The sequence below is a fragment of the Lactuca serriola genome, chromosome 5 (assembly GCF_051521515.1).
Source record: "Lactuca serriola cultivar US96UC23 chromosome 5, Lser_US96UC23_V15, whole genome shotgun sequence".
Classification (NCBI taxonomy): Eukaryota; Viridiplantae; Streptophyta; class Magnoliopsida; order Asterales; family Asteraceae; genus Lactuca; species Lactuca serriola.
The window spans coordinates 69684732-69756820 of record NC_136412.1 but is presented as its reverse complement, the minus strand read 5'-3'; the positions used below and the strand labels follow the sequence as shown (position 1 = coordinate 69756820).

The 72089-nt window shown below is 37.8% G+C and overlaps 1 protein-coding gene and 1 non-coding gene across 2 annotated transcripts; both read left to right on the top strand.

The window, feature by feature from the left end:
• The first annotated feature begins 30128 nt into the window (after nt 1–30128).
• Nucleotides 30129–30231, top strand: LOC145055811 (U6 spliceosomal RNA). Its single transcript, XR_013685363.1, has one exon. It is a non-coding gene; the product is annotated as a U6 spliceosomal RNA (small nuclear RNA).
• A 1350-nt stretch (nt 30232–31581) lies between these two features.
• LOC145050325 (uncharacterized) lies at nt 31582–33286 on the top strand. Its single transcript, XM_078998594.1, has 2 exons — nt 31582–32159; nt 32251–33286. The coding sequence occupies exons 1-2, from the start codon at nt 31590–31592 to the stop codon at nt 33046–33048; spliced, it is 1368 nt and encodes a 455-aa protein (XP_078854720.1). The 5' UTR covers nt 31582–31589; the 3' UTR covers nt 33049–33286.
• Nucleotides 33287–72089: the final 38803 nt, after the last annotated feature.

The following is a 72089-nucleotide window of genomic DNA, read 5'->3' as shown; positions in this document are numbered from 1 at the left end:
CTGTCCCTACAAAAGACTCTAGTTATAACTTACAAGAATTTTTAACTCGTACGCTAAGAGTACAATTGAAGAATTTTCTCACAACTTACGTTAACAAGTTTACGTGTTGTTTGAAACGTAAATCCTTTTCTGTGGTGGAAATAAATCCCTTTTTATGTAGTATGTTTGAAATGTAGAATTTATAAACCATACCTATTATAGTTTATTGCATGTGATCGAATTGAATGAAAACCCTTATCATTAATGACTAATTTCTGTTTATGATGTTAAACTAACACAAAATACATTCAACATTTAGAAACTTATTGTTATACACCTTGCTCAACATGTTACAAAGTGTTTTTAATATTGTAAGCTGTTTAATTAGCTTTTAACTTTTCTGCACTGTATTAGTAAAATCACATAAAAATCATACAAAGTCGAAAATCGAATCCGTAAACTCTAAGATTTCAGAAGATGTATCTAGTTTGTTCATAATTTTTAGAAGTCCCTAACTTGTATGAAAATGCTCATATTCACAGACTGGTCCGAATTTGCTTCTGAAATGATAGGAAGTTTTGTAAGAATCGCCATAAATTTTAGAAATATCGTATGGACATGTACAAGAAGTCATTAGAAAGGTATAAACCTGATCTACTTGCATATTAAAGAGTTTTGAAAGACACTAAGTTTAAGATGGTCAAAATAGTCTGTGAATAGGACTCAACTTTTCTGTGAAAAGCTGAAGTATGAGTTTGAGTGATGTTAAGGTGATTTAACCTGTATCCCCCCCTAAAACTTGAAGAAAACATAAAAATGTAGGGGTATGAACTCACCTTGAGTGATTTTTTGAGATGAATGTGGAAGAAGAGAGGTTTCCAAGTCAAGAACACTTGGGAGGTGCTTGAAGATTTGAAGATCCTAGGCACAAATATGACGATATTTGTGTAAGAGATTCATGATTTGAGTGAAGGAGTGTAGAATATTCAAGTGTAGGATAAAGATACTTACCAAACCTGGAGGAGAATGCCCAAGAATAGCCTTGAAATCTCGAGTTTAGAGAGAGAGAGTGTGTGTGTGTGTGAGAGAGAGAGAAAAAGGGTTTGATTTTGGTGAGAAGAATGAATATTTTGGGAGGAGAGATAAGGATTTTTCTAGCCTTTGATTAAGGTAACTTGCTGGAGAAGAGTGTGAGAGGACAAGTAGTTGACTAGATAGAGATGAATAGTGAATGGAGGTTGTCATAGGGTGGGTATGGGAGATAGTTTGTGTCATTACTAAGTGGGAAAGTCAACACTCAAAACCAATATCTTGCGCAAAATATATTATTCTTAGATAAGGATTTCACCCAAAATGTGATTAAAATATGAATACATAGGGTCTTATATATCAAAATATAAGTTTGGGCGAAAATCCCATACGAAAATCATCGAAAACGGGCTTAAAACGCGAAACGGGTCGAAAACCGGGAAAAAGGAGGCAAATTTGCTAAGTTTGGACCCTGAGAACCGAGAGGAGGCTCGGTCCGAGAAGCTTACGGGCGAACTTGTCAGAAGGGAACTGGAAGCGAAGGCAGACGAATGGGTAAGAGGAGCGAAGGCGAAAGCAGGCGGAGCTTTAGTCCGAGAGGCCTGATCCGAACCGTAGGGTGAGTTCGGTCCTTAAGGGTTGTTTCGGTTCTTGGCAGGTTCAGTTCCTAAAAGGGGTTCGGTTTCTAAGTGGTTTTGGTCCTTTATGGATTTTTTCCATTAATCTTCCCGTTTCGAGTTGTTTTCGACATAATTTAGGGTCGGGATGCCCTGAGTGATTATAAAAAGTTGAAAGAGATTTTGGGAGAGATTTGGGATAGATTTGGGAGAGAGAGAGAGAGAGATAGAGTGAGAGAGATTTAGAGAGGCTTTTGTTTCTGACCTTTGTGAGTGTTTAGCCTTGAAATGAAAGATTCATATGCCCTGTTAAACCTTGTTATGAGTGTTATATGCCCCCGTAGGGTATGTAATAGTATTTTATCGAGTTGTTTCATCATTTACCCTGATTAGGGTTTAGATTTTCCAAACACGTGAAAACTCTAAGTAATACTTTTGTATTAAGATAGTGTGTTGTACAATAGTAAACATAATGTAAACCTTAGTATACAAGGGTTAATTAAGTTGATCGGTTTGACTTGTTGACTTTATTTGACTTTGACTTGACCAGAAAGTGACGGTTGTCACAGACGGGCTGTGCGAGGTTCGGATGTTGGATCATAGATACAAAGTCACATTGAAACATACATACATATTATGCAAATGCGACTTTCTATTCATAAGGTGATTTAAATTACACAAGTGTTCAAGGTACATGAACGATACGAAAGCAAAGTAAAATAATAAAACACATAAGCCTCCTACTGCATCATTGGGATCTTGCCCATCTCCTTCCGGGCTCATTCTCCTGAGAATACATGTGGTTTGAAATGTCAACATAATGTTGGTGAGTTCATTGGTTTTCTATACAAAAAGGTTTCGTAGGATTTGTTATGTCAACGTTATTGTTTTCTCTAAACTTGCATATATACTTGACTTGAATTTTATCGCTAATTTCTTAGGTTTACTTTCTTTTAGTAGTTTTTAGATAGATTAGCCTAACAATGTTACAATGAGTTCCTATAATCGAGCTATGATTGTTGTTATCTTCAACCCAGTGTATCGACGCTTCATCAGACGTCGCCGATGTTTAAAAAGGTTTTCCCTAATTTGACTTACTGTCAGGTTATAGCTCGCAACCAAAGGTGGAGGTGTCAACTCCGTATAAATCTATGCATATCTTTCCCTCTCACTTAATATTTAACGATTATAGGCTTGGGGCTTTACAACTAAAGTCCATTTAGCTAGGTGATGAATCAGGTCTCATCTAACACTTGTTTGTGGGTGCCTCCCCTAGTCGATCGTGTTGTTATTCTTCATTGTATTTATACTAGATACTTATTATATATATATATATATATATATATATATATATATATATATATATATATATATAGAGTAAATTACACGAATGGTCCCTATGGTTTAGGGTAATTTGTGCGTTTGGTCCCTAACTTATTTTTTTAACTCAGACAGTCTCTACTGTTTGTTTTTGTTACACACTTGGTCCATGTCTTACCTAAAAAAACTATTTTTCTCTTGATTTTCTAATTTATTTAAATAAACAAACCCTAACCCCACTCCCCCACCTTACCTTACCTACTCCATCAATTTTTCCTATTTAAATAATAGTCTTTTTAGATAAGATAAGGACTAAACGCGTAACACAAACAAACAGTAGGGACCAAGCGCGTAACAAAAACAAAGAATAGGGACTTTCCGGGTTAAAAAAATAAGTTAGGGACCAAACGCGCAAATTACCCCAAACCATAGGGACCATTTGTGTAATTTACTCATATATATATATATATATATATATATATATATATATATATATATATATATATATATATATATATATATAAGTGAAAGCTTTTTACGTAGTCGGGGTATTTCGGCAGAGTAACCACTAGGTATTAAGCTTATCCAAAGGTTGGATATAGTAACGACTAACCAAACGGAGTTTCCCGGCAACTGGCCAGTGTAACAATGAGGTGTGGTGGTTTCTACCAATGTGTGTTAGCATAATAAATAGACATAATATTATCCCTTATAGTTGGGTAGCGTATCTTCCAAGCATAATCTCATCTTAATGTTCTAGGCATAATCTTTATATAGTCAATAATATTTATGAAATAAATAGTTTATAACATGTACTCCCCCCCCACGAAAAGATGAAAAGGTTTGAAAACAGTATAGTGAGACCGTGAACTCATCCTTGAAGCATGAAAGTGCTGATGTAGGGTAGAATTTAGAAGTCCAGAACTCGGGAGGCGCTCGGGAATCAGTGGCACGACGATCGAGAGAGAGAGAGAGGTGTGAATTTGGGGTGTGAGGAACTGAATGCTGGAACTTGCTATTGATAGCCAAATTTCATGTGCATGTCGTGCATGTGCACGTGAGCTATGTGGAGCTGCCACATGTCATCATCTACCCGTGCCACGTCATCTCGTATCTTGACAAATCGAGTGTCAGAGTGCACGGCGTGCACTATGCGCGTGTGCACACGAGCATGAAAAATCAACTTAAAAAAAATCATAAATCTTGCATACGATCTTCGTTTTCAATGACTCTTATATGTCCGTGTAGCTCACGACGTACACTACAACTTTGCTTTTGGTCGTTTTGGCTAATTCCAACTTTTGTTTTTAGCCTATGTTTTATAACCGTTATGATTCTATAAAAATCATAACTCTCAAATTTGGTTTCCTTTTTAGGTGTTTTTTGTCTCAAAATTCCTACTTTGGGTAGTACTACGTTTCTCATTTTGGTGCTTTCTTCGAAAAATCAACCGTTCTCCTTGTAGTTTTTAATGTTGTAACTTTTTATACACAATATGTTTTTACTTACTATGAAAATCATATATCCTCCACACTAGGTCACATTTTTACAGAGTTTATATTTTGAGAACCACGACAACGCATGTATTCTAAAAATTTAAACCTGCTCTCAAGGCGACACAATCTTTCACGTGCTTAATTTTGAGCCTAAATGTTAACGTAATTAAAGAAGAAATTGAATATATTTATTTATATATGTTGAATGGTTACATGGTTGTCCTATTACATTTTGCTGGCGGTATTAGGATCTAACAATGATTATTGACATATTTTTCCGGGTTGTCACATCCTCCACCCGTTAAAGGAAATTTTGTCCCAAAATTTAGCTTGTAGTCGGGATGTTCTCGAACAAGTGAGGGTACTTGATTTTTATTTGGTCTTCGTGCTCCTAGGTGTACTTCGGCCCTCTATTAATGTTCCAAAATTATGAGTTTCATGTCGATTTGTATCTCTTAGAGGGGTATTACAAACATTTCCTTAGAGAGACATTTCTTGAGGTTTGACACGTCGAAGATGTAACACGCCAAAGATAAAGTCAAAAAATTTCGTTTTAAATCATTATAAATCATAGTAATCCAATCATCACATAAAAACATAAATGGTAATATCTCAAAACATCATGTCAAAACACTGTATCCAAATCATATATCAAAACATCAGAGTAAATCCTCCTAGGCTAAAACGTTGTGGCATGTGCAATGCAGTCATCCCGAGCTCGTCCCTTTGCTACCAGAAGTAACTGAAACCAAAACTAAAAATTGTAAGCACGAAGCTTAGTGAGTCTCCCCAAACTACCGCATACCATACACATACCATAACATACAACATGTAGCTAGGAGATACGGGCCCTTGCCCACACTCGACTGACTATGAGATACGAGCCTCGCCCACACTCAGCTGACTAGGAGGTATGGGCCTCGCCCACGCTCCTCTATTTGGAGGATACGGGCCCCTGCCCACACCCTGCTATCTAAACATAGATACAAGTATCATGAGGACAACAAGTATACCATAATATACCGATTCATAATCATACACAGATAATGATAAGATATGAGCCCTGCCCACACTTAGCTACTAATCATCATACATACTCTACATGGGCCGGGATTGGTGCCTTTGACCCATTCCTACTTAAGGGAACTCACCTCATAAGCTAACTGTGAAGTCTCGTGTGAGGAATCTCTAACGGCTGCTCCAACGACTCCCCGACTATCGTTATCACAATAATACTTAGTCAAAAACTGATAATCCTTCTTAGGGTAAAATGACCATTTTACCCATGGTCAAAGTCAACATTCTGGTTAAAGACAATGTTCTGGGTTGACTCAACTCGCCGAGTATAAATCAGAACCCTGATATCACAATCCAACTCGTTGAGTCATCCCCCTGACTTGCCGAGTTCCTTGGCTACTCATAGTCGTGATTAAGTGAGTCAACTCGTTGAGTCATCCTCAGACTTGTCGAGTTCTACCATATTTAGTATCAGGACAACTCGCCTCAACTCATCGAGTTTCTCTATGAACTCGAAGAGTTCCTATGTCTGTTTGGGCCATCTTAACGGATTAAGCCCCTACACTTCAGATCTAAGCTTCTTGTTCCTCATACACACTAAAAACGTCCCTTTAATGGTAAAGTTTCCAACTTTACCCATTAATACCCTCATTTAACGAGTTTGGCTCAAACCCTATTCTCTAGAACTTAGATATTGGTCTACAAGTCATCCATACTCCAAACTAAAGCATATAAACAGATATCTAGGCCTTAGGCATCATTTGAGCATGTAAAGCTTTTGCCTTTTCCTCCATGCATGGCCTTTTGGGGCTTAAAAGGTCAAGATGACATCTTAGAGCTTGCATAGGGGCTCCAATGGCATAAAGTTTGCACCTTTATTCCATAACAACACTTAATGATTCTAGATCTGAAGGCATCCTCACTTGGGACGTCCAAATCCCAAGGATCTTGCTTCTTGGACCAAAAACCCAATAAAGAGCAACTAAGGGAATCTAAGAAACTAATAGGCAAGTTAGATACTTGATTACTAGAAAATGACGAGAATGGATGAAAGTCTCTGGATATACTATATTCTCCTTGAATCCTCTAACTTCTTCTTCTTCTACAAGATTCAAAGACACACAAAGATCACTCAAAAATGTCTCATAATATCACAATTGCATTAGGGTTTCTAAAACTAGGGTTTGGGTCTTGGAGGCTGGAATTGAGGCCAACAAGTGGGGATTTGGATGTTTAAATAGGGTGCAAAACCCCGAAATTAGGGTTTCATCCTGGCAGCCCTACTCGTTGAGTTGAGGCACTCAACTCGTTGAGTAGAGGCACTCAACTCGTTGAGTAGGTGACTTAAAATCCTACAGCCATTTTGGTTTCTACTCAACGAGTTTGGGGCTCCCAACTTGTCAAGTAGCTCTACAATGTGAATAAATTATGATGAAATGCATACCAGGAACCAGGCGTTACAATTCTCCCCCACTTGTCTTAGGCTTTGTCCTCGAAGTCTGCTACGTTACGAAACAACTCCGGGTAGTGCTCCCTCATCTCCTCCTCGGGCTCCCAAGTCCACTCGGAAACTTTGCAGTGCTGCCATTGCACCTTCACCAGCTCAACGCTTTTGTTCCTCAGTTCCTTCGTCTTCTTGTTGAGAATGGCTACTGGTCTCTTGATATAATTTAGGCTGTCATCAACCTGAATATCCTCTAGAGGCACAACTACTGAGTCATCCACTAAGCACTTCCGTAGCTGAGAAACATGGAAAGTGTTGTGGATCTGGCTGAGCTCTGTTGGAAGACCCAAGTGGTAAGCAACCCAACCTACCTTAGCCAACACCTTGAACGGACTGATGTATCTGGGGAACAGCTTGCCCCACTTCCTGAACCGGATGTCACATTTCCAAATCTAAACAACGCTTGTCGACATAGCTTTTCTGTGGACTCTGAGCAGTCTGGAGCCTGCTCCGAACCTGCTGGATCCTCTCAGTGGTCTTGAGTACTACCTCAGTACTCCCCATGACTCTCTGACCAACCTCGCTCTAATAGATTAGGGTCCTACACTTCCTCCCATAGAGCATCTCGAAGGGAGGTCAGTCTATGCTAGCGTGGTAACTGTTGTTATACGTAAATTCCGCTAACGGAAGATACGTATCCCAAATACCACTGAAATCCAAGACACATGCGCATAGCATGTCCTTGAGAGTTTATATCGTCCTCTCGCTCTATGCATCCGTCTGAGGGTGGAAAGCGGTGTTGAAGTGGAGACGAGTACCCATCTTGTCGTGAAACAGCTTCCAAAATCTAGATGTGAAACAGACATCTCGGTCGGACACCATCGAAACGGGCACTCCATGACGTGCCACCACCTCTCGAACGTAGATATCGGCTAGCTTCTCAGCCGATATACTCTCCTGGATCAGGATAAAATGAGCACTCTTGGTCAACCGATCCATGATGACCCATATTGAATCTACTCCACGTGCGGTCCTGGGAAGCTTGGTGATGAAATCCATGGTAATATCCTCCCATTTCCACACGGGAATATCCAATGGCTGCATATTGTCGAGGGGTCGCTGGTGCTTGGCCTTGACCTTCCTGCAGGTCAAGCACCATTCCACATAACATGCTACATCCCACTTCATGTAGGGCCACCAGCAATCAGGGTGAAGATCCCGATACATCTTCATTGCCCCAGGATGGATAAATAACCTTGAATTATGGGACTCATCCATCAGAACCAGCCATACTCCGCCCCAGTACGGAACCCAGATCCTCCCATGCAGGGTTAACAACCCATGGTTGTCATAATCAAAGGAGGCCACTTGACCTATGATCCACTCGCACTTTCAACGCTCCTCCTTCATACCCTCGATCTGCGCCTCCCGGATCTGCTCTAGCAATGGAGCAATCACCGTAATCCTCATACATATGTCTCGAATCGGGGCTGCCACTTCCTTGCGGCTCAGGGCATCGGCCACCATATTGGCCTTGCCCGGGTGGTAAAGGATCTCACAGTCGTAGTCCTTCACCACATCTAACCACTGGCGCTTCCTCATGTTTAGATTCGGCTAATCCGTGAGGTACCTAAAACTCTTGTGGTCTGTGTAAATGGTACAACGGACCCCATAGAGGTAATTCCTCCAAATCTTGAGGGCGAAAGCCACAGCCCCCAACTTTAAATCATGCGTCAAATAGTTAGCCTCGTGATGCTTCAACTTCCTCAAAGCGTAAGCTATCACGTGATCCTGCTGCATCAATACCACACCCATGCCTGTGATTGAAGCATCACAGTAAACCATGAAGTCATAAACTCCCTCCGGCAAAGTCAAAATTGGTGCCTCGTATAACCGTTGTCTGAGAGTCTCGAAGGTTGCCTGCTACTCAAGCCCCCAGCGGAATGTCACCGACTCTTTGGTTAGTCAGGTCAAAGGAACAACGATCTTGGAGAAATCCTGGATAAATCTACGATAATAACCCGCTAGACAAGAAAACTCTGAATCTCAATTGGAGACCTCGAAACCTCCCACTGCATCATGGTCTCAATCTTGGTCGGGTCGACCAGAATACACTTCTGGTTGACTAGGTGCCCCAGAAACTACACCTCACACAACCAGAACTCACAATTGGATAAATTTGCGAAAATTCTCTCTCTCCTCAGTGTCTCTAACACCTCCCTCCGGTGCTCCTCATGCTACTCCAGAGTCTTGGAGTAAACCAAGATATCATCAATCAAGACTATCGCAGACTGATCCAACATCGGTCTGCACACGCGTTTCATGAGGTCCATGAACGCGGAAGGAGCTTTGGTGAGCCCAAACAGCATCACCACGAACTCATAGTGACCCTAGGGAGTCTGAAACGCTGTCTTCAGCACGTCGTCGTCCCTGACTCGCATCTGGTGATAAACTGATCGCAGATTAATCTTGGAGAACCAAGATACATCTTGTAGCTGGTCAAACAAATCATCGATCCTTGGGAGGGGATAACGGTTCTTCACCGTTACCTTATTCAGCTCCCGGTAGTCTATGCACATCCGATGTGACCCGTTCTTCTTCTTCACAAACAGGATCGGGGCTCCACATGGTTAACTGCTCGGTCTGATAAATCCCTTGTCTAACAGCTCTTGTAGCTGTGTAGACAACTCCTGAATCTTAGGAGGAGCCAACTGATATGATGTTTTGGCTATCAGAGCCACACCATGGACCAGGTCAATCCTGAACTCGACCTGTCTCTCCGGAAGTATCTCAGGCAAATCATCTGGGAATACGTCTGGGTACTCTCACACGACTGGTACGTTATCGACTGTTACCTTAACCTTATCCTGGGTATCCATGACATAGGCGACATAACCTGCGCAACCCTGCTGAAGGTAGCGCCTCGCTCTCGCTAATGAGCATAGAGTCGGCCCACCATGCGACCTTTCTCCCTTAATCACTAACCCTCCCCCACTAGGAGTCCGAACTCTCACTAACTGCTGCTCGCAGTCGGTAACTGCCCCATAGGGGCTCAACCAGTCCATACAAACTATAACCTTATTCCCTCACTAGGGAATGGGGACCAAATCCACGAAAAATTGCTTGTGGAACAGCTGTAGAGTACATCCCCGATGAACCCTCGCAACCCTAACAATCCTATCATCTGCTATCTCCACATCAAGTAGGAAATCCAGCTCCCCAGGAGGCCCTACAAATTGCTTTCTAAGAGCGAACGACAAAAAAGATCGGGTAGCCCCTGAATCGAACAATACCAGAGCTGATATACCGTTTACTAAGAACGATCCTATAACAAAAAAAGTAAACATAAGCGATAATCAATACAAATAAAGAGATAAGGAGAGAATACATACCTGTTATGATGTCGGGTGCTGCACGAGCCTCGTCTGTGGTCAACTGGAAGGCTCTACTCTTCACCACTGGCGCCTCTTGTCACACCCCCGAACCAGACGGCGGAAACGTCCGGGGGCTGTTGTGACTCAATTGAATACCATCACAATGAATATACATGAAACATAACATCATTCATCACCAACATTTAAATATTACAACTGATAGTGTTTACATCCATTACATTGTCTCAAAATATTACATGCCCCAAAATAAATTGTTCATTGTTAATTAAACAACCGCAAGACATCATAGAGTACAATTCTTTCTTCACTTTATCTGTTACCTGAGAATACAAGTATTTTGAAAAACGTCAACATATGAAATGTTGGTGAGTTCATAAGTAATGTTTGAAATCCAATGTTTTGTATTGTTTGAAAACCACCAGAAAATCCAATATTTTCTGAAAAGAACTTAGTATAAAAAGTGTGAAGATCCATAAGTATGCTTGTTTGTTTCTATAAATGTAAGAATACGATTTGTAAGACTTGGTATGTAGTTCAAAAGTGTATTAATTGAAAACCCTAGGAAAACCCGACGTTTTCCTATCACTTTACTTTAAATAGTTCATGTGTTGTTATTTCGTTACGACAGGTGTATTTGTTGAGCTCCGGAGGCGTTGGATAAACAGTGGGTTGTGAATTGTTGTAACGTACGTTAATGAAAACGACCAGTTGACGACCGTACAAACGATCCCTTAGGCGTCGCTCGCACTTATTCACATAACCCAACCCCCCAGACTCATGTAGCCCCACGACCGAGGGGAAAAAGAAGGTGCGAAGCCCCCGGTAATTCCCTACGTCGTTCAAGGCTATAGTGAATGCGAAGGGCCCTTAGCCCAACTCACATTGGAGAAATCTCGACTTCGCTAGCAGTACCGAAGGACCCTTGGGGACCAGCAGCACGTTTGCCATTGAAAGCCCTTTTACGCTGTGTTGGATCATGTAAGACCCAACAACTCGTAAGGTTGATGTCTTCGGGCCTAAAGATCAGGTCATTGGGCTAGCTAGGACCAACAAACAAGATTTTACACTTTTGGGTCCAAAGATGGTGTATCGACGTCTGTGCACTCTCACGTGTGTATTGAATTCCCAAATTTTCTGTGTATGAATCGAGTTGTCGTCGTGTTAGTAGTTTCAGATTTTGTTATTGATTCGAGACCGAATCAATTCGTTTGATAACGATTTTTGGTGTTGTTGTGTATTGTAATTCGTCGGTAGTCGCAGTGTCAATATTTGATCACAACGGATGTATTGAATTAACATTGAAAATTTTCTGTTTACAGCCCCTCTTTATTTTGTAAATTTACTTTTTCAACCCTTTGAATAAATAAATTTCCGGTTTAGTCCTTAAACCATTTTTCTTGGCATTTTAACACCAAAACTTATTGAAATTGATATTTTTCAGCACATTTTTAGTTGAAAACAGTTTTAGTCCCTGAAAATACAGTTTTCTCGGTTGTAACCCCTCTTTTTCGCAATTTTTACATTTTTGGTCCAAATTGGAAAATTTTTGCAACTTTGGTCCTTTTGAATTATGAAAAGCATTTTTAACCTTTGAAAAGGACTTAGAACACTAATAGTCCACTGTTTTACCGAAAAACACAGTTTCAGCACTCCAAAACAGAAAATTTCGCATATTGGGCCCTATTGGGCCGAAAATGTCATTTTTAGCCCATTAAGCTTGAAATTTATATTTTTAATCCTCCAAATGAGTATATTTCCAGAAAATATTTTATTGAAACTGTTTTGACTCCTCTCATCCATCAGAATTCGTAATATGTCATTTTGGGCCCTTTAACTTTATATTTTTAACATTTTATGTCCAAAAATTGAGTTTTTAGCCCAAAGAAGATGTTATTAAGCCACTTAGCTATTTTTATTGGAATACTTTGTATGTAGAAATATATTTGATGCTAGTATCATTTAACATAAAGTATATCTCGATTTTTAGGGGCTTATGTCTAGATCCAACATCATAGTCACACAAAAACACACATATAAGCATAGAAATCATACAAGGCATACAATTACATATAGATCTACACATTTGCTTGTATTCCCCCCCCCCCCCCCCCACAAAACTTATAAAACAGAAAAATAGGGAGTATGAAGCTCACCTTAGGGTGTGGTTTTGGTTTTTGAAGAAAAGATGGAAGAGAGTTTGGTGATTTTCGGCCTCAGCAACCCTTTGATGATGATCTCGACTTTGAGATGATTCTAGGAGCATGATTACCACAAATGTTTAAGAGAAAGGATCTAATCATGAGAAAAGAGTTATAAAATCCTTGGATATGTGTAGCTTACCAAGAAGTGATGATATTTCCTTGAAATCCTCTTGATGCACAAGCAAAATTTCGAGATTTTTGAATGGAGAGGAAGGATGATTTCTTGAGTAATCTAGAGAGAGTTTGTGAGGTGTGTGTGTGTTACTCACGGCCGAAACAAGAAGAGGGAGGGAAAGAGAGAGTTTCATGGAGAAATGAGATTAGCATGGATGTTTGAGGGATATTAGCTTGGATAACCACCATATAATAATGAGGTGGCATGCATTAAGTCAACCCTTCATCTTTTCTTCTTGGATTTGGGCCTTGGGCCGAGAATTTGGATGGAAAAGGAAAGATTTGGGATTTAATGCCCTCAAGCCCATATAGAAGTTAAGTTGGATGAGTTTTGACCTAAAAGAAATATAACATGATTTTTACACTTTGTTGGGCTAGTTTAGGTTAATCATGGTTCAAAACTTTTAATTTATTTCATTCGAGGCCCAATATGGCCCAAAATGTTGAAATAAATTAATGTGGGTTCAATTAGAGCCCATGATAGTCAAATTGGAAGCTTATTGGTCCATTGAGTCCAATAAGGAAGTCCTAGTCCAAAATGGACCTAAACAAGAACTTCTAGAGTTTCCAATTGCTTGATGACTATTTGTAGTATTTGTATGATGTATTTGATTGAAGTTTTTGATGTCATAATAATAGGTATCTCACATGTTCTTAAGTTTTGGATTCAACAAATTACTTAAGTTTAGTGATTACAAGACACAAAATTTCTAGTTGTGACACCTTTGCCCAACCCTGGCAGCCGTCGGTAATCCTCAAGGTAGCAGGAGCGGGTGCCGCTACTCGTCCTGCTGATGCTGCTAAACTGGGACACTGGGCCTTCTTGTGGCCCCTCTGATTGCATTGGAAACAAATCAGATCAGATACTGAAGTGGTGGTGGTGGTAGCAGTACAATCCATGCTAACATGACCAATTCGGCCACACTTAAAGCAGCCCGAACTACCTGCCTTGCACGCCCCATCATGTGTCCTGCCACACTTGCCACAACAGCCTCGACCCTGTTAGCCCTTCCCTCGGGAATCTACCTTGGGCTTCTTGCTCGAACCCTCCACACTAGAGGCAACGTCTAGTTTCCTCTTCCTCTCCATCTCTAAATCAATCTCCCTCTCCCTCTCCCTAGCTCTCGATATCATATCCTTCATCATATTGTAGTTGGATCGGGTCACAAACTGTTGAATGTTGCTCCTCAACATCTTGTGGTACCGGGCCTTTTTCATCTCCTTGTCCCTCTCCCTGAACATAACAGTGATCTCGGTCACCATCTCAGTCATCTGCTGGAGATCCTGGAACTCCCTGACAAGTTGCCGCACCTCAATCACAGGTGCAAACTCAACCCTGAACCTGGCCAAAAAGTCACTCCAAGTCATAGCATTAAGAGCCGCATCATCACCAATGGCATGTCTGACCTCGTCCCACCAGTCACATGCCCTGTCCTTCAGAAGACAGGAAGCGAGTCGGACCTTGTTTCCCTCGAGACATCAGCTTGTATGGAAGGCATTAACGACATCAGCTAACCATCTACTGCTAGTAATGGGGTCCCGAGCCCCATGATAGTCGGGAGCTCCACAAGCTCTGAACTCCCTGAATTTCAGTGTGCGCAACCCCATCATGGCCGCCACCTTAGTGCGGAATGCACTCGGTCTCTAATCCAAAATCTTTAGGATACCCTCCTTAATCGTACCGAAGATCACAAGATTCTGGTCTAAAATACTGTGCGTGACCTCAAACGAAATGAACTCTCTCGTCTGCTTGTCGAGCTGCCAGAATCCAGAGCCCTAGCCTGGTACCTCACCGACTCCTGAATTGCTGAGTGGCCTAGTGTGTAGCATCACCATACTGAAAATACACCATAACAAACACAATATACACATCATAACTCGAGGGATCTCACATACTACAAGTTTCCTGGATTCATCTCAGCCTTCCTTGATTCAAGTACAGATCCTCTACTTTCAGTAGTACGGGCCCATACTAACTTCCACATCTATCCATAATTTTTTCAAGAACTGTCTTGAATCCACTAAGTCCCTTCTTCTACTACTGTTGTTCTCACACTAATCTCATCCTAGGTGTGACAACCCGAATTTTCTTTTTCTGCAAACCGTTTAAAATCAATCGATTCAGAATTATTTATGCTCTCTTTAGCATTATTTTGAGTCTAATTAAATACTCTAAACTCAGTACAATCAAGGTTTGGGTCAAGAATGAATTTTTCAAATTCATATCATAGCATCCGGGCCAAACGCCCCTTCGAGAGGAGTGTACGGCCGCAATGTCGAGTTTACGGCCGTACACCCCGACCCACTCCATTGGCCGAAAACTCACCCCTATATAAGGGATGCTTAGCCTCCATTTCACACTTTACTCACTTTAAGGCTTTCTCTCTCTACTCTCTCTCTCTCTCTACATCCATCGATTTTGCTCAAGGATCCTCAAGAAAGTAAGTGATTCTCCATCTTGATTGTGTTTCAATCTCTTATCTAGTGATGAATCCATGTTCCTATCTCATTAATCTCATCTTTTTCTAGATCTCCTCTCTCACCAAGAACACCAAGAACACACACTAGTTCTTGGTGGCTAAAAACCTCATTCCAAGCTCCTAATAGTAATTAACTACTTCCTATGCTTGATATCTACTAAAAATCCTTCATTTTTCACCTAGAAATCGACCTAAAAGACATGATCACAAAGGGTTTACGGCCATAAACTCATTTGTATGGCCGTACACAACTCATGGGCCGTATATCCATTGGGCCGTAAACCATGGGCCATAAACCCATGGACCGCAAACACTTGGGCCGCAAACTCTTGGGCCAAAAATGCCATTGGGCCGCAAACCCATGACCGTACACCCCTTTTACGGCCGCAAACTCCTCTCCTTCAATTACATTTGATTCTAAAACTTAGTTCCAAGTGTTTCCTAGTCCCTACGGTAGTTTCATTCCATAACAACTAGTGTTATACCCTTATCTAATTCATTTATGTGCTACTATATGTTAAATAGGATTTGTATGTGTCCGAGGCTTCATTTGACACTCAACATTCCTATCGACTCACCTTCGAATCCCACGTCAAACTGTGAGTTCATACCCGTATGCTTTCATGGTTTTTAAACGTTTTCAGGGGGAATACAAGCCAAACATAAAGGTTTTCAATGGATAAAAACTTATGCAATTTATACAAATCATCGGTTTTCATAAAGCGTTTAGATACTTAATCCCTTTTGTATTATGCGGAGCATAAGGGACGTTTTCTAAATTTAATTGCATAGTTTTTTGAACATTTCATGAACATAACATTACAATTAAACTATAATGGGTATAGTTTGGGTATTTCATTACTAGTTTTACAGATGCAAACTACTACACGGTTGAATACATAAACTATGACAGATTTAGTTGATAACATACATTACTACGAGGGCACAACAGTAAATAATTATTTTAGTATAATTATTTTTACTCTACAAAACATACATTGAATTCACATACGAAAGAACTTTACGCTCATATATTATTACTTGTAAAGTCGTTAACCTTATTGGGAGACAAGTCCTTAGGCGCTTACAACATTAACTAAGTGGAGGACTACCCTTATGAACCAGAGTTTCCTGGAAGGAAAGCGTGGATTTTGTGTATAGATCTATACGGGACTGACTATCCCGCACCTTGCTGCTAGCTACAGTTGGACCGGCAGGTCTATGGGTGACAAATGTCATAAAGGATATCGGCGTCCGTTTCACGTCATATCAAGTTTAAGCATGCTCATAAAACTCGCCAATAATACGACACTTTTACGTAATAATATACTTCTCATGAACAATTGCTTTAATATCATAAGTGTAGTACTTATGCCTTACAGTTTCTGAATCATTAAAGCAACAAACACACGTATACCAGGTAAAATAAGGGATTTTCCCAGACCAAACAATATACTTTACATACTGGCGATAGCCAGGGTTTTCAAATAGAACATACTTTACATACTGGCGGTAGCCAGGGTTTTCAAACGGAACATACTTTACATACTGGCGGTAGCCAGGGTTTTCAAACGGAACATACTTTACATACTGGTGGTGGCCAGGGTTTTCAAAAGATACAAACCATAATTTACATATAATGAAAATCAATCATTCATACAAATTCAGTGGTTAGTTTTCATTACAAAAATATGCTTATGAACTCACCAGCTTTATGCTGATACGTTTTCAAAACCTCTTGTATTCTCAGGACAACAATAGATAGGTACTCTTGCCAGCTTTTGGAGAAGACGGAGCATTTTGGAGTCTTGTCTTTTACTTTTGTCAGATACTAATGTATACAAACTATGTTTTTCAAACAAATGTAAATATTCATATGTAATGTAATGGTTGTGTTTACTTTGATTACTATGATGCAATTGTTGTGATACTACGCATGACGTCATACACCTCCGAACGTTTCCGCCGTTTGTTTTTACGGTTCGGGGGTGTGACACTAGGCTTACCCCAAGGCAAGATTGTAAAAAACGCTCGACGTTAGTTATTCGATGGACTATGGTCAAGGGATTAATCGGCTAGGGGGAGATTAATCGGGGACCATTAATTACTAATTTGTTGAATTTTAAAAAATTAAATATGACTAATATCACATCAAAGTTCGTACATACCACTAATATGATAACAAAATAGGTTAATATGATTAATATAACACTAATCATGCCTCAAATAGTTTCCATTGCGATAAAACTTCTTCAAAATGCTAAAATTTCATCGTTTTATAATGTTTCACTCATTATGTATGCAATGATTAATCGCTAGGCGCCCTCTAATCGGTCGAGTAGCGCCTAAGGATTAATTGGGACCTAGTCGGGATTTTCAAAACAGTGCCCCAGGGTAATCACCAACCCACTCTTCACCATTAGCTGCATAAGAAGTCCCTGCTATCTACCCCTAACTAGCTCGCGAATACCATTATATATCAGTACTAGATAATTCTTCGAATGAGAGATCCTACCCTACAACGGTTGGACTAAAACAAGAGCTGCGAAATAGAGCTAGACCTAACCTTCAGAAATTATTTTGGGTAAACATAATCAAGTGTATCTCATTCAGGCCATCACCGACTGATATGTACTAGCATGCAGTTCATAAAGTTGATATACATATAATAGACACATAAGGCATCCTTCCTAGATCCTTAGCCCTAATCTAGCATCCAGTTCTCATAAACATATCATAACATAAACTTGTATGGGTAATTTAGGAGTACTTACTTGAGATCGACTGATTGCATGCACCACACCCTTTTTTCTTTTCAAAGTTCTTTTTCTCTTTTCAAATTTCTTTTCTATCTTCAAAATCCTTTTTATATAAAAATGATTTTCTTTTGAAAATTTTCATACCAAGTCCTCAGTTTGAGTCCAGACACACCCGGGAGTGTACCTGAATCCCTCAAACCAAGGCTCTGATACCAACTTGAAACACCCCAAAAATACAGTCCAAAAAATTCGTTTTAAATCATTATAAATCATAGTAATCCAATCATCAGATAAAAACATAAGTGGTAATATCTCAAAAAATCATGCCAAAACACTGTATCCAAATCATATATCAAAACATTAGAGTAAATCCTCCCAGGCTAAAACATTGTCGCTTCACTTTCTTCTTTGGAGTCTGGACTGGTTCGTACGGACCAACTTTCCCTTTTCGTTTACCCCCTTTCTTTGGCTTATTAACCTCATCAAGTACCTTTTGTCTTTCATCAGTCATTGGTCTTGGACCAGAAGCCGATATACTGCGATAGGCTTGAATTACTTCACTGGTAGTAGGTACGTTGCGAAGCATTGATTCCGGTATTGATCCGATAAAGGCGAATTTGGTAGTGTCTGACAGAATGATGTTAGTGGCGTGGAAAACTTGAATGTTAGCTATAATCGAACCCTCTATTACTGGAATGCTGTGGTGATTGATAGCCCATTGTACATCAGTTGTCCAAAAATGTGCACATAAAATTTCATTGTGTCTGGTTGTGGAAATCGTACTCTGAACCAGTCGATCCTAAAGCATCGATCCATAGTCAAGATTGACTCCTGAGTAAACACCATACATGAGGGTCATGAACAGCTTGCTCGCACAGTCTGAGCCTGTTACCCTTTCAGAGAAGCTTTTGAAAAGCAAGATGAACAGAACATTCCATACATGTGGAAGATTAGGCTTCTTGAATTTGGAGACAACGGCTAAATACTCATTATAGCCCATTTGATAGAACATCTCCAAGCGAGCAGAGTTGGGGATAGATTCCGGATCGACTAGGTCACGAACTTGAGGAAGTCCTAGGAGGTTGCAGAACCTAGACTTAGTGATCTGGGTTTTCTTGTTGTCGACTTCAAAAGTGGTCATATCTTCCCCTTGTTGGTAGCTAGCAATCTAATACGCCTTGGACAGATGAACCAGGGGTACATTCTTAATTTCTTCAGGGCGATTACTAGTGGTGAATAGCACAAGAAATTGATGAGAGACTGAAGAAAGATGTCGAACTTAGTTGGTTCAAGGTCTAGGATGAGATTCTGGTTTGCCTTGATGTTCAACAGTGTTGATTGTGCCATCTGTTCAGCGACTGAAGGAATTTCAAAAGAGTCTGCCATTGTTGCTTGGTGAAGAAGATGATGAAGAGTAGAGAGAGAAAATTCCGGATGAATTTCAATTTCTTTTGAAAGTGGTAATAAACAATGAAGCATTGAAATCCTTATATACGATTTGATAAGAGAGAAAAAATCTGACGGTTGATGATCCCAATCACTGAAAAAAACGCCTCAAAAGGCGTGACTGACAACTGTGACGTCAGGCGGCATAACTGACAACAGACGTCATTTCAGTTTTCATGCACCCAAGTTCTAATCTTATCCACAAATACCGACGTTTCAGTTGCTGACTTCCGCAGTTTCATACTTTCGCAATTCCAAACTTTCGTAATTTCTTACGTTCGCAATGTATCACCATTTACTGTACTCCGAACCTAAAAGTAAACATTAGGGCAATGGACCAGAATTTTGAAAATAAAAAAGACCTTCGTGCAAGAGTGTGTCAAAGATAAAGAAATAAAACAAGTTCTCTAAGGGATTCTAGTGATGTCATTAAAGACATAAAGCAGAGGGATCCCGGGCAACGATCTTTTCCTTCGTAGTCAAAAGAGACTTTGAAGTGCTTGTGTGGTGTCCTATTGAATTACGATCATCTGTTTGTGGAGAAATAGCGAAAGGCTTCTTTTAACAAGTTGAAAGGGGTGGCTTCTTCTTCAACTAAGTCTGAAACTCAAAATAAGTCCAAACGTTCATATGAAGTACTTGTCTGACCAGTGTAGCCATAAGAACAAGTATGCTTTGGAATATGTTTAGTAGTTGGATAGTATGGAAATCTCAAGAAAAAATAAAAATTGGATCTTATGGGAAGAAAAGTATTAGGTCTAGAACATTTCCTTAAGATCTCACAAAAATAAAAGGAGATTTCAGGGTACAAACCACGAACATGGACATTCGTTAATTCCTTGGTGAAAAATATAGAACATGTTTATTGTTCACTGTCAATTCTTAAATATGTGTTGGATTTTGGGTTTCACTCAATTCGTGGTGATAATGAATTGAAGATCATAAACACATAATTCGTGTAACCATAAACCTCAGTGGTAATATCTGAGAGTCTCAATGGTTACATTCATGAATGCGAGATTGATGAAGATGTAGCGGGATGTGGTTCCAAAGAAAAATGTACCTCTACTATGCGAAAGTGACCAAGCAGTCAACTCTTAACTTAATATGAGGAGAGTAAGGTAGCTTATAACTTATGTGAAAAACAGCCTATTTGGGAAGAAACGATTGGTGTTATTGATTCATTAAGGCTTCAACATAGAGTCTTAGATGCTTTAGACTACATGCAACAACATGCTTCTAGGGACACTTAACTAGTTTAGAGATTCGAAATATTTACCTGCCCCATCATTCATAATTGAGATCATCATGATATGTGTTTTCAATTATGCTAAATTATCTAATCTTTTTGGTATTTTTGAATATTTTATGAAAAGAAATAAGAATTGAAAATAAAGAAAATATTTTTGTATTTTTGTTTTTCTGAAAAAGAAATAAGAAAAGAAAGAAATAAAATATATTTTTGGATTTTCGATTTCTAAAAATGAAATAAAAACAGAAAAAATGAAATAAGTAGCAATAAAGAAAAATGTACAAAGGATACATGAAGTTCCGAACCACGAATGAACAGTAGACTGCGAGTCACTGCGAACATTCACACCAATTCGCAGTGTGAACAGTGGATTGCGAGTCACTGCGAACATTCGCACCAATTCGCAGTTCAACCAAAACTTTAAGACTGCGAAGGTAGTTTCGGAATTGATTCAGCCTCAATCATTCATAAGCCTTGAAGAATGCGATTAAAGGTTTGTTAAGGTAAGGCTTTTGTGAAGATGTCAGCCAGTTGATCAGCGGATCTAACAAAGTGAATCTCGACAGTTCCATCTTCCACGTGATCTTTGATGAAGTGATACCTCAGGGCAATGTGTTTGGTCTTAGAGTGTTGCATTAGATTGTGGAATATGCGAATGGCGCTCTCAAAATCGCAATACAAGGGGATTTGCTTCATATTGATACCATAGTCACGAAGCTGAATTTGAATCCACATTACTTGTGAAGTACAAGAGGCAGTGACTATGTACTATGTTTCAACAGTTGATAGGGAGATGCATATTTGTTTCTTTGATTGCCAACTAACAAGTTTGACATCAAGAAATTAACATCCTCCCATTGTACTCTTTCGATCTAAACCATAACCTCCAAGATCAGCATCCGAAAACGCTTGCACAAAGAACCCTAAACTGGAAGGGTACCATATTCCGAGCGAGAAGGTTCGTTTAAGATACATGAATATGATCTTAATAGTAATCATGTGGGGTTCGCGAGAATTCACTTGAAAACTATCACAATAGCAAACAAAAAACATGATGTCTGGACGACTAGCAGTTAGATACATCAATGACCCTATCATTTGATGACAGAGTGTCATATCAGCAGTCGGTTTGTCCAAAGACGGTGTTAGTTTCGTTCTGAATGCCATTGGAACCTTTACCTTCGAATCACCCACCATTCCAAACTAAGTAAGTAAGGTCTTTGTGTAAGCCCCCTGGTTGATAAAGTTTCCCTCCTGACTCTGTGTTATGTTCAAACCAAGGAAAAAGTTAATTCGACCCATGGAGCTAATCTCAAATTTAATTTCCATCAATTTTCGGAACTCAGCAGTTAAATTGGGATTTGTAGAAACGAAGATGATGCCATCAACATAAATTTGGATAATCATCAAATGGTCACCATCTTTCTTGCAAAAGAAGGTTGGGTCAACTGAACCTTGTTTAAATTTAGCTTGTTTTAAGAATCTAGTATGAGTTTCATACCAGGCTCGTGGAGCTTGCTTTAGACCATAGACTTAACGTCCATTTGAAAGATTTCGGAGTTCTTGTGAGTTGCATACACCAGAAAAATGCGAACAACCTTGCAACTGGTGCGAAGATTTCTTCGTAGTCAATGCCTTCTTCTTGGCAATACCCCTTAACAACTAGTTGCGCCTTGTTTCGTATCACATTTCCCTCTTTGTCTAGTTTGTTACGAAAAACCCATTTTAGACCGACAACTGATACATCCTTCGAAGTGGGAATCAATCTCCAAACCTTGTTTCGTTTGAACTCATTGAGCTGCTTGCACCCAATCAGAATGATCAAGAGAAATTTTAATGTTTTTGGGCTCAATCTTGGTGATAAATGAATTAAACATATGAAATTCCATTTTGGAGAATAGTAGTCCGATTCGCTTTTTGTTGTGCCCTCGTAAGAACTCCTACAGAGGCTTCTCTAATTACTTGTGTTCTGGGATGATCCCAAGTCCATTTGGTCAAAGGAGGGTAATTTGGATCATATATTGGATCCAATTCAACATTTACATCCTCAAATTCTGACTGCACATCCGAATCATCATTCGTATTGTCATTCTCCCCCTCGAATAATGTATGTTCTTCTTCACTCTGAGGTGAACCCTCCCCCTGGAGTGGAGATTCTAAGCTGATTTCAGGGGTTTCGTTCTCCCCCTGAACATGTGTATGAGATGAGGAGGTTTGAAGTGAAACCCTCCCCCCCTGCGGTGTAGCATTCACAACTCTTGATTGAGATGGAATTTAAGAGTCTTTCGGAGTCGGGTGCTCGTGTTCCATTTTTTTCGCAACATCATCAATAATATTTTTAAATTCGTCTTCTCTGTTATCTACTGCATTGGATTCTGAAGAAATTGCCTTGTCTGGTTCGTCAAAGAGGTTCATGAATTCCTAAGAAAGGCTAGAGAGAGGAATTATCATCGGATTTTTCACGGGAAAGATTTCCTTTGATTGGGAGTCGACCTTCTGATACTTCTTGAAATAAGTGTCATCAAAGGTGACATAGTAGGTCTCTTCGATTCTTTTTGATCTTTTGTTTAGAATCCAATATGCCTTCGACATTAAAGAATACCCCAAGAAAATTCCTTCGTCATCTTTCTCATCGAATTTGTTCCCGTCTTCCTTAGAATTAAAGATGAAGCGCCTGGAACCAAAGACATGGAAAAACTTAACATTAGGTTTTCTATTATTAAGAATTTCATAAGGAGTAACAGAAAATCGCTTATGGAGGATTGATCGACTTTGAGTAAATCAGGATGTTCCAATAGCACCTGCCTAGAAGTACAGTGGCAGATTCGCAAATGACAGCATGGTTCTCGCAGCTTTGCGCAAAGATCGGTTTCATCTTTCAACGACCCCATTCTGTTTAGGAGTGTAAGGAGCCGAAAAGTTGTGAGTTACTCCTTTCGTAGTCAGAAAATTTTCAAACGTTTGTTTTTGAATTCCAAACTATTGTCACTGCGAATGTTACGAACCATCTCTCGTAGTTGTATTTCAATCTGCTTTCTAAAATCCTTGATCTTGGGAATGGCTTCTGTTTTCTACTTAAGAAAATGCACCTAGGTAATTCTAGAAAAATCATCAACAATTACAAGTATATATTTGTTACCACCAATGCATTCAATTGTAGAAGGACCAAAAAGATTTATATGCAAAAGTTCAAGTGGTTCTATGACTTTGGTGTTCATAACTGTTGGATGAATCTTCCTACTCTGCTTCCCTAATTCGCAGGCTACACAAAGATGTTCTTTATCTAATTTCAAGAGTGGAATCCCTCACACATGATCACAAAGAACGAGTTTATTGATGTCTTTGAAATTGAGGTGCAAGAGTCTACGGTTTCACATCCAGCTATCATCTGAAGAAGCTTTTGTAAGTAGGCAGATAGCAAGTTTCCCTTTGGTGGGATTCAAATTAAGTGGATACATCTAACCTTCTCGCTTGGATTTCAACATCACAGTTTTGGATTTCTTCTCAATTTTCTTCGATCCTTCATCGTCAAATGACACTTTCAAGCCTGTCCCTACAACCAATTGTGATAAACTAATTAGGTTGTGTTGCAGGCCTTGCACGTATGCTACCTTGCGAATGGAAATTTCCCCATTCGTGATCATTCCGTATCCCTTGATTTCTCCGAGTGTATTATTACCAAACTTCTCCCTTCCTCCATCCTTCAGAGCTCTAAACTCTCTCAAAACTTCCTTCCTTCGTGTCATGTGACGCGAGCAGCCACTATCAATGTACCATTCAGAGTCAAACTGCTCATCACGAATCACCAACAAAAATTAAAAAGATTTAGGAACCCAAAGTTGTTTGGGTCCACGTGAGGTTTTCACAGGAAAAGTAATTGCAACATCAACTAAATAAGATCTTTTAATTAAGGTGGAGTTATCTTTCTTTCTGATTTGAAAAATAGTGATTCTATTATCTTTTGAGTTTTTATCCTTTGTTGATATTTTTCTTTGTTTATGTTGGATTTGTTGCTTGGCAAACTTCTTCTCAACTCTCTTTGGGTTAGTTTCGGATCTCTTGAAAGGAATTTTAGGCTCCGAAACTACTTTTTCTTTGCCCTTAACATCTTTTGATGTCGTGGCTGAATAAGAAGCATTCTTGTTAGGAGAGAAGTGAGACTTTGACTTCTCCATAGGTTTTGCTTGATTTGAAAAAAGGGTTTTTGGAAAACTTTTTGTTTTGAAACCAGTGGAGACTAAGACTGATTTCATGAAAAACTCCTAGGGTTCACATGTGAAGAGACTTTCGCATTTGGATTGGATGATTTTTCTTGAAAAACGAAGTTAGGATTTTTGGCCAGAAATGCTTTCTTTCCTTTAGATTTTTATTATATCTCGCATTTCTCTAACGTTTTTACACAACACAATGCTTAGAATACTTATGAACACTAGCCCTAGGTTTCGACTTTATGACAGGATTTTCAGCCATTTCAGATAATGTATCATTTGGAACACTCTTGGTTCCACTCGGACTCCCTTTCTCATAGCTTGAGTTCACCTTGTTCAGCGGTTCTGCTACATATCTTCCCTTTGTTCTCCAAGAGGTCATTTCAGAGAGACCTTTGGTTTCGTCTGCATTGTCGATAGGGGTTGACCAACAATACATGTCGCACCCATCATCATTGTCTTTTTCTACCAGAGATGTTAGTTCTATTGTCTGGTTTTTGATCAGTCTAGTAGTTGCGAAAACTTGGTTAGGAACTGTTCTAACCCTTTGGAAAACTAAAGCTTTTTCTTTTAAAATATTTGTATTATTTTCAGAAATACGAGCAAACTCAACTGAATTTTCAGAAATTAAGACTTTCGCTGGTTCAGGTTCACTTTTAATAAATTCTAAACAATCAACTTCATCCTCCAAAGAGATCTCACTCATGTCACTATCATCGTCGAATTCATACACATTTTCAACATTAAGTTTATTTTCTGAACTCAACTTAGTGCATAAAGAGTCAAATTTCTGTACAGTTTCAAATTTGATTTTCTCTTTATTTTTTTCATCCAAAATTTGTCTTAACATTTCTTTATAGTCTTTGGACTGTATGTAAGATTCAATTTTGTCCATACCGATTTTGTAGGCATCCGAGACTTCTTCTGATGTCACGATTAATTCGCATCTATAACAGTCTGCATCGATTTCGTCCTCTTTCAATTCAATAACAGAATCATCTTGTGGATTTTCTTTCCTATTTGACAGTCAATATGCATTTGTGTAATATTAAAATAAAGCCTTTTTGCTATTAAACAAAAAGTGTTTCATTGTGTTAGAAGCCCTAAATTGTCACGTTGCGAGTAAATTAGATCATCCCCAGACCTAGCTAAATCCGACTCTAACTTCTCAGTCCACATGCGCCTCTCTACACTTTTGTTCGAAACCCTGCCGAGTTGATTGGTTAAGTTAGAATTGGTTAAACGGGTTTGTTTTAGACTATCACTGAAACTTGAAAATGTAAATCTTAAATCTTTTAATTCAGTTTCATACCGCGTGATAGGAATGTTTAGAGATTCGAGAATAGAATTTACCTTACTGATCATCTTCTCACATTTACTGATTTTCTCCAAAACAAGTTTCGTAGCGAAGCAGTTGTCAGAATCCTGGCCGCCATCAATAGCGTAACCCCTTTGCTCTAAAATGTCATTGCTGACCATCAAGCATCTTCCACTGAAATGCGAAACATCATCCTTCACAACGAAGCTTCTACCGTGAGTTGGTTTATGAATTTTTTCGTCCTCTGAATCAGTCGACCACTCTTCGAATCTTCCAAACTCATCATCCTGTTCCTGCACAATCAAAGCAGGTTTAGCTTCATCTGTAATTTTTTTAATTTCCTCCAACTTCTTAAGAAAATGAGCCTCATCATCCTCTTCCTCTTTCTTCTCATTAATTCTTCTTAGCATGCACTCCTTAGCCAGATGATTTTTTCCATGACAATAATTGCAGTCATAGCCGTAGTCTCTTACAAGCATTTCTCATTCTTTACTTCTTCCTTTTGAGAGTTGCTGGAACTCTCATCCTTCGTCTTCTCTGAGCTGTAACTTCCTTGCCAGTTTCGATTTATGTTTCATCCAAAATTCTTCTTTGCGAACCTTTTGGGATTGGCACCATCATAACATACTCTTCTTTTGAGAGTTCACAATCGGAGAGATCAGACTCCGAATAATCATCATCAATCCTTTTTCCTTTTGAAACAAGAGCTAATGATCCCATGCTAGAAACAACTTTTTCCTCACTTGTCACGTCATCCTCGTGTGACCTTAGAATACCAACAAGCTTTGCCAAGGAGTATTTTTTGAACCGCTCATGGACGTGACCTTCTGATCTATCAATTCATGTTTTATCTTGTGCTTCACCATCCTGCTCAAAAGATGGTTGTAACGGTTGAATGTTTGGTCTAGTTTCTCCTCAGGCTTTTGAATACAATCTCCAAACTCTAAAAGTAACAAGGTCTGATAGAATGCTCAAGATCAACGTCACTTGAGTAGAGTTCTCTAAGCCTTTCATATATTTCTTTTGCTGTTTCACAAGATATTACTAAGCGAAACGTGTCGGCAGACAAAGCAGAATGGATGATCCTCATGGCCTTGACATTGCTGATTAGCTTGTCCTTTTCATATTTTGGTATATCTACAACTTCCAGAAGAAGATCGTTGTACTCAGCTTGAGTTTTGATAACCCTTTTTATACCAGTTTGAGCAAACGTCTCCTTAGTTATGGCATCCCATATCAAGGATCCATTATCTTCAAGCCTTAACACATAATCCTCAAAATGCAGTGCCCGCACTTCATAATCGTTCGGAAAGAGTATGGGGATCCTTGTAGTAGATCCGATGCTGCTTGAGAGATTGATGGAGTTAACGTGAGAATAGTCATGTTGCATGTTGTCGATTCAATGAAACATGTTAAGAATCAGATGTGTAAACTGAAATCAAGTTTAGGTTAGAATATAGATCAAGATTCAACGTCTACTATCGATAACATCGATGGAGACGACTAGAACATATCTAATAAAAGCGGAAACCCTAATGACACTCGACAGAAGATTTGCGTACATTTACACAATCTCCTACTCTGATACCAATTGTTAGAACAATGATTAGTAGATCGATAGATTTCAACGAGGTAATTGAATCAAAACAAAGAACACAATGATCAAAATAGCGTCGAATGACTAATAATCTCTGACTTAGAAGAACTTGATGAAGAATTGCTACTGTAAGGGTAGAGTAGGGTTACAGGAGAATCGACAGTAGATACGGTGCATGCGTGCACTATTTTTAGGTTAACCCTAATCATTAAAGACACCGGGTGGACATGTCCAACCCGTTACATAAAATGGACTATACTAAATAATTACAATTGATGCAATCCATTAGACCCAACACTTACAGTTTTGAAAAAGAAAATGATTGATTTTGTTTGGATGCCTTCAATTTGGATGTGTAAAAAAGTGGAAAGATTATCTAGTTTGGACAATAGATTACTATGGAATTTGGAATTTTTGCATCAAAATATATTATAGTGTTATGTCTAAAAATATTAATTTATATCATCACTAAATATTATAAAGAAACAAAACATCATAAAAGAACAACACTACATCCGAACTAGTTTTTGAAGTGTAATCGTTTATGGATTCATATTTAGCCTATGCCTATGCATAACTCGAAACTTGTTTCATATTAGCCAATAATTATGTTCGTATTAAATAACTTATGTTTTTTAAGGTTTCAGATTAGTCTATAACCGTTTTCAGATTAAATAACCTAAGCTATAAAGAACGTTTCAGATTTCGATGATGCAGTTTCTAAAATCTGGTTTCGGATAAACGAACAAGACTTTTAATCAACCAAAACTAAAAAAAAAAAAATCAAAAGGGAAAAATTCAGATATTTTTTTTCATAAAGAGGGAGCTTATTTACCAAAATATTTAAGAAAATTTGGAAACAGAAAAAAATGAAAAAATTGGAAAGCTATCTAAATTAATCGGAAAAAAATCAGAAATGTATAAATAAAAAATAAAATAAACTATATAATAAGTTTATTTAAATATTCTATATAATTGATTTAATAAAAAATAATTATTATTATAAACTAAATTGTAACAAAAATAATCAAAAAAGAAAAAAAAACATAAAAAATAAAAAAATGATTTGATAGACAAGACAAAAGGGTATTTTTCTAAAGATATAAGGGGTTTTTATTTATTTATTTGTTTATTTTTAAAAAACCCTTTAGTATATAATATATGTTTATCTTCTCTAATAAATGAATGTTTTTTTACTAGTTGTTACACTCTCATTCAATTTGCTAAATGTCATTTTGTCGTCATTTTGAATTAATTTTTCATATTTCATTTTATGAGTTTTTCAGTTTTATTAAATTTTACATCATATTTTAATATAATAATTGAAATAAATGGATATCAATTTCATTAATAAACTTACATTTTAATTTCAAAATTTCAAAATTAAAGCTTATTAGTTTCTTTTATTTATTTAAATTATTTGTTTAAATTTAAAAGATGAAAAATATTTCTATTATAATAATTCATTATTTTTCTCATTTTCTTATAAATTCAAAGTTCTCAAATATTTTGACCTTTATATTTAACTTCTTTGTTCTTAAATAAACTCATATAATACATTAGTATCACAACTAGTACTAATAAAAGAATAGTTATTACTATCACTTGTCATTTTCTCATAAATTATGTTTTATTTTCAAATACTTTATAAAAAATGAAATTTATCATTTTCTCATCATTTTCTATTTTTTAAAAGGTATGTTAATAATAACTTAGACAAGTATTTATTGAATCCTTGATTTTTAGGAGACATTTACATTCATCTTGAATAAGTTTCGATTATAGTTGCCACAATTAATTGTACTTATATATTAAAAATCCTACAAAATCATATTTAATTAATAATTTATTGAACATAATTGATTAATAATTATGAGTTTTATTATAAAAATTTAATTATTTTTATAATCGTGGTTCCCATGGGCTATAACTTAGTAATTAAATAAAAGTATGATAATATATGATATAATACCCACCAATTTTACGGGTTGATAAAAAAGTATGGGATAATGACTTAGGATGGTAATTAGGTTTCTAGTTTGTCCGTATTAGGCACTAAGGTTTTTTTTGTGCGTATTAGACCAATATAGTTGTTATTACCATTTAGAAATATTCCTTTTTACCGGTTTCTTCTTGTTTAACCGGTAAAAAGGAATATTTCTAAACGGTAATAACAACCATATTGGTCTAATACGCACAAAAAAAAACTTCAGTTACATAATACGGACAAACTGGAAACCTAATTACCCTCCTAAGTCATTAACCCTAATTTTAAAGACATTGAAAATATATGACCATCAAGAGTAAACTAGTTCGTTTAGAACTCGCGTCGTCCCATATCGAACAGAAGAAGAACCTGCTTCTCCTCTATATAGCGAAGCTCTTCATCTATAGTCGTCCCTTCGGGGACATCCGATAAAATTGGAACGATACAGAGAAGATTAGCATGACCCCTGCGCAAGGATGACATGCACAAATGGAGAAATGGTCCAAATTTCTTTTAAACCCTTCGTCGTTTTCTCTAAAACCCTAATTCCCTTTTCAAATGCTAATATTGTTCAATTGTAATTCTTACGTTTCAGTAGATAAACTACTGAAGTCATGATCAGACAACATGTGGATTCCATGGTCAGATTGATCTTCTTGTGAATGTCTTCAACCATTTGTGGCAAGTAAGGGTGATCTTTCTTTCTATAAAGTCTCCTTTAAGTTTTTTTTTTTTTTTTTACTTTTCTTGTCATTAAGTTTCATGCTTTATAAACTTCCGTTTATGTGTTCTATATAGTCTGTATGTGTTTGTTTATGTGCTGATTTTTTATTCATTTTGCAACTTCAGTTTCTTAGTTCATATTGTGGTTTTGTTGTTTATAAAATAATTGATAATAGACATCCTTTGCAAGTCCCTGTTGGTTTTACATTTCCATTCGTTATCAAATGTAGACATTGATGGGAGGTATCAAAGTGAGATTGTTTTTGTACATATGGATATGTTCATGTAAACATTTAAATGACAAAAAAGAAGTTATTGATAAAATGTTACATATTTATGTAATGAAGACCATCAATCATATGAGTTTTTGGACTTGGAAATTCTGGAAGGGTTGTGTGATAAATTTAAATGGAAGCTAACTATTTTCAGTCAAACAAGTTACTCACATTGATTAGTAAGCATGTTTTCTAAATAATTAGGGTTAATGACTTAAGAGGGTAATTAGGTTTCCCGTTTGTTTGTATTAGATCGCTAAGGTTTTTTTGTGCGTATTAGACCATTATGGTTGTTATTACCGTTTAGAAATAGTTATTTTTACCGTTTAAACAGGAAAAAACCGGTAAAAATACTATTTCTAAACGGTAATAACAACCATATTGATTTAATACACACAAAAAAAAACCTTAATGACCTAATATGGACAAACTAAAAACTTAATTACCGTTATCACAAAAAAATATATATGTGACTTTGCAAAAGTTACTATGAAACCTACGAACCATTCACAAAATTTCTTTAAAAAATTGTCCTATTAATGATTTTATGTTAAGAATCAATAATCGTATGAAACATTCAACTTCAACTTGTACAAAGTCGTACCTATAATTATTGATATTGTAAAAGGGCTACTCATGTTAATTAGTCAATTTCTCTCCTGGCATATTTTTTTTATTACTCGCCGAGTAATTTGAGAAGACTATCTAATTATGTACTAAAAATTATACTATATACTATTCAAACAAACACGTTATCCATAACGTTAAGCAATCAGTGAGTTTTACTTTGTAATTTCTGGCCAACGTTTACTTTATATATATAAGAATATATACATGTAAATACAGCAACTTTTCCACATTCGAAACACAAAATGGACCTAAACCTGTTCGATGCATCCTTAACAGGAAATGTACAACTCCTTAATGCATTGTTCCAGGAAGACGAGCTAGTTCTTGACAGAATTTCGCTCAGCTGCTTCAACGAAACACCATTGCACATTGCAGCCTTGAGAGGCCACCTCGATTTCGTGAAGATTCTTGTCCGTAAAAAGCCGATACTCGCTATGTCACATGATTCGCTACGAAGAACAGCCCTCCACTTGGCATCCGCGGAGGGCCACGTGGAGATTGTATGTGAACTCTTGAACGTGATGAGTCCTGAAGGATGGCGTTTCCACGACCAAGAAGGAAGAACAGCGCTGCAGTTGGCTGCCATGAATGAACAATTAGAGATATTAAAAGCTCTGATTCAGAAAGAACCTGATCTTGGTAAAGAGCTACAGGGAAACGGGGATACCATTTTACATACCTGCATCACTTGGAATCGCTTTGAGGCGATGAAATTGCTGTCTGAACTATGGAATGAAGAAGAGCTGGCCAAGCTCACAGATCGCAACGACAACACCCTCCTTCACCTAGCTGTCGTTCATAAACAGATCCAGGTTTTGTTTTAACTTTCCTTTTAATTAATTAAGATCACTTTTGACTGATCTGTAAATGTCGAATTGCTCATGTTTATGATTATATGTGCAGACTGTTAATTATCTGCTTCAGAAACCAAGTGTTAGAGCAGTGGGAAACATTGTTAATGGACATGGGTTCACAGCACTTGATATTCTTGATCATTGTCTACAGGATCTCAGTGCACTACAAATTCGTAGTTTGCTTATCGAAGCCAACTTTCTGAGATCTAAAGATGTAAGTCATTCCTTTAGACCATTTCAAAGGTCAACAGAATCGAAATCCTCAGACACAGTTGCCAATCCGGAAAGCAAGCCTAAAGGATGTATGTCAAGAATATGGAATTGGTATCTGAATCACAATGGAGATTGGTTGGAGAAACAACGTGGGATTCTGATTCTGGCAGCAATATTAGTGGCAGGAACATCATTCTATTCTGGGCTACACCCTCCAGGAGGAACGTTTACTGGTTCTAAAGATGGACCTCTGGGAAACGCAGTTCAAACAGAAGTAGTAATGGGTAATTTCACCATATTCGTGATACAGAATACCATAATCATGGTTATTTCAATGATGATTGCTCTGGTGTTGCTGAGTGGAATCTCTCTAAGGAACAAGTTCACTTTATGGGTGCTCAACCTCGCAACTGTTTGCATCTTGTTTTTTACAACCCTTACTTATTTACAGGAGATAGCCTGGATGTCCCCTGATACATGGGTGAATGCTCCAACACTTTACATGTGCTTTGTATGGATACTGCTATTCTTGTTTGTTGCCTTCATCCACACAATATTCTTCATAATATGGGTGATAAAGAAGCTCTTGAACGCTAGAACAAAGAAAAGGAACAATGACTACGTTGTCGTATAATAATCTACAGTCCGTCCGTGTATATGTTGATTATATTGAATTTGATTTTATTAATCTGTATATTTCTCATATGTTTTATTTGCTGTGGCTGTGGCTTGCGTCTTTCTTATGACGTTAAGTATGAGTTTATGTAAGGTATGATGATACATGATGCAAACTACTTGACATGTGACAATTGTAGCTACCATAAAGTTTATGCTTCACACGATGAAAGTGACACGCTTTGTTGTTTCTGTGAGTTCCATGTAATAAGGTTTTCATTGAGATAAAATGTCACTTATCGTTTTTTTACTCTGAGGAAACAAAGTCTATAGTTTTGTGTTTAGAAGGTCATTATTGATAAAACAAAACGGGTAAGCCGGTCATAAATTGTCTGCTCACCAAAATTTACTCCCAATCACAGCTCCACGAACCTAAACCTCCCCGCCTTTGATTCGAACGTGGAGACTATGGTAGCTGAGTAGTTAGTGATGCCGACGACCACCATCCATGTCACACTCATCTTCTGATCATCCAACCCTGTTGAGTCTCCTCTCTGCCTTCATCAACATCAACCTTAGTCGCCATCACACCCATCATCAACACCACCACTAAACACCCATCATTAATCCTTTCCTTGTTTATCGATATTCCCTTGATCGAACTTGCAATTAGAAAAAGAGAATAGTAGAGGGCCTGACAATAATGGTTCAAATTTTGCACATCCAAAAGGGCTATTTAGCCGCTTCATTTTTAATTGTCTTTTTTTTTCTTTCATCAGGTTTCTCTTGGCCCGTCGACCACACATTCATCTGCAGCGACAGAATATCGATTTTAGGTTCGATTTCTCGCCTATTTTCTATTCAACTTCCGTTTTGGTGTTATCCTTACTGGTTTTAAGTGTTTAATTTAAGGTTTTTGGAACCCTTGCCGGAAAATCTAGCTCTGTCGGATTTGTTGCCAGAATTGTTACCGGAAAATCTCGAAATTACACTAGCATAGGTTCATTTTCATAACTTTTGAAATTATATATGTGATTTGTATGTTTTTGTGTGTTATTTGTATGGTTATTATTTGGAATTTTGGAATTCTTATCGGAAATGTCGTCAGAATTGTTTTTGAGTGTTATTTGTATGAGTATTATTTGTATATGTGTATGTGTATGAGTGTTGAAATTATATATGTGATTTGTATGCATGGAAAAAATGAAAAAAATTAGGTAGCTATAACAGAAAAATAACCATAAATGAATTTCCAGCTCATAGTAGTTTATCGGATTGGAGCGGACAAGGGTATAGAGCATGCCTGACTTGCAATGAAGACACTCCCTCATACCGTGCAGTAAATAAAGTCATTTATATCGGTCATCGTCGTTTTTTAGATGCTGATGATCCATTAAGGATGAGTTTGAAATTTAACGGGCAACCCGAGACAAGACCCACTCTGAGACACTTTACTGATGAAGAAATACAAGAGCAACTAAGTCATCTACTACTTCATAAACTGGGTAAACATCCTAAGACTCTTAAGGAAAACATGGATTGACAAGTATTCGAGTTGAACTGGTCGACACGTAGCATATTTTTTGAGCTCGAGTATTGGTCTTCTCTGCATCTTAAGCACAACTTTGATGGGATGCATGTTGAAAAAAATGTGGGTGAGAGTCTTTTGGGTACTTCTATGATGAATGATAAGAGTAAAGACTCATCAAATCCAAGTGAGGAATTGAGAAATCTGAATATTTGGCATAATCAATGGTTGCAAAAAAGGGTGACAAGTTCACTAGACCACATGCAAGCTACTCATTCAAGACACCTGACTGCAAAATCTTTTGTCAATTTATAAGAGATGTTAAATTGCCAGATGGGTTTGGATCTAACATTAGTAAGAAAGTGGTGAATAATGATACTAACATTATTGGGCTGGAATCTCATGACTATCACATTCTTATGCAACGTTTGATACCGATTGGAGTTAGAGCGTTATTGGACAAAGAAACTTCTACACCAATTGTAGATCTTTGTATGTTTTTCAAGCAAATTTGCTTCACAACACTAAAGGTGGAGGATATAAGGAAAGCAAAAGAAGACATTATTAGAGTCTTGTGCAAGTTATAGTTGATTTATCCTCCAACATTTTTCGACATCATGATTCATTTATTTTTGCATTTACATGATCAATCGATTATCGGAGGCCCAGTATGTATGAGATGGTTGTATCCGTTCGAAAGCTATATGAAAAAACTAAAAAAGTATGTCAGAAATAAGGCGAGGCCAGAAGGTTGTATAGTTGAAGGTTATGTTGCTGAAGAAACTTTGTCATTTTATTCGATGTACCTTCGAGATGTGAAGACTCAATCCAATCGCCCTGAAAGAAATGAGGATGTTGTCATTTAAAAAACAAACTTTTGGATTTTTGAGTCTAAGTTTCAACCGGCCAATGCAACACAAATCAAACATCTTGATGTAAGGGAAAAATGTTATATTGAATGGTTTATATTGAATAGTTGTCAAGTAGTCTGACAATACATCGAGTAAGCGTTCTTAATTTTAGTTATTCATTATTTATTGTTAATTTTTTCCATTCATCAATTATATATATATATATATATATATATATATATATATATGTATATATATATATATATATATATATATATATATATATATATATATATGTTTTTGTCATCAATATAGAAAATTCAAATATGAACATCCTGAAAATGACAAAAAGACCTAATTTGCCAACCGGTTTCCTGAAATTGTAATAATAATTAACAAACAAATATATTAGATCAATATAATGAATCAAGAATTCATAACACATCAACATATGTTTAATAGGTTTTTCAGATGGAAAAAGAAAACTCTCCAAAATTCCACAAAGAGTTGTCGACCCTTGCAATGGGTTCATAAATGGATGTTTATACTTACACTGCGTGCATAGTCAACAATGTTAGGTTTATGGTACTTCGTCGTGATGTACAACGCAAAACGCAAAACTTTGGGGTTCTAGCGGTGGGTGAGAATGGAGAGAAATTTTTGGCCAGTTAGAAGAGATTATGGAGGTGCAATATCCATATGATTATTCGATTGTAATATTTTGGTGCAAGTGGTTCGATATAGGAGATATTACTGATGATAATATCATAAGTATCAACACAAAACAAGAAGCGTACCAATATGATCAACTCATATATGCTTCACAAGCCATACAAGTATTCTACATCCACGAGCCTGTTAATCATTGAAGAAACCAGAACAACAACCCTTGTTGTGTCGTCGAGCATGTTAATCATTGAAGTATTTGGGATCTACCATTTGACAATGCTCGTGTCCAAAATGCTTACATTGACTCTGTCCAAAATGTCGACAATGTGTAGGTCAAAAATGTTGACGTAGTTCAAAACAACTCTTCATATGGAGCTAGACTTTTTATCCACTTCTCACAATACTTTCAAAACAATGTTGATGTAGCTCAAAACAATGTTGATTATGATGAGGAGGAAAATACTGAAGTACCTCCGCCAACTGTTAGAGTCGATAATGTTTCCAATGAAGAGACTGATTATGATGATGAAGATTCTGATTAGGATACTGATGAAGAAGACATTGAAGTATATGATGGAGATTCTGATTAAAAAAATCAAATGTTTTTTTTTTTTTTTTTTTTTTTTTTTTGTAATAGAAACTTTATTTGATGTCTAACTTTTGTTCATATTGGTTGACACATGAAATTGGAAGGTATTTGTGGAATAATGTCCCTTTGAAGGTATTTGGTTGGGATAATGTTTCCCCCGCGTTAAGGAATGCAACAGTTGTGCATCTAAAGGTAACTTGGATAATATTTTAAGTTTGGTTGTGATTGTTATTTAATTAACTAAATTTTTTATATTTGTAGAGTAAGTTTGATTTGGATAAGGTTAACTTGGATCTGGAGCATACACAATTGTTGCAGCGCATTGATTCGAGTCTTGCAAAAGTTTACAGAGGCCGAAAAAGTAAAGCCCATTCTTATTTTAAGCAAATCGGCGGCCTGCAGATATCCTAATGGCACTAAACAATCGCCCCCAACGGTATGTCATCTGAAAGTTGGGCGAAGGTAGTCGAACATTTTCAATGGCTTGAATTTTTAAGGCGTTCAGCGTGAAACACAGAAGTCTATGCAAAACAATTAGTTATAAGCAGAGGGGGTCGAGCTCATACAACAATTCATGTTTCAAAGAAGTAAGTTATGATATATTTCAATGTTTATTTAATTAATCTAATTTTTAATGTTAAATAGGATATCACTCGAATCGAAACATTCCGTCAGGCTAATTCCAATTGCCAATGGGTATTTTATAGTCCTGCAGTAAAGCAACAATACATAAGTGGTTAATTTCTATTTTCATATAAGTGTTTATATCGTTAAGGGTATTTAGTAATCTAATTTTTATGATGTTTATCATTTTTTGAAAATAAAGAATGCTTTACTCTAGGAGATCAATAAACAAACCCAAGCTTCTTCTGCAGCAAGCGCTCTAACATCAAGTGATATAAGAAAATGTTTTGAAAGAATATTGGGTGTTTCACGTGGATATATAAGAGGCATTGGACGTAAAACTCCTACTATTGTATCTATGTATGATCAGGAATAACCGATGACACAACAACCACCACAATCATAGGTAATTGTTGGTTTAAGTTGAAAAGTATAATGCTATAATGGAAAAATGGAAAAAAGTAGGGTGCTATAATGATATGTTGGTAATTGTTTGTTTAGTATATAGTACAATGCTATAATGGAAAGTAGAATGCTATAATGATATGTTGGTTATGGTTTGATATGTTGATATTTTGTAGTTTGGTAATTTTTGGAAAGTAGAATGCTATAATGATATATTGGTTATGGTTTGATATGTTGATATTTTGTAGTTTGGTAATTTTTGGAAAGTAGAATGCTATAATGATATGTTGGTTATGGTTTGATATGTTGATATTTTGTAGGTTGATAATTTTTGGAAATTAGAATGCTATAATGATATGTTGGTTATGGTTTGATATGTTGATATTTTGTAGTTTGATAATTTTTTGAAAGTAGAATGCTATAATGTTATGTTGGTTATAGTTAGATATGTTGGTATTTTTTTTATTCTAGTAATTTTTGGAAAGTATAATACTACTATGATATGTTGGTAATATATTTTGTTTTCTTTTTAGTTGGAAATGCTGCAAACGATACTGAAGGACCTGACATGTTCTGCGGCATTGGAAGAGTGGTTTCGCTCATTGCCACCACCAAATAATAATGAAGGAAATGATGAGAGTGATGACGACGAGTAGGAATTTTAGCATTTTATGAAATGTTTTGTTTGGAAGAATACTTTAAGTTGTATGGATTAATATTTGGATTGTGGATTAATATTTTATAAATGTTATATTGTTTTTGGTTGTGTATGGTTAATATTTCTATAAGATTGTACCAAATTTTATAAATGTTATATTGTTTTTTATAATTTTAATATTAAACAAACAAAAAAAACGAAAACAGTTTAGCGGCAACACAACAGCGTTAGCGACAATGAAGTTTTAGCGGCGTCGAGGTAGTATTAGCGGTAACACCTTTGTATTAGCGGCGACTAACAGGCCATTAGTGACGAAGCATTAGTGGCGACCTTTTTGTAGCGACATGTCGCCACTAATACTTTTAGCGGCGACAACCTTTATCTTTCGCGGCGATAGCCATCGCCGCTAATGCCCGAATTTCTTGTAGTGTTTACTTTCCTATGTTGTAAGAGATTCCTCAATAAACTTCTTTTCCTTACATTTGATTACTAGCTCCAGTATCAATAATTCAAGTCGTAGTAGCAATTGCAAAACAATAGAAACAAACACAATGAACATCAATTTTGTGAGATATAAAAATTAACGTATCGGAGACACCGATCTGGGGTTGTGTTACAATTTTAGGCTCCATCATCAAGTTAATAAAAATTAGGATTAAAATAAAGGATGGTGCATTAAGAAAGTAAAAGATACGAAAACAATCAAGGTGTAAACAAACCTACATCTGATACCATGATGATTTACAAAGTATAGATTTGAAATGAGAGATTGAAGATGTATGAGAAAATCATTCTCTGTAACATTTTTGTTTCATGAATTAATTCTGTTATGTATACGAGAAGCACAAATTTGTACAACAAGATGTAAAAAGGAAAACCTAATGGAACATGTCTATGATCTAAGGATCCAACAAACCAATAAACTAAGGAACCTACAAACCAATAAATTAGATGAGACATAAATAAAATAATTCAAAGAGAATAATTTCTAACAATACATGCTATGTAATTCATAAGTGGCATTGAAAACCGATAATAATAAGTCACGAGATGTAATTAACTGGTTTCAATCAACTTTATGTCCTTATAAAGCAAAGAAAAATCATTTGTGACATATTAAACCAAATGCAAATACTTTGTAGGGCTAAAATGATATTTTCCCAACTAATTATTCATTCTTTATTAATGCACCTTGTTTTAAACTTATTTGATTTTAATGGAATGATATATGATCATTTACTTTCTATACACCACTACACTAATTTTCAAAAATCCATTGAACTCTATAAAGTTCAATGAAATATGTATTTTTAATAGTTAAAAGGTTTTCTTTTTTCCAATAAAGAGTTTAATGACCATTGAACTTCATATCGATTGAATGTCAATATGACATCTATAATGATAGATTTTTTTGGAACGTCGACATATATTAAAAAAAACACTAGTGAGAAGCTAGAAAATTACGCAGTAGCTACATTAGGATCAACACACCAACAATCCCTAATTAAACTACTATATTTTCCTTTAATATCAATGCAAAAGTAGGACTTAGCCAATATATCATTCAAAAGAGAATATATGTTCGGCTTTTAAATTCCATAAAAAAAAGATAGTTCCTATAACTCCACAAAGTCCAAAAGGTTACAACTGCATCAAACAACAAGCGATTCTTAGAATTCAACGCAACTTTATCCGACCAAGTAATTACACTATGGACCGATAACTAAGTGGGAAGATCAACCTCCCACAACCTAGCAATTCAACTCCATAAAGGTATAAGAAGTGAGCAAGTAGAGAACAATTGTTCGGACGACTCATCAAAAATAGAACACACATGGGATAAATGTGACAACCCGAAATTTCTATTTTTACAAACCCTACAGTCAAGCACTTCAATTAAAAGTCAAACTCATTTCTGCTAATTTTTAGCTCGGTTTAGAGTCCGTTTGGGTGATTTAACCTTAATTCTTCAAAAGAACGAACGAGAGGAAGTACCTTGTAGAGTTTTTTGTGTAACAATCAAACATTAAACACCTTAACATGGTGTTTACGGCCAAACTTGGGGAGTTTGGGCCGTAAACTCCCTTATGGCCGTGAACTCATGCTTAAGGCATGAGTTTACACCCTTTTCCTCATTACTTCCATTTTCAAGTCAAGAATCCTTCATTTCTCTCTCAAGTATCATCACATCTTCCTTCCAATCTTCCAAAAATGTAAGTGTTTCTTCTCTTGATTTGTTTTTATAATACTTCATCTAGTGGTTATACATGATTTCATCCATGAAATCTTCTCTTTTTCATAGATCATCAAGTGTTCTTCAAAACATCAAGAACACCAAGAACATACACTAGTGTTCTTGAGCCTTAAACACTCTTACAAGCTTCCTATAAGTAAGTACACTCCTCTTAACTAGTTATACGCTCAGATTACTTGTTAAACCATTGAAAAATACCAAGAATGCCCAAGAACATATGGGTTTACGGCCAAGGCAATCTCCTTGGGCCGTAAAGACCGTTAAGTGTTCCATATGTGCCACCATTACTTCCTAGGGCTTGGATATTTGACTAGAACCCTTCATACTTGAGCTATAGATCTTAAACTTTGAATTGGTACAAAAATACCATGAGTTTATGGTCGTAAAATCATGGGGAAATTACCCCTTGGCCGTAAACTCATGTGGTTATTACCATTTGGGCCATAAACTCCAATGAGAGGCCCTACTCCCCTTATATGCAACCCTATGTGGTTTAACACTTCAGTAAAAGTGTTTCCTAGTCCCTAAGGTTGTTCCATTACATAATTAGTTGTTATAAACACTAATTGTAAGCATATATTATGTTAAATTGGATTCGTGTGTGCTCAAGTCTTCACTTGACACTTAGCATCCTTTACCGATCTTGCATTCGCATCACTTACTTTAGGTGAGTTCATACCCCTTAACTTATCTTTTAAATGATTTTAAATGCTTTTAGGGGGGGGGGGGGGGGAATACAAGTAGAAAACAAGCTAGTTATATAATCAATCACATGTGATTTATAACTGTGTTTCAAACAAGGATTTTATATACTTCAAACTGTGTTTCAAACCAAACTACTTTTAAATCGTTTTATAAACTGACATCAAGTCATTATTTATTTAATGTTCAAAACTCTTTAAATGTATTACAAAACCACTTTTTAACTTATATACTGTCAAAGTGCATGCATATATATGTATAGTTATATACATAATGTTTAAAGGACTTAGGACTACTAACTTGCTTTATTTCCTTTTCCTTGTTTGGACGTGGACTTAGGGTATAGGCCAATTGTTCGAAGGTCGTCTAAATATTAGATATATATTATGTATACATATGTCGACATAAAAGTTCTATTCAATCAGTTTAGTACCTTTGGGTAGCAAAGGTATACATTCATCTATTCATATACATAACTTACTAGTATACTATAATAGGTATAGTTTAGGAGAATACTATCATGTACAAGTACTATAACAGAGAATACTATACAAAGGATACTATACAGAGAATACTATACATAGAATACTATTACTATAACAAGTATACTATAACAAGATTCAGAGATAACATAATGTGAGATATTACTTCATGACACATCGACCATTCGTTATGTCACAATTTGTAACCAGAATCTCCTGGAAGGAGAGTGTGAGTTTGCGTATAGATCTATACTGGATTGACTATCCTACACCTTTGTTGTTCGCTACAGTGGGGTTAGCAAGTCTACGGGTGCCAAATGAAATTTCTTCCGACGTCTTTCATCGTCATGTTATAGTCAAATTAGTATGGTAACAATCATATCACATTTTGCCTTAATTAAACCATTGGTTCTAAGGTAGTTATTACTTCAGTGATTAAATAAAAATAATATTGCAGTACATATACACATTTTCCCACTATATTCAAATTGTGATATTCTCACATAAAGGATAATATAAAATTATATTTTGGTAATGATAGTCATACTTGGGAAAAGCATTCACTTTTACAAAGGAACAAACATACAAAAAAGTCAGGTCTTGGTAGAAGACTACTTTTTATACTAGTAGAAAATATAGGATTTTCTAGGAGTTTCAAACATATACAAACATTTTCATCAACCTTATACAAACACTGACACTAAATATGTAACACCCAAAATCAGGAAGACCAAGAAAAGAAAGGTTAGGCTCTAAGTCAAGAGTCAACTCGTCGAGTCCAGGGAGGAACTCGATGAGTTGGAGCGGGATCCAGGTCATTGAGTAAGTGACCGACTCGGCGAGTCTAGTCTGGGCGAGAAAAACACTAATTCTAGAGGTTGTGCCCTATATGTATGGTACATTATAACCCACCCTCAGCCTCTTTACTCCCCTCTTGAGTTCCAGAAACCCTAGAATTGAGTGAGCCTTCATTATTTGAGAGAATAGAGCCTTGTAGGGGAGAATCTTGGAGAGGGGCTTGAAGATCAAGGGTTTTACTGCAAAGGAGTGGTGTAGATCCGGGATTTACTTTAGTTGGAGCTTTCATTTGAGGTAATAGTCTGTTGCTTGGGCTTTTGTGCGTCTAGATCTATCTTATGTTTGAGATTTGGGCATTTTGAGTATGGGTGGGATCTATTTCGAGTTTGGAGTAGATCTAAGGTTGCCACCTCAGATCTAGGTTGGTAATAATCCAGAAAGTCATAAAGTTTAGGCCAATAAGTTGTTGGTGAAGCCCCTTTGTTACAAACCCTAGCCCTAGAGTGTTCTAAGCATATAACTGCTTGGTTACACGTAAAGTTTGCCACTTTACGTGGGGGTTAGGCTCTAGAGGAATGGATCTATGGATTTGAGCCCCTGCATGGCTCGAAAAGACACTGCATGGTTTAAGAACTGAAGAGACTCGGCGAGTCAGATGGGTGTACTCGGCGAGTTGTATGAACTTGAGCATGGAATCCACGAGTTGGAAGAACAACTCGGCGAGTCTGTTGAAGATTGCCTTGGACTCAGTAAGTCTGTTCTTGGACTCGGCGAGTCTGGTCGCAGAACCTCAAACCTTTTCTGGTTAAGCCTCGAAGCAGTGAGTCGGGAGGTGACTCTGTGAGTTGAGCAGGATAGGACTCGGAGATCATTAAACTCAACGAGTCTTCGGGTGACTTGGCGAGTTGAGTCGTGTTCTAAGAATTTTCATAATGTAAGGACTCGATGAGTCGACGGGCTGACTCGGCGAGTAGAGTTAGTATGGAGGGTTGACTTTGACCAGAGTTGCTTTAGTTTGACCGTTGAAGGGCAGTTTGGGACTAAGTGTTATATTTGGTATTAGTAGATCGGGGAGTTTTGGAGTAGCAGTTCGAGAGTTGTCTGATTGCTGTCAGAAGGGTATCAGCATGAACTTTAGTGGTGCAAGTGAGTTTCTTTCCAGTAGGAACGGGTCTAAGGCCACAATGCCGGCCCATTTAGTTAGCAGTAGTTTCCGGACTTCGGTCCGATGCAGTAGTTAGTATGTTTGATGCCTTCGTGGCTCAGACAGGATTTATTTGTTATGTCTTTCGGGCTACGGCCCGATGCAGTATGCAGTATATGTGTTCATGCTAGTTGATATGTTATGCTATGCTATGTTCAGTCAGTTTTCGGACTTCGGTCCGATGCAGGGGGCAAGGCCCCAGTTAGTCCGGACTTCGGTCCGATGCAGAGGATAAGGTCCCAGTCAGTTCTGGACATCAGTCCGATGCAGGGAGCAAGGACCCAGTTCGTCTGGACTACGGTCCGATGCAGGGGACAAGGTCCCAGTTTGTTCTGGACTTCGGTCTGATGCAGGGGCATGGCCCCAGTTAGTCCGGACCTCGGTTCGATGCAGTGGGCAAGGCCCAGTATGTGCTTTATATGTTATTGTATGGTATGTGGTAGTTTGGGGGAGCTCACTAAGCTTCGTGCTTACGGTTTCAGTTTTTGGTTTCAGGTACTCAATTTTCAAAAGAGGAGCTCGGAGAGATTGCAGTGCACACACCATAGTCAGTTAGTCTGGGATTGTTTACTCTGATAAAAAGAATATGTTTTGAATTAATACTCTGGATTTACGTTATGACCGGTGATATGTTTTTAATAAATATGATTTTAGTAATGTTTAAAAAGAAAATTTTTAGTCGTGATTTTGGGGTCGTTACAACGGTGATATGTTTTTAATAAATATGATTTTAGTAATGTTTAAAAAGAAAATTTTTAGTCATGATTTTTGGGTCGTTACAAGTTGGTATTAGAGCCTTGGTTTGAGGGATTCGGACATGCTTGAGAGTGTGTCTGGACTCAAACTAAGGAAACGGTAAAAAGCGTTTTCAAAAGAAAAGCATTTTTGAAAGGAATTTCGGTTAAAAGGAGTTGAGAAAAGAAAAGAGTTTTAGAAAAAGCGAAAAGAATATTTAGAAAGAAAATAACTTGAAAAGAGAAAAAGGGTGTGGTGCATGCAATCAGCCGAGCTCAAGTAAAGTACTCCGAAATTACCCATACAAGTTATGATTATCAGTTCCAGTTTCGATTTTAGCTTCAGTAGAACAGCATGCTAGTGTAGGACTAAAGATCTAGGAGGATGCCTTATGTGCCTGTTATTTGTGTTTTAGTCTTATGAGAATTGCATGCTAGTATTGAATAGACAGTAGTAGGATAGCCAGTTTAGGTTATGCCTGATAGTATGAGCTTAGCATGGTATGCTAGTACAATTTCTCGTTATGTGAATAGATTTGCTTGAGTAGTTCCTGTATCCGAATGCTGCTTGCTTTGTTCTTTGCGGGACTCCAAGTGATGGGAGTTAGCCATTAGGTGAATACGTCACATCACATGTGATCAGGGTTGGATAATCTCAGAGTGTTGGATTTGGCCCTACTGCGCAGCTCTCGTTTGAGTCCAACCGTTGTAGGAATGAGTCTTTTACTATAAGGATTATATGAGCCTTGTTACATGTTATGGTATTCAGGTGATGACTAATTGGCATTACAAGGAGGCCTTTAGCAGCTAAGGACTGTTTTGGATAGAGTCAGGGATTTCCCTAGGGCAAGCCTAGGATGAGATTAGCAGGGATCCGTAACAGTAGAAGGGACGTGGTTGAGTTAAGGTAACTCTTGAGGAAACTATGGATAGATGTGGAAGGTAGTATGGGCCCGTACTACTGAAAGCAGAGGATCCGTACTCGATTCAAGAGGGACCAAGACGAAACCAGGGAGTGGTGGAGTATGTGTGAGATCCCTCAGTAGCAATGAGTATTCTAACGGTTATTGTGATATGTTTTCAGCATGGTGACGTTGCGCGAGATACTAGTTGGCAGTTCAGGTGCCGGGGAGGGATCTGGCTCAGGCTCTAGTGCCGGACAACTTGATGATCAGATAAAAGTCGTCATTTCCGCAGAGATTATGCACAACATAATTGATCAGACTACTGTGATATTTGGTTCAGTTAGGGAGGCTATCATGGAGCTTTTGGACAGTCGTCTTGAGGCCTTTAGGGCCAGGATATTTTCAGGGCAGTTTGGGGCTCGTCTAGAGCCCGATTCTTATGGATCCTAGGGATCCCTCAGGGATGGGGATCCTACTTTTAGCTCTTGCCATCAGGGGTCGGGAGTGAGTGGGGCACCCTGTCCCCAGGAGAGTCCCCTGTATGATTTGGTTGTTGCGGAGGTTTCGTGAGTCGTTCGCGAGGAGCTACCCGATATCGTCAAGAGGGTCACTGATAGGTTGACCGAGAAGCTTCAGGATCAGATAGCGGTTGTTCAAACGATTGATGGGGACAACGAGGTAGCATAGGAGCGAGAGAGTTACTAGGAGTTAGAAAGGAAGAGGAAACCAAATAAGGTTCAGTGGCCCACAAGCTCGGGTAAAAGAACCATAGGGTCGAGTTCGAGATCGAGAGACTTCCAGGGACGCAGCCGATGCGGTAAGTGTGGCAGGACGCACATGGGTGCATGTAGGAGTAGTAAAGGTGGCGATCCTGGCTGCTTCAAGTGCGGCCAGACTGGTCATTTTAGCAGAGATTGTACTACTACCATCGCTCAGGAGTGTGATCCGATATGTTTCCATTGTAGTCAGAGGGGCCACAAGAAGCCCCACTATCCAAGTTTGTATACAGCAGGGCAGGTGCTAGCTCTTGCCTCTGTGACTTCGAGAACCACCAGCAGATGTTGGGGTCGGGCAAGGACTCCCACGGCTCGGAGCAGAGTGTACCGGCTGATTTTAATAAGGGTCAGAGAAGCGCCGGATGTTGGAGGTATGTATCTTTTACCTTCCTGTCAATTATTATTATTCGTGATATTATTGTTATGTTGCTGGATTGATATCAATAAGCACATGTGTTGGGGTATTATATTACCTGCTTGTGATTGAGTTATATGCCATCTGCATACCGTAGATTTTAGAATGGTAGTTAGAGGACGTCCCTCTAGTTCAGGTTACTTCAGATGCGGTGACTGTAGCATGTATGTGTAAGATTCAATAGTGCCTCACTACTTTCGGAAGGTGTCATTCGGGTATCGATTAGTTACATCATCAGTAGTGACGATTTAAAGCTTCTAGTGAAGTAGATAGTGGACAGTAGGGAAGTGAGTTGGAGATGTTTACCCTGAACGCAAGTTCTCAGGATGCAGTCACTAAAGCAAATTTAGTGAAGGATTGAAGAGTGCTCGGTTAGTTAACAGGAATGGTTCGGATCTGGTAAGGTTAGTTGGAGCGCTAACAGAGGAAAACGTGGGCGGGCAGCGGATCGCCCCTTTTCATGGAAGGAAGGTTGGGGAATCCTTTCGACCAGTGAGAAGTAAGGAGTTAGTTGGATCTAAGTAGGGGAGAATCCTCCGAGTATACAAGGGTAAGGGCACGCAGGCCCAGAATGAGTACACGACCTCTGAGAAGAAAAGACAGTAGCACAGCGATTGATGGATTGAGGAGTTCAGAATGGGGAGTTTGAGGAACTTCCCAACAGTTAGTTCATGAAATCGAGATGGTTAGTAGCTGGTTGGGAATCCAGGGTTGGAGGACCGCCTGTAGGACTCTGGTGAGTCGGAATGCGGATCTTGAGAGCGGTTAGCAAGAGATGCTTTCGTGTTAGTAGTCAGTGGCAGAGACAGCTTGCAGAGCGTGGTAGAGCGACGGGAAAGCCGCAACATTTTTTCAACAGCAGCCAGATAGTAGTAGAGTGTTGTAAGTCTGCGGGGGTAGCCGTAGCATTTAGCAGCAGTCAGATAGTAGTAGAGTGTTGTAAGTCTACGGGGGTAGCCGTAACATTCACTAGCAGTCAGATAGTAGTAGAGTGTTGTAAGTCTGCGGGGATAACCGTAGCATTCACTAGCAGTTAGATAGTGGTAGAGTGTTGTAAGTCTGCGGGGGTAGCCATAGCATTCATTAGCAGCCATATAGTATTAGAGAGTTGTAAGTCTGCGGGTGTGGCTGTAACATTTATCAGGTTGGTAGGTAGCATGAGCGCATCGTTTGGACATGGGGCGGGGGGGGGGGGGGGGCAGTAGTACCCACTGGTTCAGGTGCAGTAGTGAGGATATGGGAATCCATGGGTTAGATTTCGGATCTCCCAAATGGTTCAGTTATGCTTAAGTCGGCGATGCGATAGTCAGATCGTCTCCATAGTTACGAGACCAGGGAAGCTGTGGACCGCTTGGGTTCATGTATGTTAAGGACTACCGTTAGTCTGGGAGCCATCACTTTTAGTCTTGGAATTGAAGTTTTCAGAATTCGATGTATAGACCCGATCGGTTGGATCGGGAGGTTGTTAGAGCCACAGTGACAAGATAACTGGTGACAACTAGTTCCAGAGAAAGATTTCGTTCAGAAGTCGTGAGAGCGACTAAGTAAGGAGTCCTTGGGATCCACAGTTGAGTTGGAACTCGGTGTTGCAGATAACCGACGAATGATTGCAGACTAGGAAGGTCTCAAGATATTTTGGGAAGCAGCCATATAGCAGTTCAGTGTTTCAGGAAGTTCAGTGCTCCAGGCAGTTTAGAGTTTCAGATAGTTTCAGTGTTGTGGCCGGTATCAGTTTTTGAGTTGGGTCGCAAGTGCAGGCAGATTAGTGGTTGATTGGGAAATGGAAAGTCTCTCTCAGCAGGATAATATCATTTCAGTATAGGTGGACTATCAGGGAATCAGACCACCCCATGAAAGCAGGTTTCAGACGAATTTAATGTGATCATGATGTAAGGGGCTGGTCTTCATGTTCATGAAAAGGTTGGGTATGCTTTTGGAGGCAACCATGTCGTTCAAGTGGGCGGGTGATGCTAAGTTGCTCACCGCGGAACCAGGTAATCTCAGAGCGGTTTCATGGTTCTAGTTGATTTTTTAACCCTAGCATAGAGGGATCGGTTTCTCGATTGGATTGTTTGAATTCTCGCACGGAGTGGAGATTTCAGTACTGGAGCATCGCAGGTGGAATCATTTCTTGAGTAAGGGTTCGATGGCCGGCACTGGGAGTGGTCGGAATTGCATCTCAGTAGGGGATTGAATGATCTTGGTAAGGTTGTCGCTTGTGGAATGTTGCCGTGGAAAGGTCAATGGTGATGCAGGGTAAAAGGGGTAAACCCCTTGTGTATCAGCAGTCGGTGCACTGTGAGTGCCGATGAGATTTTTCGGTTAGGTAAAAGTGGTGTACTGGAAGATGGTAAAGATCAGGTTAGTCGAGATAAGGCATTTGCAAGAATTTCAATCGGATAAGTTAAGTGCATAGCTAGAGGTAAGCAGTGAGTGGTTTGTAAAATAGTAGGCGATAGTGGACTTCGAGGACGAAGTCTAGTTTAAGTGGGGGAGAGTTGTAACACCCAGAATTAGGAAGACCAAGAAAAGAAAGGTTAGGCTCTAAGTCAAGAGTCAACTCGTCGAGTCCAGGGAGGAACTCGACGAGTCGGAGCGGGATCCGGGTCATTGAGTAAGTGACCGACTTGGCGAGTCTGGTCTGGGCGAGAAAAACCCTAATTCCAGAGGTTGTGCCTTATATAAAGCACATTATAACCCACCCTCAACCTCTTTACTCCCCTCTTGAGTTCCAGAAACCCTAGAATTGAGTGAGCCTTCATTATTTGAGAGAATAGAGCCTTGGAGGGGAGAATCTTGGAGAGGGGCTTGAAGATCAAGGGTTTTGCTGCAAAGGAGTGGTGTAGATCCGGGATCTACTTCAGTTGGAGCTTTCATTTGAGGTAATAGTCTGTTGCTTGGGCTTTTGTGCATCTAGATCTATCTTATGTTTGAGATTTGGGCATTTTGAGTATGGGTGGGATCTATTTCGAGTTTGGAGTAGATCTGAGGTTGCTACCTCAGATCTTGGTTGGTAAATCCAGAAAGTCATAAAGTTTAGGCCAATAAGTTGTTGGTGAAGCCCCTTTGTTACAAACCCTAGCCCTAGAGTGTTCTAAGCCTATAACTCCTTAGTGACACATAAAGTTTGCCACTTTACGTGGGGGCAAGGCTCTAGAGGAATGGATCTATGGATTTGAGCCCCTGCATGGCTCGAAAAGCCAATGTATGGTTTAAGAACTGAAGAGACTCGGCGAGTCATATGGGTGTACTCGGCGAGTTGTATGCACTTGAGCATGGACTCGATGAGTTGGAAGAACAACTCGGCAAGTTTGTTGAAGATTGCCTTGGACTCGGCGAGTCTGGTCGCCGAACCTCAAACCTTTTCTGGTTAAGCCTCGAAGCAGTGAGTCGGGAGGTGACTCTGTCAGTTGAGCATGATAGGACTTGGAGATCATTAAACTCGATGAGTCTTGGGGTGACTTGGCGAGTTGAGTCGTGTTCTAAGAATTTTCAGAATGTAAGGACTCGATGAGTGACGAGCTGACTCGGCGAGTAGAGTTAGTCTAGGGGGTTGACTTTGACCAGAGTTGATTTAGTTTGACCGTTGAAGGGCAGTTTGGGACTAAGTGTTATATTTGGTATTAGTAGATCGGGGAGTTTTGGAGTAGCAGTTCGAGAGTTGTCTGATTACAGTCAGAAGGGTATCAGCAAGAACTTTAGCAGTGCAAGTGAGTTTCCTTCCAGTAGGAACGGGTCTAAGGCCACAATGCCGGCCCGTTTAGTTAGCAGTAGTTTCCGGACTTTGGTCTGATGCAGTAGTTAGTATGTTTGATGCCTTCGTGGCTAAGACAGGATTTATATGTTATGTCTTCCGGGCTACGGTCTGATGCAGTATGCAGTATATGTGTTCATGCTAGTTGATATGTTATGCTATGCTATGTTCAGTCAATTTTCGGACTTCGGTCCGATGCAGGGGGCAAGGCCCCAGTTATTCCGGACTTCGGTCCGATGCAGGGGATAAGGTCCGAGTCAGTTCCGGACATCGGTCCGATGCATGGAGCAAGGACCCAATTCGTCCGGACTTCGGTCCGATGCAGGGGACAAGGTCCCATTTAGTTCCGGACTTCGGTCTGATGCAGGGGGCATGGCCCCAGTTAGTCCAGACCTCGGTCCGATGCAGTGGGCAAGGCCCAGTATGTGCTTTATATGTTATTGTATGGTATGTGGTAGTTTGGGGGAGCTCACTAAGCTTCGTTCTTACGGTTTCAGTTTTTGGTTTCAGGTACTCAATTTTCAAAAGAGGAGCTCGGAGAGATTGCATTGCACACACCATAGTCAGTTATTCTGGGATTGTTTACTCTGATAAAAAGAATATGTTTTGAATTAATACTCTGGATTTATGTTATGACGGTTGATATGTTTTTAATAAATATGATTTTAGTAATGTTTAAAAAGAGAAATTTTAGTCGTGATTTTTGGGTCGTTACAGTGGTGATATGTTTTTAATAAATATGATTTTAGTAATGTTTAAAAAAAAAATTTAGTCGTGATTTTTGGGTTGTTACAAAATACTTATGATCTCACCAGCTTAAATGTTGATCTACACTTTCAAAATAACTTGTATTCTCAGGTCACCAGAAGACAGGTACCGATGATCAGGTTTTTAGAAGACGGAGCATCTTCAAGACTCGTCTTTTATTTTGATTATTCATTTTTGGTGTCTTATTACTATTAAAGAACACACTTGTATGAAATTATACTATTAATGCAATGGATGATTTGTTGCTTATTTACTACTTTGCATTGTTATGATACTGTACATGACATCCTCCGCCCCAGAACATTTCCACCGTTCTTGGTTTTGGGGTGTGACAATAAAACAGAGACCAAATCCACTCCCTTATCTCTAAGATTAAGAAAAGTTAGAATTTTATTCCAACTTAAAAGCCACTTTAGAATATTCAATATAATGGGAATGTAGTTATTCCATCTGGCAGAAATGCCAGAAGTCATAATAAAAAAACGATTCCAAATGGACTCACGTGGAAGCAATCATAAAAACTCATGAATCCCATACTAACAGATCATTATTATCAGTAAATTGAAAAACCTACACTTTACTTACGATATCCTCCCATTGAGACAACCTTTGGCCGGCTCACGGCCTAAGCGGATAAAGTAATTGCAACGTATCAATAAAGTTAGGATCTAAAATGATAGCTTGCAGATTAGGATCAAAAGCAAACACTCTATAAAATCTATTTTTCAAAGGTTGGTCTCCCATCTATTTATCAAACTAGAATCTAATATAATGCCCATTACCCATCTTTACAGTACAAGAATTTTTTAAATATACTCGGCGACTAGCAAGATGATTAATAACATATGAGATACAAATCCTAATACTATTACCTCGCATCCTAGAAAGAAGTTGAGAATCACAATCATGAACAACATTTATAACCTAGACCCACAAGCTATCCATTTCATCATGAAAACGCCACTACCACTTGAGACAAAGAGCTCTAATAAGAGAAAACAAGCTTCCAACCGCCAAGCCTCCAGAGTCTTTGTTATCCATGTTTTTTTTCCAAGAAACCCATTGAATCTTTTATACCTCAATATTAGCACCCCAAAAAAACCTTAGCTCAAATATCCTCCAAATTTTTTAAATCTCAAACAAGAGCCTTTAAAACCAACATGTAGTTGATAGCCAAACTACCTAGCACCGATTTTAATAAAGTCAATCTACCACCTATGGACAACATCTTCACCTTCCAGATTGACAACTTAGAAACCAATTTATCAACAACTGGTTTGCAAGAATTAATCTGATTCATGTTGCTTCGAACTGGCACACCCAAGTAAATAAACGATCATCTAATCCCATTACACCCAGTAATTTAAGCACACTGCTACACCACATCAAACTCAATTCCCACTCCAATTAACTTAATTTTAATTAAGTTATTATTAATACTAGACACCAACTAAAATACCATAAGAATTTGGACAATATGACAAGAATTTTCCAAATTTCAATTACAAATCAATATAGCATCATCTACATAAAGAAGGTATGAAACCTTCAAATTCCCATTACCAACTGAAGCTCCATAAAATAACCCAACCCTAGTTGCTTCAAAACTACCAACATGAAAGCTCCATATTGGGAGTGTTTAATCCATTGAATTCCAATTAGGCATGCGACCTCATTCGACTCTTCCAATTAACTCTCATTATTGTAACACCCAACCTTTAATACTATGTACCACTATGACAACCCGAAATTTCCATTCTGAACAAACCATATCAAGACAATAGAGCATAGAACAGTTTCAGTGAAATTCCAGACTTCGGGTATAAGTTTGGCAGTTTTTCAGGATTTACACTTAAGGAGATATCAGGAGAGTGGTTGCACTAGGGTTTTGTGCAAGACTGTTATTCCGACACTCTGTTATATGAGAAATCATTTCAGGAATAAAAATATTTTCTGCCAAAAATATCTCAGGACTATAAATAGAATTTTGAACCAAATTCATTCATTATTCGCATTTCCAACTAGAGAAAAGCCATTTTCTCTCTCACGGATCTTCGGGTTTTTATCCCAAATCGCGAGTACCTCTTTCTAGTAGTGTTAGGAAGCTTAATATGTGTTTATAACATGATTTAGAAGGCTAAATCACTATATTTAGGAGTTTACTCCCCAAGGTGTTCTTGGGCGATAAACTCCCGAAACAAAGCCTAGACCGACCCTTGTGTTGTGCTACTGCCTTGGACTTGTATAGGAGTGTATTAGGGACATGTAATCAAGCAAAGATCACCCAAGTTTGGGAGTTTACTGCCCAAGAATATCTTAGGCCGTGAACTCCAAATTCAAGCTCAAAATGGTGCTTTTAAGGCACCTAAAGCTTTGGACTTTTACCTAGACTTGTTCCCAATAAATCAAGGGCCTTAATCACATCAAAATCTCCTTCCAAAGTGAGTTTACGGCCAAGACATGGATCTTGGGCCGTAAACATGAAAGAAGGGCACCAATGTGTGCCTAATGCCTTCATATGCTTTAGGTAAAAGTCTAGAACCTATCCTACATATGCAAAAGACTTGAAAGCAACAAAAACACCATTCCAAGGGAGTTTACGGCCGTAAACTCCAAAGGAAATGGCCTTGGGGCCGTAAACTCCTAAATGGAGTGTTTCTATGCCTTAAACCCTTCCAAGGACTTAACCACCAAGTTGGAATAATTCTAGGGATTATTTAACACCTTAAAACAACCAAAGACATCGAGTCTTGGAGTTTACGGCCGTAAACTCAAGAGTTTACAACCGTAAACTCCATGTGTGATGGTATATGAGGAGTAAACTCATATATGGGGTCCTTTGGAACCCTAAACACAAGTGCCTCGTCCCACAATAGCTTAGATGCAATCCTTAGGGCTTAAAACACTTATATAAAGTTTTTATTATGTCTAGGATGTCTTAACATTATCAATTAGTAATTTGAGACTAATTGAGTGCATATATGTGTGATTATATGTTCATTAGGATCGTAGTGTGTGTACAAGTCCTCACTTGACGCCTAACAATCCTACACCGTCTAGTTCATCTGAACTACTAACTACAGGTGAGTTCATACCCCTTATTCAATGTTTTAAATGATTTTAAATGCCTTAATGGGGGGGGGGGTGGGGGGGTGGGGGGAATACAAGTAGAAAACAGTATGTTATTAAATCAATCTTATGTATTTTATAACTGTGTTTTCACTCAGTAGATTTCACATATTTCAAAAGGTGTCACATGAAATGGTTTTCTATCTTAAAATACCTTGATAACAAAAGTATTAGTTTTGAAATGTTTATTAAAATGACATCAAGTCATTCTTAATTATTGTTCAAAACTCCTAGATATCTTGCAAAAACCATTATTTTACCTTCTTGAATAAAACTACACTTATACGCATATGTTCTTATATATATGTATTGATGTTATAGTTTCCATCCTTCGTTCAGTTTCCCACACCCTTGAGTAGTAAGAGTGTATAAACCTACATGAACAACCATTTACCTTTCAGTAAATTATCATAGGGATAATTTGTAGATATCAAACATAATTCCTATTACAAGGAATCATAGAAGAGTCAGTTCATTCATGAGTCTATACTAGTACATTACCTGATACATGAGTACATTTACATTTGATTACATGATACATGAGTACATTTACATATACTTACCTGTTACATGAACACACTTACATGAATACCATACATGAACACTGTTACTTAGGTGCATTATCCTGTATTTACTTACCTGGATACTTGTACTTAGTACGAGGATGATTTATTAGTACTTACTGTGTAAATTATCTTTCCCTATCCCCCAGTAGCTCGGGATATTTAGACGGGACCCTATCCCCCAGTACCTCGGGATATTTAGATGGGACCCTATCCCCCAGTACTTCGGGATATTTAGACGGGACCCTATCCCCCAGTACCTCGGGATATTTAGACGGGACCCTATCCCCCAGTACCTCGGGATATATAGACGGGACCCTATCCTCCAGTACCTCAGGATATTTAGACGGGACCATATCCCTCAGTACCTCAAGATATTTAGACGGGACCTTATCCCCCAGTACCTTGGGATATTTAGACGGGACATTATCCCCCAGTACCTAGGGATATTTAGACGGGACCCTATCCCCCAGTACCTCGGGATATTTAGACGGGACTAACCATTCCGAATCCCAACTGATTAGCTCCAGTGGTCGATAAACATCTACGAATGCCTACGGTTATTACTTATTCTAGGAGTACCTTTACGGGACTAACCCTTCCTCCAACCTGCTGCTGCTATAGAGGACAATTGGACCATCTTCGGAGGTTCATTAGGTTATACATATCGCTTACTGCGATGTCGTGTTTATCCCGGTAACCCCAGATAATAACACTTACATGATTATATTTTTCCTGTTTACTTTATTTTGTGATATATTCACATAAACGATGAGTTAGACTAAGTACTCTTAGTACTAATAGATAGAAAGGAAAAACTATCATTTTACTTACAGAACATTAGGGTCTTGGTAGAAGACTATCATATCATTTTCCTATTTTACTTTATTTTGTGATATATTCACATAAACGATGAGTTAGACTAAGTACTCTTAGTACTAGTTGATAGAAAGGAAAAACTATCATTTTACTTACAGAACGTTTAGGTCTTGGTAGAAGACTATCATATCATTTTCCTATTTTACTTTATTTTGCGATATATTCACATAAACGATGAGTTAGACTAAGTACTCTTAGTACTAGTCAATAGAAAGGAAAACCTATCATTTTACTTTGTCTTAACAAAACATTCGGGTCTTGGTAGAAGACCACATTTCATACTTATATCAACTGTTCTATTTAAGGATTTATACGACATTCTTAACAACATTCCAAAACAGGACAATAACACATAAATACTTATGAATTCACCAGCTTTAAATCTGATGCTTGCTTTCAAAATAACTTGTATTCTCAGGTCATCAGTTAGACAGGTGCGATGGCCATGTTTTTGAGAAGATGGAGCACAGACAAGACTCGCCTTATTTTGATTATTCATTTTATTGTCGTACATTATGAAAGAACACACATGTATTAAAGCTCCACTTATAATGCAATGGATGATGTTGTTGCTTGTTTATTATATTACACTGTTGTGATACTGTACATGACGTCCTCCACCCCTGAACGTTTCCGCCGTTCGTGGTTTTGGGGTGTGACAGATTGGTATCAGAGCATTGTTTATAGTGAATTAGGTATATCAACCCATGAAAGATATACTAACTATAAATACATAGGGATTAAAACACTCTGTCTAAGAGAATATACTTTTAAATAATAAAATATTTAACAAAGTATACGTGCCTGCATTCATATTAAAATCAGTGTCACAATGACAAGAACAAAAGTATTACGATTTTTGAATATCACAGGTAAGCTCGGGGATGTATGGTCAGTCTTGGGAGTGGCATAGCCTGATCAACTATGTTGTTCCAAAGATTGATTAGCGCATGCTCAAGAATGGTTGTGATATGGTAACAAGTCTAAAAACTTACCAACATCACCACAATGAGAACATTATAATAGAACCTAAGTCTAAAATACCATAGGGGTGTTTTGTGTTACTATAAGTACTTTATACTTGAGAACTAAAATGGAATCTTCATTCCTAAGTTGATAATTGCTAAGTGGATACGCTAAAGTTATATGTAACTAGGATGTTATAGACTTAAAATCGGTCAAATTTTTGCTTTACCCTTATTCCTTGTGAATTTGGAGTTGAGGTCATTTATTCGAAGGCCTATCCTGTGTTGATTACATATAACTGGTATGCACTTTACAAATAGCGATGGAACTAATGAAGATTTCCTAAATAATTATCTAGATAGTTCGTCTAATAATTATTTTCTTACCCCAAATTCTCGCGTAGATAACATGGCTGGATTCCATCCCCACGACAACCTGTTCCTTCCGAACGCAGTTATTGCTGGATCGTTTGGAGAAGAACCAGATAATGATCATCCAATCCCTCTGGATGCTCACCATGCTGAAGACCTTTCAGACGATGCCATCTCCAGCCCGAGGTTAAGAACCTACCCCAGGCAGCTCCCTTTCCGATTCCTAACCCTCGTCCGGCTTTTCATGGCCCGATGCCTGAGTGGGTGGAATGTTTGGGAACATGGAGCCAAGGACAAGATCAGCCCATGCCATTTAATGGTGACCGAAGCTTCTATGACCTGAGCAATAGGGGCTCATCAGACAAAATCATGCCAATTCTGATCCGAAGAGTTTCCCAAAACGAAATTCAGGGCAGGACAACTCTACAACGTATCGCAGAAGTCGATACAAATGGGGGAATGCATATGCTTCGCACCAGTCACCTTGAACATGCTCGTGAGAGGTCTGAGAGAGACCATGAAACCCTGCTGCAAGCACTGGCTGAATCACAAGCCGAAGTCATGGAACTTCGGGTACGCCAGAGTGTGTACGAAAGACACCTACTTGATGTGGAACGTCAACTGGCTGAACTGAGAGTTCACCAGAGGGATGACCGTCGCCAGTAGTAGATGCGTTACTTTATATTCCTTGTTAGAAAGGAATCGTGTTCCTATCTATGCCCGATGTGGTATTTTCTATGAAACTATCTTGTACTGTAAGTACATTAGTTAGGTCTTTATACTGTCATGAACTATCCCCTCTGGATATGATGTAAGACCTTTTACAAGGTCGTTTTCCCGAACCTGTACGTCATGAATATCAAAGATATTGACAGTCGACTAACTTCTATGTCGTTCTTTATTCGAATACTCTTATCATACTTTCATTAGGGTCTATTTGAAACATGCTCTAGTCAAGTCATTGGACTATAGCAATTTGACTCCGGAGACATCTCCGAGTCTCTTTTAATGGTTGGATCACGTTATTCGCCAACTATTGATACCTCGGCTAGAACGACAAACATCTTGAGACCATTGCATGAACTTACTTTCGATCTTTTCTAGGACTGCATCATAGGGATGTAGGTCAAACCTTCGTGAACATACTTCCATTCCATACTAGGACTGCATCATAAGGATGTAGGTCGAACCTTAGAGAACATACTTCTATTCTTTACATGAGCGATCGAACTACGTTTAGATTCAACCATTTTCGCTCACAAATTCATTTCCTTCCGTGTAACAGAATCATGTCATCCAAGAAAGACGATCAGCCCATCAACCAAACACCAACTCTTCAGATTGATGCAGCTACCTTTCAAGCTGCAGTCTCGGCTGCCGTGTCAGCCATTCTGAACCATCTGAACGCTAACAATGCAAGTGTTAGCGGGATTGTTAACAACTATTCCCATCCAAGTAACAATCCAGTACCCCAGCAAGCAACAAAATACCATGATACCCCGAGTCCTAAGACCAAGAGTATCAAACGAAAGTCTTGGACTAACTCTAAGGACAAGTCGCTTCGAAGGGCGAACAGGAAACAACCACCATTAACAACCTTCACAGCTACGACATCAGTACCTCGTACTACCATCCCTTCGGGCATCCCAATGGTCCCCAAACCAGCCAAACTTTATGCTGGAAAACTCCCAAAATGCATCAAATGCAATTATCACCACCATGGACCATGTAGGGAGATGCAATGCTCACACTGCAACAGGAAGGGGCATACAACCTGTTACTGTAAGATTCCAACAGCTCAGCCGGCTCAAGTGCCAAACACCGGTGTGAACCAAACTTGCTACGGTTGTGGCAAGGTAGGTCATTACAAAAGGGACTGCCCAGAGGCAGCAAATGCTGGCACACACGACAGTATGCTACCGACCACCGCCGCAGGAGAGTCTACTCCGGACCCACGTTAATGTAATTTAGGCGTTTCGTTGTAACAGACTTATGAAACATCACAAAACTAGTGCAACCATAGTCTTATCTTTTGCGAGATCTCGTCCGTTTAGGGATGCTCGTGCTGCGTATACTTGTCTTTTGTAGTATACCTTGTTCGCAGCAATAGTCTTGTAGTAAATCCTAAGTTTAGTAACTCTGTTAACAGTTGCACTGTTGTGTTTTGTCTGTAACGCCTTATGATTCAAATCTAATGTCTTTAATTTCCATATGTTTCCGACTTTATCATGTGACTTGAGTAAATTCAATCCTCGCAATACCAGCTTCATAGGTACATCTCTTCCTCAGAAATCGTCTTTTAGCGAAACCGTCATATCAGAACACCGAAGTACTCATATAAGGAGTACCTTATAGTTCCTTTCATTTCCGAAGGAATCCCCACATTATTGCTCATGCAGTACGTCAAGTTCAATTCCAGGATTCATACGGTTGATCTGTCACTGAGGAATGTATACATGAGAGTGATATATAATCAATGTTCTATAGGTTTAGAATTGATGATTCTACTTTAACTTCTTTTCCCTCGATGGGATGTGAGATTAAGGAAGAATCAGTTATTCGACTACCTTTTCAGTCTTAATTATATACGACTCATATACACGAAATTATGATCATTGAATCACGTATGAATTCTAATATGAACTTTAGGACGGAGACTGTCCAGGAGTACGAGTAATTGCATTGGCATAGGAACAAACTTAGAACCCAGTATGACTCTTATAACCATATCGCCTTACAGTCTAAACACCTACAGAAGATACAAGAACAACCCAGAGAACACAGCGAACTACTCAACAATAGAATTAGAAGACCAGGCTTGTCACCCTTGAGAGCTCCGGTCTTATTCTTACCAGAAGTCGACGGAGTGCATTTTATGTACCTCGACGACCGAAGACTTCATTAAGATTTCCTTTAGAAATCGTTGTCTCTGCCTCGCATAGACGAATTGATTGGGCAAACACAGGGAAATCATTTCTTCAGAAATAGACCTGAGATCCGAATATCACCAGTTCGAGTGTTAGGGAAGGATGTCCTAAAGACTACCCTCCGAACTCGATGCGGACACTTCGAGTCCGTAGTGATACCCATCGGATAGGACCAATATGCCTATAGTATTCATGAGCTGAATAAGTAGAGTACGCCTTTCTTACTGGGATCAGTTCGTCATTTCTCCATATAATGACTACTTATCTACCCTCGTAGTAAGAAAGAACCCATAAAAACATTACCCTTGGAGATACTTTCCGCAAAGTTCTCTGAACAAGAGTTTTGGAATTTAGAGTCAAATTTCCTGAGACACACTTTTAGTGTTGTGGAAATTCTTGAGTACTCTGTCAAATTATCCAAAACCGTTAGGAATTTGTCTGCACCATAGTCACCGATGGAAAATTCGCCAAATTCTAGTTCTTACAGACCTACTATCATAGTCCATTCGGAACTCCCCATAAACTTCAGGAACCCTTTCGACTTTGACCCAACAAGGGATGGCACTTGACTGGGAAGTAAGCGAGAGAAAGAACATTTGGAATTCCAAGTGAGAGACCAAATTCTTTAGGAAACCTCACTCTGGGAACGACTTAATACGCTTCGTAAAGCGTGGAAAGCTAAAATCCAATATAGTTAGGATCTCCGAGATTCTTACCAGAATCGGTCCTGCATTTCACAAACTAGACGTACTCTGCGAACTCAGTAACGTACATTTTCCCCTTCGCGTCTCGAAGTTGAAACAATATCCTTCCATTAGGACTTTCGTAATCCCTCTCGATGAGATCGAGATTTACGAGACCCTTGCCTTCGTATTAGAACCGTAGTGAACCTCTACCGAGAGGTCAAGCGGACGAAGGAACGCCGTCGCCCGTTAGTGAAGGTTCGTTGGGATACCAACCGAGAACCTGATTTCACTTAGGAGTACGAGAACCAATCAATTAGGAAGTTCACATAACGACTCGATCATTCGTACATATTTACTTGTCTAAATTCTAATTTCGGGACGAAATTCCCTTTTAAAAGGGGGATGATGTGACAACCCGAAATTTCCATTCTGAACAAACCATATCAAGACAATAGAGCATAGAACAGTTTCAGTGAAATTCCTGACTTCGGGTATAAGTTTGGCAGTTTTTCAGGATTTACACTTTAGGAGATATCAGGAGAGTGGTTGCACTAGGGTTTTGTGCAACACTGTTATTCCGACACTCTGTTATATGAGAAATCATTTCAGGAATAAAAATATTTTCTGCCAAAAATATCTCAGGACTATAAATAGAATTTTGAACCAAATTCATTCATTATTCGCATTTCCAACTAGAGGAAAGCCATTTTCTCTCTCACGGATCTTCGGGTTTTTATCCCAAATCGCGAGTACCTCTTTCTAGTAGTGTTAGGAAGCTTAATATGTGTTTATAACATGATTTAGAAGGCTAAATCACTAGATTTAGGAGTTTACTCCCCAAGGTGTTCCTGGGTGGTAAACTCCCGAAACAAAGCCTAGACCGACCCTTGTGTTGTGCTACTGCCTTGGACTTGTATAGGAGTGTATTAGGGACATGTAATCAAGCAAAGATCACCCAAGTTTGGGAGTTTACTGCCCAAGAATATCTTAGGCTGTGAACTCCAAATTCAAGCTCAAAATGGTGCTTTTAAGGCACCTAAAGCTTTGGACTTTTACCTAGACTTGTTCCCAATAAATCAAGGGCCTTAATCACATCAAAATCTCCTTCCAAAGTGAGTTTACGGCCAAGACATGGATCTTGGGCCGTAAACATGAAAGAAGGGCACCAATGTGTGCCTAATGCCTTCATATGCTTTAGGTAAAAGTCTAGAACCTATCCTACATATGCAAAAGACTTGAAAGCAACAAAAACACCATTCCAAGGGAGTTTACGGCCGTAAACTCCAAAGGAAATGGCCTTGGGGCCGTAAACTCCTAAATGGAGTGTTTCTATGCCTTAAACCCTTCCAAGGACTTAACCACCAAGTTGGAATAATTCTAGGGATTATTTAACACCTTAAAACAACCAAAGACATCGAGTCTTGGAGTTTACGGCCGTAAACTCAAGAGTTTACAACCGTAAACTCCATGTGTGATGGTATATGAGGAGTAAACTCATATATGGGGTCCTTTGGAACCCTAAACACAAGTGCCTCGTCCCACAATAGCTTAGATGCAATCCTTAGGGCTTAAAACACTTATATAAAGCTTTTATTATGTCTAGGATGTCTTAACATTATCAATTAGTAATTTGAGACTAATTGAGTGCATATATGTGTGATTATATGTTCATTAGGATCGTAGTGTGTGTACAAGTCCTCACTTGACGCCTAACAATCCTACACCGTCTAGTTCATCTGAACTACTAACTACAGGTGAGTTCATACCCCTTAATCAATGTTTTAAGTGATTTTAAATGCCTTAATGGGGGGGGGGGGGAATACAAGTAGAAAACAATATGTTATTAAATCAATCTTATGTATTTTATAACTGTGTTTTCACTCAGTAGATTTCACATATTTCAAAAGGTGACACATGAAATGGTTTTCTATCTTAAAATACCTTGATAACAAAAGTATTAGTTTTGAAATGTTTATTAAAATGACATCAAGTCATTCTTAATTATTGTTCAAAACTCCTAGATATCTTGCAAAAACCATTATTTTACCTTCTTGAAAAAAACTACACTTATACGCATATGTTCTTATATATATGTATTGATGTTATAGTTTCCATCCTTCGTTCAGTTTCCCACACCCTTGAGTAGTAAGAGTGTATAAACCTACTTGAACAACCATTTACCTTTCAATAAATTATCATAGGGATAATTTGTAGATATCAAACATAATTCCTATTACAAGGAATCACACAAGAGTCAGTTCATTCATGAGTCTATACCAGTACATTACCTGATACATGAGTACATTTACATATACTTACCTGTTACATGAACACACTTACATGAATACCATACAGGAACACTGTTACTTAGGTGCATTATCCTGTATTTACTTACCTGGATACTTGTACTTAGAACTACGAAGATGATTTATTAGTACTTACTGTGTAAATTATCTTTCCCTATCCCCCAGTACCTCGGGATATTTAGACGGGACCCTATCCCCCAGTACCTCGGGATATTTAGACGGGACCCTATCCCCAGTACCTCGGGATATTTAGATGGGACCTTATCCCCCAGTACCTCGGGATATTTAGATGGGACCCTATCCCCTGTGGTAGACGGGACCCTATCCTCCAGTACCTCGGGATATTTAGACGGGACTAACCATTCCGAATCCCAACTGATTAGCTCCAGTGGTCGATGAACATCTACGGATGCCTACGGTTATTACTTATACTAGGAGTACCTTTACGGGACTAACCCTTCCTCCAACCTGCTGCTGCTACAGAGGACAATTGGATCATCTTCGGAGGTTCATTAGGTTATACATATCGCTTACTGCGATGTCGTGTTTATCCTGGTAACCGCAGATAATAACACTTACATGATTATATTTTTCTTGTTTACTTTATTTTGTGATATATTCACATAAACGATGAGTTAGACTAATTACTCTTAGTACTAGTCGATAGAAAGGAAAAAGTATCATTTTACTTACAGAACATTAGGGTCTTGGTAGAAGACTATCATATCATTTTCCTATTTTACTTTATTTTGTGATATATTCACATAAACGATGAGTTAGACTAAGTACTCTTAGTACTAGTTGATAGAAAGGAAAAACTATCATTTTACTTACAGAACGTTTAGGTCTTGGTAGAATACTATCATATCATTTTCCTATTTTACTTTATTTTGTGATCTATTCACATAAACGATGAGTTAGACTAAGTACTCTTAGTACTAGTCAATAGAAAGGAAAACCTATCATTTTACTTTGTCATAACAAAACATTCGGGTCTTGGTAGAAGACCACATTTCATACTTATATCAACTGTTCTATTTAAGGATTTATACAACATTCTTAACAACATTCCAAAACAGGACAATAACACATAAATACTTATGAATTCACCAGCTTTAAATCTGATGCTCGCTTTCAAAATAACTTGTATTCTCAGGTCATCAGTTAGACAGGTGCGATGGCCATGTTTTTGAGAAGATGGAGCACAGACAAGACTCGCCTTATTTTGATTATTCATTTTATTGTTGTATATTATGAAAGAACACACATGTATTAAAACTCCACTTATAATGCAATGGATGATGTTGTTGCTTGTTTATTATATTACACTGTTGTGATACTGTACATGACGTCCTCCACCCCTGAACGTTTCCGCCGTTCGTGGTTTTGGGGTGTGGCAACCACCCAATTTTTTTTTGAGAGTTTGATAAAGCATTTTGTTGTACACTAGCACAGTCAAATACAAGAAGTTATCTCCAGGAATTGTACTCGCATCAAGTACATGATTCGAGTCGGGTACTATAAAAGGAAAAGCTACAATACAACAATAATAAAAACACTGTAAGGTATAAGACTTAGTGAATAACAACTACAATAATATGGCATCATATATCATCATATATAAATCAATTTATCATTAACAAGATAAACACCACATTAAATATACCAATTATATCACATCAACTAATTATTATCTCTCGACTCTTTAGAAGACCTACAAGTATTATTTCAATTATTTGGTTATTTCCCTATAACATTGTTAAGGCTAACCAATGACACAACACCACCATGATACATACCTTTAGATATACTCTGTCCAAAGGAAAATACATCACTTTCATCATCAACTATCCATGATATTTATTTCACTAGACTACAATATAATACTACCATAATAATGCACAATACAATAATATTATAAAATTATACAACAAATCATATCAAGAATAATATGTGTTATAGTAGAATTACTCACCAGAGTAGTTAGTAAGGCTAGCTCATGCTATGGTTTCTGTCTTCCGCTGCCACTGAACTTGACACTTTACTAACACATGTTCAACAAATAATAGTTACTCGAAACATGTTATAACAAGTTACAAGGAGCTAAATTTTTTGACCAACTGTTACCAAACTAATTTATATTCTACAAATGCTAAAATAACTCAATCCTATAAACTATTACCTAAATTTCATATTTCTAACAATTTCACTACTTAGAGTTTAGAATCCATATCAACTACTTCAATGAATTCACCTGCTAAGTTTACAACGTAACTCATAATAGCGCCATATTATGACGTCTAACAACTAACTTGGGTTACAATGACCCATTGTAATTTTTCTATAAAACATGACAACATAATAATAGAATAAGAGGATACCTAAGCCCATTCAACAACTCGTACTCTCACGTTCCAGCATCGATCCTCCGATCATAACCTTGAGAATAGTTCTCTCTAGTTTTCTATCGGATCTTATTTTGTCCAAACTTCTCGAGTGGACAAGAAAACTATATATATATATATATATATATATATATATATATATATATATATATATATATAGCCACACACACACACAAACAAGATTTTAAGGGATCGCACAACGTCCCTCTTATGGTTGCATTATGTCAATACGCGTGCCATCTAAATCTTGTCACACATCGACTTCTCCTGTCTCATATCCACCAACTCAACACCTTAACGGTCCGCGACTTATAACACTCGTGCCGCGACATTACCGTTGAATAGGGTTCAATTTACTTTGACCGAAACACCGCATCATTATAAAATCGCGACTCATTTTTCCAGAATTGGCAATCTACTCTACAATTTCTTCATATTATCCTTCTACATCACAAGTAAGCATCAATACTCCTTCTAAAAAAATTTAAAGGAAACTACATTCTTTTGTTTCTCTTATTTTTCTTGTAAGTAACTTATATAACCTGAAATAAGATTTGTTATGAAAAACATGTATTACAAATTCTCCTATCCTTAAAGAGATTTTGTCCGCAGAATCACCTTTAGCAAATGAGATATTCTTAATTAAGCTCCATTACAAGTTTTCAACTATAGTTATACTACTATGTCATTTAAAGCAAATAACACTCCTTATACTTAAACTCCTAACATCATGAATAATACCAGACATCTTTTATCAAGATTCTATTGCCAAACATATTGAATCACACAATGTAAATAATTGATGCAAATAATTGTTATATTATGTATCAACATATCGTTTTAAAAGATCGTAACCTGAAAAACATCACAATCCACTTTTTATCTCTTCGTTATCTTATTGAGAAGAGTATTTAAATTACATTATTTGTGGTCAACACAACAAATCAATATACTTATCATTCATCCAACATAGACATATACTATACACCCTGCAAAGGAGTCTCCTTCAGATTTGTATAACATGTATCTCCATGTTATATTTTATCATCATAAACTAATATATTCCTAATGTAAGCGCTACATTTGTCGTTAATGACTATTCTACAATTAAAAAGCATATTGATTGACAATTGCAATCATTAAGATTGATAGAAGAATCCATAAGATAACCATCCTTACTAAATATTGTAAAAAGATTTACCATGGTTACTCTTAATACCTTTTCTCCAAGTATTAATATTATCCAACATCCCTTTATGGTAAATGCACAATAAAAGGAACCACATTTAGTTATATATACCGAGGAATGTAAACACCCACATATTCCTCAATTGATGCATTTCAATTTCTCTTTATCCATAACTCAACAATCTTAGTTCCTTTATCAATTTCAACAATCACTAGGTTCACATTACTGCTCATCCCCAAGCCATGAGTAAGTAACAGATGACTATTGCTCGACCATATGGATAACTATAAACATTGTATTGGGTATTGTCATTTACATGCCACTCACTGAATATTAATTATCACTTACATCAACAATATGCCATTTACTGTTAGAATCTATGGTCTATCATCTATACTCATTTTTGAATCAATTATATTCCTATCCCATCTCCTTTAGTTAACATACACATGTTTTAAACATGTCAAATTTATTGTCATCTTTCTTGATGTGCTCAAAAAGAATTTCACCATCTTCCTATGTTTATAGTGCTCTCTTTAATCATGTCTTCTCATAATACCGTATTCTGCTAATTCTTTCCTATGAATTAAGAACCCCATATTGATAGTTCCTCTATGATCCAATGGAGGTCATGTTAGAAATTGGTGTCCAATGTCATAACTAGATTGGTATAACTTTGGGAATAATAACAAAGTCCTTTTTTGGCTGCCCTGAAGAGCTAATAAAATTAGTTTAGAATTAATTATAATTAACCAGGAAAAGATTAAAGGTATAAGGATTGAATGTTCATTGTTTAATAATTAAGAATAAAGGTCATTCTGGAATCCTTAAAGGGGTGGACGATTTTGAGCGTTCTAGAAGGCTTCTAGAATCAACCCTAATAGCTGATAAGGAAAGAATATGAATCTGGATTACATTTGATTTTTTAGTTAATTCAAAGAAGCTTTATCCACAAGTTACCTTAGCTTTAATAAAGCATTTGAACCTTCATAATTCCGTTCCTAATCTTCCTTAAAGTTAGAGAATCCAATTTGCTCAGGTACCTTCTCCCCTCTCCTCAATTTCTAAGGTTTTAGACTTTTAGGTGTGTGTCATTAGAGGCATTCGTACTTTAGGTGTTAGATATTCCATAAGTAGCCAATAGTTCAAGATCTTAAATGGAATCACAAGTATATGTTAGTAATGTTAGTAATCTTATCATTATTCTTGGTTTTTATCCATAGTTTTGAAAGGTTAGTAGTCTTATCCATCTTTTGGGTTTACAACGCCAAGCAAACTCCCACCTATGATTTGTCCAATAATCGCTAACCATGCTATCTCTATTGGTTGCTAAAGAAAAAAGTCTAGGAGAATGAGCCTTGAAAACCACATCTGCGCACCGCACATCCAACCAAAATCACGTAAAAGCACTATACCTACATTCCTATAAATGTAATAAAAAGGTAATGAACCAGTGGCATAAAGGTCTAAAAAAAGATTGATAATCCCTAAAAAACAGTTGAATTTGATATCTCAGAGCCATAAGAAATTAACCCCATTTAGGAATCTCAATCTCTAACGACCACACTCATCACCATAAATGCTCTTGACCACCCTGGCCCATAAGAAATTAATCCCATTTAGTAATCTCAATCTCCACTTGTACAATAATGCATGGTTAAAGGTGGGAAGACTACCAATCTATAAACCACCATTTTGTTTCTCATTTAGAACTACATGCCACTTAACCTAATGAATTACCTTGCCATGCTCTTCTGCTCCCCAAAAGAACGTTGATCTAAGCCTCTCTAACTGCTTACCCACCATTATCAACATTTTAAATAACGAAAGATAATAATTTCCTAAACTTCCAAGAACTGAACTTACTAACATAAGTCTACCACCAACCAATAACATAGAAGCCTTCCATAAAGAGAGCCTCTTGTGAAACTACTCCAAAAGCAAATTTCAAGTTGAAAGTCTACCCATTATATCAACGACTAATAAACCCAAATATGTAAATGGAAAGGAATCTGCACCATATCCCGTACACATACCAATGTTTTAAATACCACTCGAAGAAATTCCCACTCCATACAACTTTGATTTCTGAAGGTGAATTTGTAACCTAGAAACCATGTAGAAAAGTTTTAATAAATTTGTATAAGAGTATTTTCTCAGTATCCCACTCTCCCAACCAAGTTGTGTCATCAACACAGAACATATATGAAATCTATAAGTCATGCTACCTAACAAACATACCTTTAAATAACGAGTTATGCATGACCATCCGCATACACATATGTAGCCCTTCCATAACTAAAATAAACATAAAAATAGAGCGGTTCACCTTGCCTCAACCCTCTATACAACTGAAACTCATCCATTGGATTTCCACTATGTAACACCACGGATTTATTAGAAATAAGGCACCCTTGAATAAACCTATCCATTTCACCCAAATCCCATAGCCTGCAATACATGGTCGAAATACTACTAAAAAACTGAGACATAGGAATTTTTAAAATATACTTTGGACAACATCATCTTCTTTTTCTTCAATTACAGACATCTGACTATCTCATTCACCATCATAACTCCATCAAAAAGTTTCATTCCTTTAATAACTACATATTTCTCTGGAGTCGAAATATGATCAACCACCTTCGTTGATCTATTAGCTAAAAGTTTTGCAATAATGTTGCATTGCAGCCCAATTAAGCTGATCGACCTATAGTCTTTATATCACCTGATTTCCACGAGGGATTGATTTAGGGTTTCAAGGAGTAGAAAGGTTGATTTTCGAGGAAAATTGAGTGTCATAACGTGACCATTGGGTGGTAACAACGTTACAAGAAAAATACGAGAAAGCGCATTTTGAACCATTCTTAGGACGTGAGAGCAGTTACAGCCCAAGCCCATGATCTTTTAGGGATTGCTTCATATCTAAGCACCCTAAACTATGTTATAGGGTTCATTTCTCGGCCTCCATATATCTAAATCTAAGAAGTGATAACCCTAGTTCTTCATGGTGGTGTTTTATGCTCATTTAGTGATTTTTGTTTCTTTATAGAAGAAGAAGACTGCTTGGGTGCATCCATTTGGAAATGAAGGTCCTACCTCATCACCTTGCAGTGATTTTGGACCCTTGTATGTCGTAAAGCTTCTATCTTTATCTCTAATTCATTCTAGATCTAAGGTTTATGCTTTCCTTTTTATGAATGGGTTTGATAGCATGCATCAGATCCATAAATTTAGCAACTTTATGGGTCATTGAGGTATTTCCTTTCATTATGCATTCAAATATGAGTTTTGGCATTGATTTAAACTCTAAGTAGGAGTCTTGATATCATTTTCCCTCTTATTGACCTAATTGATGTTCAAGTCATGCATTGGACTTGCATGACTGTAAAGCTTTTGATTTTTATTGTCCTTAGGGTTGGGGGAGACCCTTTGGAAAGTCTTAAGGAATGGATTAAGGGATTAAGAGCTTAATGCTCAAAGTTGGCCAGAGTAGATCTCATGATGTGAGCAATAGCTTGTCACGTCGTGAGATGTGGTGTTTATGACTATTTTTTCATTTTCCGATCATTCATGATCTATTGGTGGTCACGACGTGCCTATTAGTTGATTTTGATTTGTTAACCATGGTTGACTTTTAGTCAAACTAAGGGTTTCAAATTTCAGACTGAGAGGGTGCAATTTATTGATGCTAGGTGCCATGTAGGATCAATCTTTGCTGAGTGAGAGCTGTAGAATTTAGTTGCTACTTGCAAGGTGAGTTCTCTCACTATAATTGAATATATGGTAGTATGCGTTGACTAGTTAGGTCTGATCTGTTGATTATTTTTCATGTGAATTGAGTTGCTGATAACTCTTGGAATGTTATGGGATTGTTGAGAGTCCCAAGGGTTGCTAATAACCTGTGAGGTGTGTTGTTAATTTACAGGGCTTGTTGTTAGCTACTGGGACTGCTTATAGTCTCCAGGGTTGCTGAAGACCCATAACTGTAATATTGTTGGTGGTATGTGATATTCGGAATTTCTAATAGTTCCAAGGCTGTTGTTATATACTGTGTTGTATGAGATATTTGGGAAAGTCACTAAACTTTGTGCTTACAGGTATGGATTAAATATTTTTGCAGGTACTTATTTGGTTTGCGAAGGCAGGATTGTACACATATCCACAACTTTATGATTCGAGACTCTAAGGTTTCTTCATTCTAACTCTGATTTCTGAATAATGGTTTTTGAACAAATGAATTTTTTTAAATGTATCATTATTAAAAATGGAAATTTTGGCCTTGTTTTTCTGGATGTTACAAGTTGGTATCAGACTCCTGGTTTGAGGGATTTGAATGAACACTCATGGGACTCCAAAGTCAAAGTATGGAGCTGAGAGTTTTTATAAACCTTTTTAGAAAAAATTCATTTCAAGGGCAGAAAAGGGAAGATGCATTGTGTATAGTTATTTGAAGCTTGAGAAGTGATTTCCCAAACCATATTTGCTTTATATGATGTAATTAACTTGTTGTTATATGTGTTATAGTATGATGTGTATGTTATAAGATAGGCTAATGATCTACTCATTATTGCATGCTAGAGTGCCTTATACAAGAGATGCCTTTCTATGTGTACCGTATGGGTTGTTAGAGATACATGTGTAGGCTAAGGATCCTTAGGAATTGTGTGTTAGATAACCCCTATAAATTATTATCATCTTGAATAAAACTACCATCTTCATCTATATCAGGTTCCCATATAGCTAGTTCTTTGACAATAACCTGGTATTCATTTCCCTTTACTACAAGAGAAATATTCTCTTTAATACTCTCCATAACTCCAACTTGCACATACACTTTACCCACAAATATGTAACTGGCCTCATCATCATCATCATCATCATCTAAGAAACACATTGGTCCCCACATAGATGTAATTATGTTAAAACAACGGGATTCCATGCACACAAAGGAATTCGATGTATTTTCAACCACAAAAGTCTATGATACAAAACATTTTTTAGCAATAGACTTTAATTAAGAAAAAAATATTTTGGATCCCAACATTAGAAGTGAAATATTTGCAAGATTTCACTGAATCACACATCAGCCACATCCAATACCTTCTTACATATCTAAGTTTTAAATTATAGATCCTTTCTTTATGAAATAAGTTAAAAAGATTTGGGATTAAACTAGCATCTCTTACCTCATCAAGTATAGTAGAATAAGTATCTGTCATCCTAGTTAATTCTTGATCCCCAATAGTCACATTTTCTGAAGACCATCTGGTATTGTCTTCCTCAAACCTTTAGCTAAAACCACTTTGTCATATGACTTTCCCTATCAATCCCATGATCATTTACACAATGATTATTATGGCCAGAAGGCTTATTAGTCACTTTATGTAGCCTCCTTACATCCTCATTTCTCTTAAATCTAAAACTAATGCAAGAATATGGTAATTATCGAGCAATAATTACTGAAGCCTTCTTTCCATCTCTGTATTTTCTTAAAACTTAATAAAACGAACGAACCATATC

Coding starts and splice junctions, on each gene's coding strand:
- LOC145050325 (XM_078998594.1), top strand. CDS start 31,590: ATGGACCTAAACCTGTTCGATGCATCCTTAACAGGAAATGTACAACTC. Junction 32,160..32,250: donor TCGTTCATAAACAGATCCAG/GTTTTGTTTTAA, acceptor TTATATGTGCAG/ACTGTTAATTATCTGCTTCA.